This window comes from Megalobrama amblycephala, linkage group LG20 (assembly GCF_018812025.1).
Source record: "Megalobrama amblycephala isolate DHTTF-2021 linkage group LG20, ASM1881202v1, whole genome shotgun sequence".
NCBI lineage: Eukaryota > Metazoa > Chordata > Actinopteri > Cypriniformes > Xenocyprididae > Megalobrama > Megalobrama amblycephala.
Window position 1 is genome coordinate 2210611 of NC_063063.1, and position 72089 is coordinate 2282699.

The following is a 72089-nucleotide window of genomic DNA, read 5'->3' on the forward strand; positions in this document are numbered from 1 at the left end:
AACTACCCAGCAGGTTGTGCAAACATTTAACCCAACCACTGGGTTTGTCCATTTCCAACCCAACTTTTAACCCAACATTTTTTTAGACTGTTTTTGTTGCATTTTTAAAAATCCTAAAGCTTTGCTTATTTTAAATCCCATTTTGCACGGATAAGTATATGCAAACATGCAGTTTATAAAGTAAAACATGGGATAGTTTATTAAATAAAACTTCCAGTCGAATGCTATACCTGGTCCTGCGTGCCGTGAGAGTGTAAAATATGCTAGGACTGGGAAAGAGACTGTTTTGAAAGAGCGATAAGATCGGCTGGCACTCATGAGAAGCACACAGAACTGGCCCTCCGTCTGAACACAAAGAGAAGGCCGACAGACCACGAACAGAGAGGGAGGGACGAACATGAGTGAGAGAGGAGGCAGGAAAGAAAAGAACATGCTAACACGCTACATCCTCCACTGGCATTGATTTTCCATCAGCTGGAGTAATGATTAGATCAGCATATCTGAGATGTTCTCGTGCTAAAATCCTCATTCGCATCGTTGAGCGTCAAGACGGTCCACAATACAGTTAGCATTATCATTTATCTCAATTGCAAAGAAGTGCACTTAATTGTGCATTGTAGTGTGCTTCGAATCTCAAAAGTGCATTTGATAAACTTTGCATAATCATGAGAATTAAGATTTAAAGTTTAAGTTTACAGGAACCACATCAAAACATGTTTATTTTCTTGTTCGTTTCTGCTTCAGGGAGGAGACTGTTTGCGGACCGTTACCCATCAAAGGTCTACAGCGTTTAACCAGCAGAGTCACATCTTTCCCGTCACTAGACTCACAGCGCTAGTCAGCACATGCTAACCCTGCCGTCCTGTGTAAGGAGGCCTTGTGCAGTTCTGTATTATGGAAAGGATAGGAAGTCTAAGTCCGCTAAACCCCATATTAGGTCGGCAGACGTCAACGACCCTCTGCTAATATTTACCATGAACATTAGCTTGAGTGTACAGTCAGAAATGGGTTTATTAAAAAGTGTTAATTCAAGCAAACATCAATTATTAGCAATAAAGGAGTCCGTGTCGAGGGCTTTGATGTGAGCTGTTTGTGATATACACTTCTGGGCACTGAGACATGGAGCAGGGGGATTCTTGGAAGGGCAGTGAGTTATTTTACATTCATGTTAGAGCGCAGGCCGATCAGGCGAAAGCGGCCCGGTGTTTTGGGTTGGAAACAGCATCAGTTCTGTTCGGGAATAGAGTGACATTCATCTGTGTTTATTTGCCCTGTCAGGTGATACCGGAGCGCTTGCTAAAAGGTTTTGTTTTGAAAAGCTCAGACTCTGGATTTTTTTATTAGAAATTTAAACTTAGTTGCATGACAAGTCTAATATGCGGTACAATGCAGCGCCAAGGGCCGGGGATTAGGGCGGAGAGACGTTATATACACACACACGCGCGTGCGTATAAATACTATGCGCACATACGCATGCACGCATGTGGGCTCGTCCAAACAGACAAAACATTTTTGGATTTGGGTAATAAGTATGAGCAATCATGCATGAACAGACATGATGCAAACAATGAGCTTCAGTCAGCCAACGGCCACTAATGGTGCAGCTGACTTCAGTCAAACAAATTATACTTTTATTGTCAATATGTATAGAAATGATTTTATATGTGCTATTTTTTTGTCTTAAATTGCAAATATGAAAAAATAATATTTATGATCTGATTTTTATATATATATATATATATATATATATATATATATATATATATATATATATTTATAATTAGTGTGTGTGTGTATATATATATATATATATATTTTTTTTTTTTTTTTTTTTTTCACTTAAATTATTATTTTTTTTAAATATATCAATAAATATTATAAATTTTATATATAGGATATTTAACTTTTAACTTATTTTTGTACTTATTTTTGTAGCTTATTTAACTATAACTAATATATATATATATATATATATATATATATATATATATATATATATATATATATATATATATATATATATAAAAAAAATCTGACCTTATTTTTTATAATTTTAGTTTTTTTATATATATAAATTTTATATATTATTTTTATATATATATATAACTTTATAATTAGTATATATATATATATATATATGAAAAATCTGACCTTATTTTTTATAATTTTAGTTTTTTTTATTTTTTATATATAAACTTTATATATTATTTTTATATATATAACTTTATAATTAATATATATATATGAAAAATCTGACCTTATTTTTTATAATTTTAGTTTTTTTTTTTTTTATATATAAATTTTATATATTATTTTTAGATATATAACTTTATAATTAGTATATATATATATATATATATATATATATATATATATATATATATATACTTAAATTATTTTTTTTTAAATATATCAATAAATATATTATAAATGTTATATATAGGATATTTAAGTTTTAACGTATTTTTTAACTTATTTTTGTAACTTATTTAACTCTCTCTCTCTCTCTCTCTCTCTCTCTATATATATATATATATATATATATATATATATATATATATATATATATATATATATATACTAATATTTAACTTCTTACATATCAACTCCTGAAGTTATGGAATTGTGAGCTCCAACAAATGCGCTGTTTCCAAAGTATCATAATCCTGTTAGAAAGAAGCCTTGAGAAAGTGACATGAATGAGGAAAGTGAGAGGGAGCGATAAAGATATCCTGGTATTTAGAGCCCTAATCTGAAACACATAAAGATAGTGTTACACTCCTCAGTATTTCACAGTAGCATTGTTTTTTTTTCCTATTCTCACTTCAAACCTCTCCTACATTTTTTCCTCTCTCCCTCTCCCTTCAATTTGAGTCACACTCGTGCATCCTGATGGAAGAGATTTCAGGAAATAAAGCTCGACAATTTCCTCTGAGTGTAATATTAGAATCCACCAGCAGCGAGGAGAGTCCACAGGGTTGCTGCAATCTCATGAAACACTCGTGCAGATACCCATATCATTATGCATGCATGTCTACGTGCGCATTTATGGCGTCTAAAGTGGCAGTTTCTGTTTCTAGAAGGTTCCTGTCTTGCTGTGTCAGTTCAATTTCCCAGGCCTGAACCGGACACGTGTGCATGTGTGTCTAAGTGAATGCGACACTACTTCATCCTACATTTCGACTGACCTCTTCTTAAGTTCCTCTGTGACTTACAGTGCTTCCATCAGTTAACACACAACACTTTAAACCCAAAAAACATCTTCAATAACACTAATGAGGATGTAACATTAGCGTACAAGCATCTCTACTATGTCAAATAAGAAAACTAAAAGAAATAAGCTGTTATTTTGAGCGTGCAGTTGTGGTCGACTTTGGATATTACTGATGGAGGACGATTAGTTGCGGTCTGAAAAGTAGGTTTTTAAGCCAGCAAGTGTTTATCTATGCAGTCATTCACGCTGCCATCATTTTTCAAACCAAATTTCTTGCCGTTTGTGCATATAGTTACCTGTGTGTCTGAGGTGGAAAGAGCTGGGGGCAGGAATTAGAGTGAGTTGGGCAGAGTCATTGGATCTCATCACTCCTTCATTACGTTGGCATGCCCAGGAATCAAACTGACTCTGCAAAAAGAATAGGCCCTTTCATTTAGGCCTGCAGGGTGGAGAGGGAGGGTCAACGAGAGAGACTCAGAGTGAGAGAAAGATACAACAGACTGAAAGGAGCTGGGCACATGGCTAGGTGTCTATACAAAAAGCCACATTCTGATTCTTATGATTCCCGATGCAAAAAACTCGGACAGAATCCATTCATAAAAACAGTCAGACGACGAATACAGTCATAGGCGATTCACACTCCAATCCAGAAGGGGGCGCACGCAGAAATGCAACGCTGTTTGCTAACCGCCACAACAGGAAAAAGCACAGAAGAAGAAGAACAGATGATCTAGAAAAGCTCAACCGTGGGTGCTTCTCAATATCCCTCCTCGTTTCCTCGCTCCTCCGTCCTCTATCCTATGACCCGGAAACCGATCAAGCTCAGACATCTTGAAGGACATCTCAGCTCTCTAATTGCACCGCGAGGAGGCGAGGAACGAGGAGTTACGAGCGAGGATACACAGGTGTATCCTTTGCAGAAGTCTTTCTCGTCAAGAAACGTGATGCACGCATAAATTCTCCTCCCCCTTCATATCTGTCACAATAATTTAACATCAATAAAACATCAACATCAATAAAACAGCTTGAGAATAATATCTCACGTAGCATTACATTTACCTCAGGCAAGTCATCCAGTGTCCACAGCATGTTAGTTCACTAGAGAAATGAAGCATTTCACTAAATATATGCACTATACTAGCTTATATAATTGTTATATTTAGGCTACTGTACGTTTTAGTAATGCTATAATTATTTTATATTTAAATATATATATATATATATTAGATTTAGAAGTTAATGCAAAACCTGCCTTAAGTGCATTTTTTTTTTGAGTGTTTATTATTACATCTTAAAATAAATAGCAACTGAATTTAATAGTTAATTGTAACCTTTAATATTACAGTAATGTGCAAGAAAATGTTTCCTGTATATAGTAACAGTATTAGCTGAGATAGATTTTTTAGAAGAAGAAGAAATAAGCAATTGTTTAGTTTTCTCCCCCATGCTGTAACGAACCTGTACCAAATGGTTTGTGTACCATTACACCCATAACTATAACGCAAAATGTCATGAAACTGCATACGTTTTGGATGAATATATCAAAGGTAGGGCTGTAAAATTAATCAAATCACAACATGGACTAGTGTTTGTGAATATTAAACTGCTAAAGATATTATTGAAATATGACATTGGCTCAGTGTGAATGAGTGGCTCTATTTTGTCTGCAAGCATATCAAAATAAACACTAATAATACTAGTAATAATAATAATAATAACATTCATTTAAACATCATTTAAGGAATATCACACTCAAGAAATGTTTTCATCCATGTTTTAATTTATACACTAAACCTCTGTTGTGCAGCACTTTATTTCATGATTAGATTTTAAAAGATTGTTTAAATTGAGTTGATTGAATATTTAATTTGACTAGCATTTTGATGATATATTTGTACTAATAATCATAAATCACAGAATCCAGAAAAAAAGAAAAAGAAAAAAAGCAACACAGAATTTGGAAAAATTAAATTTCAAAGGCTCCCCTTATTGTCAAATGTTTAAGTATATTATTAAATTGTAAAAGTTTAATGAAAATAAATTCATTAGACAAACATTTTGAATCAAATTTAATTAAGACATTAAAAACTGAAAACTAAAATAGAAAAAAAAAAAAAATATGTAATTTGGGAAAAATATGGAGGATTTCATTGGGATCTCTAGATTCTGACTCACAATCTTTTCATTTTGATTCGATTGATTTCATTCTCACTAAATTATGCAAGGAACAGCAAAAATTCAGCCATGGGGTGTTTTGCAGATAAAATGTGCATTTGCATACAGGAAAATAATGCAATTAATCCTAAAATCAATATTTGGTCACACTTCAGTTTAGGTTCTCACTATTAACTATGTCTTTTCCCTCAATAAACTCATAATTACAGCTTATTAATAATAGTTAGAAAGGTAGTTGTTAAGTTTAGGTATAGGTCATGCATATTAATATGTTCTTTATTAGTACTAATAAACTAGTAATATGCATGTTGATAAGCAACTAGTTAATTGAACCCTAAACTAAAGTATTACCCAATATTTGTATCTATTTTTTTACATATGTAAATTCGGTAACACTTTATTTTAGGGTTTTTATGGCATGCATATTACTAGAATATTGGCTGTTTATTAGTACTTATTAAGCACATATTAATGCCTTATTTTGCCTGACCTTATTCTACATTCTTAAACCTGCCCAATACCTAAACTTAACAACTACATTACTAACTATTAATAAGCAGTAAATTAGGAGTTTATTGAGGGATAAGCCGTAGTTAATAGTTTATATGGTTTCCCTATACTAAAGTGTTGCACTGCCAATAATAAGTGTGAGTTGTTTCCATAATTCTGCATATTTCCCACCAAAACATGCACAGAAATTCTAGTCTGTCTGGGTCTGATCATTAAAACACATGCAGTGTCATACCGCAGATACAGTAAACGTCACTGGGACAGGAAACGGTTAAGAATTAACCTGCTTAACCCATGCCGCTATGACATGAGCAGCTATATTTAGTCTGCGGTTTCACAGGTGACACTTGAGCGTGTCTGAATGAATGTCATCAGAGCCAGAAACTGATGAACCGGTCAGGTCAGATCCTGAATCAGACACAACAAAAGGAGCTGATTCATTCTGGTATACAGACATGTGCAAGCATTCATTTTAAAGCATGCAGACGATACAGTATATGTGTGATACTTATCAAAACATGCATACAAATAAAAATTGTAAAGTGACAGGAATTAAAGTCTGAATTTAAAAATGCATAGCTAACGCTTTACAATAAGGTCTCAGAAACCAGTGCCTTTTTGCAACCAGCTGGTGTCAAAGTGATTTTTAATGATGGTAGAAAAGTGTCAAAACACTGAACGTGATGTAGACAGTAACAATATATTATATATATGTACTATCAGTCCTCCAGCTGTCTGAAATGAAATCCGACTGTATGCCCAGCACCTCTGGCTGTGAGGCACAATTCAATTAAAAATGTGCTGTGCTATGACTGGACCGGGATCCAGACCGACTAGCGTTTCGCTGCATCAGAGAATTCTCGAACTGTGAAAATCGCGGGCACGGCTAACGTCTGCGTTTCCACTGGCTCGGCCCTCCCGCTGACAAACCAATTTCTTAAGCCTCAAGCCAGCCACCGCCACCCCCTTAAAAGCCCAAAAGAGTCCTTAAAGGTGTGGATCTGTCATTAGCACATTTAGCTTGGCGCAAAAGCACATTGTTATTTTTAAGAGCCAGTGTTTGCACCAGCTGTATCTTTGGAGCGTGTGCGGATTCCCGTGGCTTTGCGCCTGTTCGGCTCGGTGTGTCCGCTTTCCCTGCCTACTGCTGAGGTGCTGCGCATTTTTAATCAGCTCGGCTGGTCAACACGGCTGAAAATGATCTCATTACGTTCAGCTGTGGAATCGAGCTCAATTTTAATGCACCGATATACTGAACAAGGAGGGGAAAGTAACAGTAACACTTCACAAACATCTGGATCAGACTAAACCCATTCAGACTTTACTTAAAGCAGGATGACGCATGTTAACAAACAGCCTCTGATCTGCTGAAACTAGTTAGTTTGTCGTAAATCACAGATAACGACCGAGTGCCTGGAAGAACCTCTGACCTCAACACAACCCTGACATTCATGGACGTCCTTTCTGTGTCAGAATACAAAGAAATAAAAAGGTGCAACTGCAGCTTTACTCTGAAAAATAAAGCTTCCAAAAAGGGGTTTTTGTAGTGAAGACAGAGAAGATTTTTCATTGAAGATTAAATATTAAACAGTGCATAAAAAAAAAAAAAAAAAAAAAATCTTATTTTAAAGAACATTTTAATAATCCAAATAATCTTCTACTAAAGTACCTTTTGTGGATTGGAAAGATTCCATGGATGTTCCAATAAAGTGGCAATAAAAAAACCTTTATTTTTAAGAGTGTTTGTCACATGATTGAGACTTTATTTCTTGTATTATTTATATAGCCTATCACAATGTGACTTTAAATATATTTCAACCACTGAATAAAAAATAAAAAAGGTAATTGTGACTTTTTATCTCACAATTCTGACTTTTTTTCTTATAGTTATATAAGCTATATAGTTATAAAGTCCGAATTGTGAGATATAAACTCGCAATTGCAAGAAAAAAAGTCAGAATTGCGAGAAAAAAGTCAGAATTATGAGAAAAAAAGTCAGAATTGCAAGAAAAAAGTCAGAATTGCAAGAAAAAAGTCAGAATTGCAAAAAAAAAAAAAAAATCTGAATTGTAAGATATAAACTTGCAATTCAGAGAAAAAAGTCAGAATTGGGAGAAAAAAGTCAGAATTGTAAGATATAAACTCACAATTCTGAGAAAAAAATGTCAGAATTGCAAGAAAAAAGTCAGAACTGAGATAAAAAAAGTCAGAATTGTAAGATATAAACTTTCAATTCTGAGAAAAAATGTCAGAATTGCAAGAAAAAAGTCAGAATTATAAGATGTAAACTCGCAATTCTGAGAAAAAAAGTCAAAATTGTAAGATATAAACTCGTAATTCTGAGAAAAAATGTCAGAATTGAGAGAAAAGTCAGAATTGAGAGAAAAAAGTCAGAATTAAGATATAAACTCACAATTCTGAGAAAAAAAAGTCAGAATTGTAAGATATAAACTCGTAATTCTGAGAAAAAAAAGTCAGAATTGTAAGATATAAACTCGTAATTGTGAGAAAAAAAGTCAGAATTGTGAGAAAAAAGTCAGAATTAAGATATAAACTCACAATTCTGAGAAAAAATGTTAGAATTGCAAGAAAAAAGTCAGAATTGCAAGAAAAAAAATCAGAATTGTAAGATATAAACTTGCAATTCAGAGAAAAAAGTCAGAATTGGGAGAAAAAAGTCAGAATTGTAAGATATAAACTCACAATTCTGAGAAAAAATGTCAGAATTGCAAGAAAAAAGTCAGATTTGCAAAAAAAAAAAATCAGAATTGTAAGATATAAACTTGCAATTCAGAGAAAAAAGTCAGAATTGGGAGAAAAAAGTCAGAATTGTAAGATATAAACTCACAATTCTGAGAAAAAATGTCAGAATTGAGAAAAAAAAGTCAGAATTGTAAGATATAAACTCGTAATTCTGAGAAAAAAAGTCAATTTTAGGATATAAACTCGTAATTCTGAGAAAAAAAGTCAATTTTAAGATATAAACTCGTAATTCTGAGAAAAAAAGTCAATTTTAAGATATAAACTCGTAATTCTGAGAAAAAAAGTCAATTTTAAGATATAAACTCGTAATTCTGAGAAAAAAAGTCAATTTTAAGATATAAACTCGTAATTCTGAGAAAAAAAGTCAGAATTGTGAGAAAAAAGTCAGAATTAAGATATAAACTTGCAATTCTGAGAAAAAAAGTCAGAATTGTAAGATAGAATTGCGAGAAAAAAGTCAGAATTGTTAGATATAAATTCGCAGTTTCTTTAAACTTGTATCTCACAGTGTGACTTTACAGTATTTCTCACAATTACGACTATTCCTCGCAATGTGACTTTCCAAATATCTCACAATTATGGCTATTTCTTGAAATTTTGATTTTATATCATAAAATGTGAATTTAAGTTTCACAATGTGACATTACATCTCACAATTACAATTTTATTTCTGTCAATAATGACTGTGCACACAACCCCTAAATGGACACGGTGAAGAAAAAAATGTTTGTGTTCCCTGAGAAACTTTGCTTTCGCTCAGAAAGAACACAAACATTTTTGCGAGCGAACGCAAAGCTTTTCAGGGGAACTCACAACATTACGAGAGAACGCAAAACCATTGACTAATTATTTTTCCAGGGGTTCAGTAACTATGTCTCACAAGTGCAAATGTATTTCTCACAGTGTGACTTTATATAACTTTTCCATGTAGGCTCCAATACATGATAACAAGATGCACAGCCATGTTTAGGCTTTCAGAAGTTTCTATCCTTCTAGTCGTCTTATCTATCGCACTGGGGTCAAGATGGCAGCGACAGGAAGGTCTTTTGGATTTCTACATTCTTGAAGAAATACTAGACAAAGTCACGTTTACCAAACTAGTGCATGACTTCACAGACAACATAAGCCAGTTTGTTCTTAAAGTCTAATTAGCCGCGGTACGTTTTTGTGCCAAAAGCACGGAGAGAACGACAATGCTCCTTAAACACTTCAGAGACAGCGTAAGCAATGGCAAACATGATTTGCCAGTTTACCTCCAACGTTTGCACAAAATCTTCACACCATCACTCCAAAAAAAGATGAGAAGTTTCCCAAGGCCTTTTGTAGGAAACTCAGCCCTGTTCACGGTCATTGCTTTAATGTAACAGAGGCTTTACAATGTGCAGGAAATACATGAATATATAAGACGAAACAGATCAAATTCACATAAACAATGCACAGCTTTTGCCATCTGTTGCTGAAACATTTTAGTTTTTGACAGGATGTGGTGTAGGTGTATCTCATGTGAAATCACCGTCTCATTTGACTGCAATCGCGTATTTGTGACTCAGATGTGAGTTCTGCTTAACAGGTGGTATAAGTTAATCAGAATGCAAGTTGCACTCCCATAACATTTTATTACTCGAACACCTTTATAAACCAGTTCTTAGTGAAACTTTTAAAGGAGAACTTACTGTTAATGTGCAAATGTGGTAGCACTTATCTAATTGGCTGTATCAGAGGCAACATTATCGTCACTGCCAGCAGCTAACAGGAGTTTAATGCAATTCAAGCTCACAAAAAAAAAAAAAAAACAAGCAGTTGTTAAAAGATAGGTTGATAAGGGGATGCAAAGTTGAAAAGCTGTCATTCACTCCTGCATTGGCTTAAGTCTGCATTACAATAAATAAACAAAGCCTCTCCTTCCTATTAGCGGCGTGCTGCTAACAGAAGAGGGAACGTGCTATTGACGAAGGTCCTAAAAGTTCTGTTATGTTTATGCTTGAAGTGAATAATTTAAATAAACACACGCAGTGAAAATAAACGCTGTGTGTCGGAGCGAGGAGGAATCAAAACGCTCACAGTTCACGTTCTGTATGTGGAAGCTGAGCCTTAATTAAACTGCGGGGCAGATAGGATTACTGACTGGCTGTGCATCGCGAGAGCTTGACATAACGCAAACAAACGGCTTTACAACATCCAGAAGTCGGGCTGAGAATGAGAGATCTTCATGCATACTACAAAACACTCGTCAGTTGCTTTTAAGACCTTTATTGTGATCTTTTTCTGGCTCACGCAAGCATATGCAACCTAAAGTTTGCATGCTGAACCTCTTTCAGAAGTTGCCTTCAACCAACAGGGAGAGTAAATACATCAGTTTGAACCAATTAGAAACGAGTTTCCAGGGTGAAATATATGAGCACCACCATATATGTGTGTCACAAAAGTGTAAAAATAAAACATAATGGAGCATTATTAATTTTGGAGTTTTATTAAGTGTTAACAATGAGATTATGTGTTTTTATAATCAATTTAACACTGCTTTTGTCATGTTTTACAAGATGGACAAAATTTGTTTCGGTTTAGCCAAAATTTCACTTTTACCAAATGACACTTTTGGTTATACCGAATGATGATATTTTCAAACAATTCTAACAGGCTGATATCTAAAAGGACAATCAAACATTTTATATTTAGTACAAGATTTTAAAATATTACAGCATTTTCCATGTTTTATAGCAGTTGTACCGAATGACCTGATGTTTCAGGACATGCATATGAACAAGTGAAAACATAAATTTTTTGAATAGTTAAAAGAGAGTTATTTGATTTGCCACACAATCATGTGGTCCTTTGCAGGTGTCTGAATGATGTCACATCCTGTCACATGATATTGACCGCATGACTTGATCCAAAATGGTCCCTTTATATTGATTACTCCGAATGACATCAATGAAATTCATTCATTCTTCCTCATAACAAAGCAACGACTTCTACACATAATTTTAATACCATTTTGCACTATGTTGATATATGATGTTATAAAATCATGCCAGAATAAAAAATATATACATTTATTACATTTTATGATATTTTAATCACAAATGAAATGGCTGTATTGGCCTTTGGATGGTCAAAAATGACATTTTGACACTTCAAAATCTTTAAAATACCTTTATATGTAGCAAAATATAATTAAAACCTTTTGGATTTGATAAAAGAGATCTAGTTGTACTACCTTACATACTTTCGATGTTATATCTTTGTTTTTATTTTGTTTTTATTTGTTTTTATTGTTAAATGACCCGTCACATCATTGACCCATGTATAAATAATGTACGTAAGAAAATAAAAATGCATTATAAAGCACATTAAAAAGAGTTTTACTTCATTTGTTAAAATGTGTTTTATGAATATATATATATATATATATATATATGTGTGTGTGTGTGTGTGTGTGTGTGTGTGTGTGTGTGTGTGTAGTTATTTAGAGTTTTAAGATGAAATGAGGATGAGGTGGTCCTAAAGTAAATTTGATTATCACAATATATTCATGCATAAAATAAATAAAATATAAATTAAATAAGATTTGGTGTAATGAAAGTCAGTTATTTTGTTTTGAAGCATACAAACATGAGGATGTTATTCTAATGTAAAAGTTTGAAACTGTGTTCTTAAAAAAAAAAAAACTAAACAACATGTGTCACAAACTCTCCCCTATATAAATGCTATGTGACAGTAAATACAGGCTGTCAATAATTCATGGCCAATATTTGCATTATTAATATACACAGACAAAGTCTGAACAGAACTAGTGGACTGTAGTGAACTGAGCACAGAACTCTGTCTCCCCCTATCGGTCAGTGTTATGAAAACAGGAGAATCACTACCGACACCATCTCTGGACTGCCTGACTTGATGAATAGATACAAGGATATTTGCAACTCCTCTAACCCTGTCTAAAAGCGGGAATTAGTGCGCGTGGAAAGCTTTAACTTTGCTGAGTCACTGACTGAGTAACACTTCCTTGAGCCAAGCTTTCCTAAATTAGTCACTAAATAAACGAATTAAAGCCCGTGTTTTGAATATTAAGCCCGTATGATGGTTTGCATTCGCTTGAAATCTTTCGTGGTATATGTACTACTTTGTACGGCCCGGGGAATAAAAAGTTTTAGGGCGCGCAATGGAGCGTTTCCACAACTGCTATTATATGCAAGAGGTACAGCAGTGAGGGGTTTCAAACAGCACTGTTTGAAACTAAGTTAAAACAGATTTCTCAAATGAAAATGTTAAATTGTGAGTGATAATTATTGAGAGTGAGAGAGGGGTGGGCAAGAGGAGGCATCGTTTTCCTTTTCGTCACAGCGCGTGCTGTTTAAAAGCTCGTGCGCGCTCAGCTGACAAACCAAAGTTCGTCCCTCTCTTGGAAATACTACACGGGAGCGCACAGGGAGCGCTTTGCTTTTGCAGACACCAGCAGAAACACTCTTAACGCTTTGCCATCTGAAAGCGAGCAACACATTGGATTTGCAGGAATTAAAAAGTTGGAAAGGATTTTTTGCAACCGAATTCTCTGAGATCGTCCATCTACAGTCTTCGCATGAATCTACTCGATCCCTACCTGAAAATGACAGATGAGCAAGAGAAGTGTCTGTCTGATGCCCCCAGTCCGAGCATGTCCGAGGACTCCGCGGGCTCCCCCTGCCCGTCCGCCTCGGGCTCCGACACGGAGAACACCCGCCCGGCCGAGAACAGCCTGATGGCTCCGGACGGGACGCTCGGCGACTTCAAGAAGGACGAAGACGACAAGTTCCCGGTGTGCATCCGAGAGGCGGTGTCTCAGGTGCTGAAGGGCTACGACTGGACGCTCGTGCCCATGCCGGTGAGAGTGAACGGCTCGAGCAAAAACAAGCCGCACGTGAAGAGACCGATGAACGCGTTCATGGTGTGGGCGCAGGCGGCGCGCAGGAAGCTCGCGGACCAATACCCGCACCTCCACAACGCCGAGCTCAGCAAAACTCTGGGCAAACTTTGGAGGTAAATGAAGCATGCATTACTGCTATTAGTATTTAAAATGAAAATAGATGATTGCATGTAGCGGTATTTCTGTGGAACGACTCATTGTTCTGCGCTTTTGTCGGGCAGATTGCTGAACGAGGGTGAAAAGCGTCCCTTCGTGGAAGAGGCTGAGCGCCTCAGGGTTCAGCACAAGAAAGATCACCCCGACTACAAGTACCAGCCTCGGCGGAGGAAGTCGGTGAAGAACGGGCAGAGCGAGTCCGAGGACGGCAGCGAGCAGACGCACATCTCGCCGAACGCGATCTTCAAAGCCCTCCAGCAAGCCGACTCGCCCGCATCCAGCATGGGAGAAGTTCACTCGCCCAGCGAGCACTCAGGTGGGCGAATTTAACTTATTACAGGCTCGGTTTTTTTGCGGTTGCGTCATCTATAGTGCTTTTTATATGTAATCTAGATTACGCAATCCGATTCCAATAATGGAGTAGTTGTAATTCGATTTTAAAATACTCATAATCAGACTACAGTTACTTTTTTATTGATTATATATATATATATATATACATAATTCATTGCTTCTCCCTGATGATGTCTCCAGAAGGATTCTGTCTTTCAAACACATTCAAATTCACACTGTAATGCAAGATGTGTTTTATATCAATATGAGATTGAGGTCGAAAAGTAGTTTCTGTTACCTGAAAACTACATTTTTTTTTTCTTGTTGTTGTTGTCACGCAGCGCTGGTCATCTGTGCAGTGCTTAACTTTCTCTCCCCTCCTCCACCGTTTCCAAACAGGCCAGTCCCAAGGGCCGCCCACTCCTCCCACCACCCCGAAAACCGACGTGCAGCCAGGCAAAGCGGATCTGAAGCGGGAGGCCCGTCCGCTTCAGGAAAGCACGGGACGTCCGCTCAACATCGACTTCCGCGACGTGGACATCGGCGAGCTCAGCAGCGACGTCATCGAGACGTTCGACGTCAACGAGTTCGACCAGTACCTGCCGCCGAACGGGCACGGCGCCGTGCCCAACGCGCCCTACGCGGGCGGCTACGGAGCCTGGATGGGGAAGAACGGCAGCCCTCAGAGCAGCCAGCTGACCCCGCTCGGCGCCGGAGAGCCGGACCAGCCGAGAACGACGCACATCAAGACCGAGCAGCTCAGTCCCAGCCACTACAACGAGCAGCAGGGCTCGCCGCAGCACGTCAGCTACGGCTCCTTCAACGTCCAGCACCTACAGCACTACAGCACTTCCTTCCCGTCGATCACCCGGGCGCAGTACGACTACTCTGACCACCAGGGCGGCGCCACCTCCTATTACACCCACGCTGGCGGTCAGAGCTCCGGCTTGTACTCCACCTTCAGCTACCAGAGGCCCATGTACACGCCCATCGCTGACTCTACAGGGGTTCCTTCCATCCCTCAGTCCAACCACAGTCCTCAGCATTGGGACCAGCAGCCGGTCTACACGCAGCTGTCGAGACCCTGAGCAGAGACTGATGGGAAAGACTCATTATGCATCATTCCACTCTCTTTAAAACACACACTTGAATTTTCCCCACACACACACACACACACACACACACACAAATGTAGGAAAGAAAGCTGGACTTTGACAAAACAAAAAAGAAACGGCGGCTCCCAACGTGCCTTTTTAATCGCCTGAAATCGTGATTAGAATATATATATATATATTTTTTAGCCTTGATTGCAAGAAAAGAAACATTTTTGAGAAATGATTCCTCTGTGAGGACTTATTGATTATTGATACTTTAATATGTACTGTGTATGTTTTCTTAACATGTTCTTTTTGTATTTCCGCCGATCCGGCCTTCTGTGTTTCTTGTAGAAAAGTCTATTTTTTACTAAACCACTCTTGGTAGTACAGCTTTGTTTTTCTCCCATCTTTTTTTTTTTCCCCCACTAATAACACCCTTTATTGTCCTCATGCGGTGCATTTTATATTTTATAGTTTGAGTTCGTACCCTTTATTTATGTTCCTGTAAAATACCGTCCCCTTCCAGCCGTTTTGTTACCAGCTCACGTCTTTATCCCCTACATCAGTGCCTGTCAAATATTGGAAGCGAATTAGCGGGAATTTCTACGTGGCAGCGGCAGCTGAGAATGTCTAACAGCATGTGTCGCAGCTCCAGGAAGTGCCCTTTGACCTCTGCTTGTCATTAGCTGCCTGCAGTCGTGCCAGTGTCATCTTACAGTACCCCCCCCCTTTCGTATCCCATCTTAACCCCTTTAATTTATTTATTAGTATTAATTTTATTTCAAAGAAATTATGTGCATTTTATTCTTTAATACTTTATACAAAAAAATGAATTGTTATTTTTGCGCCTCTGAATATGGTGACATATAATCCAACGGGCCATTTAGACAGAGGGCTGGTACTTAATATGGTACGATTCTGTATTCATCATGTTTATTTATCATATGTAGATTTTTCTATTTTAAATGTTTATTTGTCCTTATTTCTAACCAGTTGTGTAATGCACAAAATGCTGTTGCAGTTTCTAAAACAAGGCTGATTAAACTGGAAGAGTAGTAGTTTTACGATGCTCTAATTTGTTTTTAAGTAGTTAGTTAGTTAGTTTGCTTATAGATTTTTCCCTTTCCAATTTTGTGCTTTGCTCAATGTCAGCGATCTCAGTACTGATGTTGATATCTCTTTTTTACACAAGACTGAACAAGATTTTTTGTCTTTAAAAAGTTTAACATTTTACTGCCTTTGAAGAAGCTCATCTTTTGTATTATATTTGCAATAAAAGTGAGAATAAAACATAAAATAGACACCTACGACTGTTTATTGTCTAAAATCTGTGCCCACTTTAATTTCTCCGGTGCAATGCACGAATATGGTTTCAGTTTCTTAAGTAATGATGAACTTTAGTTTTCTTACGTAAGCACTGACAGATGAAACAGCAGGAGGTCCTACAGTCAGCACATTATAACACTCATATTGTTGGTGTAAAAGAGGAAAGAAAAACAGCATTTAGTTTTCCTGTGCGGCTCCCTATGTTTGCTCCTCTAAACGGTCAGCAAAGGGAAATATTGACAAGTCCGTCATGCCAAAGACATCATGTTCTACTGATTTACTGTCATTTTCAGCACTCTTTTGTGATTGAGTCATCGTAATTACAAACCAGAAACAAAAAACATCTGCTGCTGAGGAATCATCACTTGTGATCATCAAAATGTTTCAGAGTCATTTACAGATGATGAAGTAACAGGGATTGTGATGCTGAATTTACTTTCATGACTAGTTCTTCGCTTTTCATTATTGAGCATATACGCACAGATCCGTTTGTAAATATGGGATAGTATTAATAAACGTCTAATTTATGTGTGAAGGAGAGACGACAGAAACAGCAGCCCACAGCAATCCAGTGGAGGGTCGAAGGTCCATCGGCCGCAGCTGTTTCAATACGGGCCAGTTATTTATGTTACCATACGCACAGAAATTATTATGCCTACAAAACTAACATTTACCCAGGGTATGAGATGGGATATTTGTGCACTAAACTGCAGAATTGTTTACTTAAATCTCCCTATATTGGAATAAATCCATCCATCCATCCATCCATCCATCCTTTTTTTGTTGTAAAATTCAGAGTCCTGAAAATAAATGTATCACATTCTCCACAAAAATATGAAGCAGCACAACTGTTTTCAACATTGATAATAATCAGAAATGTTTCTTGAGCAGCGAATCATCATATTAGAATGTGACACTGAAGACTGGAGTAATGATGCTGAAAATTCAGCTTTGATCACTGGATATAAATTACACTTTACTATATATTCACATTGAAAATAGTTATTTTAAATTAGAATAATATTTCACAGTATTACTGTTTTTACTGTATTTTTGTATCAAATAAATCCAGCCCTGGTGAGCAGAAGAGAATTCTTTCAAAAACATAAAAAAGGTTTTTGAAGGTTTTATGCGTGCATGTATATAACGTTGTGCTCAAAAGTTTACACACCCCTTGCAGAATCTGCAAAATGTTAATTATTTTAACAAAATAAGGTAGATCATACGAAATGCATGTTATTTTATATTTAGTATTGTCCTGAATAATATATTTTACATATAAGATGTTCAAATATAGTCAAAAAATCGGTTCAAAAGTTTACACACCCTTGATTCTTAATACTGTGTGTTGTTATACCTGTATGATTCATGGCTGTTTTTATGTTTTGTGATGGTTGTTCATGAGTGTCCTGAACAGTTAAACTGACCAACGTTCTTTAGAAAAATCCTCCAGGTCCTGCAAATTCTTTAGTTTTCCAGCATCTTTTGCATATTTGAACCCTTTCCAGCAGTGACTGTATGATTTTGAGATCCATCTTTTCACACTGAAGACAACTGAGGGACTCAAACACAACTATTAAAAAAGGTTCAAACATTCACTGATGCTCCAGAAGGAAACACGATGCATTAAGATCAAGGGGGTGAAAACTTTTGCACAGGATGAAGATGTCCAAATTTGTCTTATTTTGTTTAAATATAATGTTTTTTTCATCTAGTACTGCCCTTCAGAAGCAACAGAAGATCTTACATGTTCCCCAGAAGACAATAAGTACAATTTACATTGATTTTCAAATTCAAAAAGGTTTTCACCCCCGGCTCTTAATGCATTGTGTTTTGCATTGTGGTCACTGCTGGAAAGGGTTCAAATATGCAAAAGATGCTGGAAAACTGAAGAATTTGCAGGACCTGAAGTATTTTTCTAAAGAACAGAGCTCAGTTTAACTGCTCAGGACAAACATGTAACCACACACAGTATTAAGAATCAAGGGTATGTAAACTTTTGCATGGGGTCGTTTTTGTAAATTCAGCTATTTTTTTATATGTAAACATCTTTTATGTAAAATATCTTATTCAGGACAGTGCTAAATAAAAAATAACATTCATTTTGTTAAAATAATTAACATTGTGCAGATTCTTCAAGGGGTGTGTAAACTTTTGAGCACGACTGTATTTGCAATTCCAATACTATTTTTAATTGTCGTTCCCTGCCATTCAAAATTTATATTGTATTCACAGCTCGGCATGCCGGTAAAGACCAGATTCTTCACTTTAATGTGCAGAAAACTCAACGCTCACCTCAGAGACCCAGACTGGGGCAGAGGAAATGGTGGAATGACTGAAAGCAAGTGACAGAGTCAAATACAGATAAAGAATGTGAAAGGGATTGAAGGAAAAGAGCTATGACTTCAGCGAGCTCTGCATCTGTAGAAGCCATTAGGATGGTCACTCTCATAACGCCGAAACAGATTCTGCGGATTCTGCCATCGAGTGGGAAAGAACTATGCAGCTCCGGTGATGAAAACCAGCGGTGATCGCCATCATTGTCACCTCTCTCAATGCTCGAACGAGCTGTTCCCGTATCCTAAATGTGCTAATGGCGCCCCTCATTTCAATCAATATGTCTTATTATTGATTACGGTAATAAAGTTGAGACTGAGGAATTTAACATAATAAATGTAGCCGTTCCTGAGTTTTTTATTGCGTAATAAAAGCGGCAATATATTTTACTGACATTCTGGAAAAAGCTTCAACTTCAAGAGTTCTTAATGAAACATCAAAACACAAGTTTGAGGTGTACTTGAGGTTTGTCCAGACCGGATTGTACCGAAGGAGCGCACACCCTCACGTACCCTCAGGACAGCTGAGCGGAAACAGAGACAGCGATGGAGTGGCCCATTCTGTGGGCAGTTTTCCCAGGAGAAGCCCATTAATATTCCAGAGAGACGCCGTGCAGGGAATCTCTCTCCTCCGAGCCCAATGGGTGGTCCTTTCAAATGCAAAATAAGAACACAAAATAAGGATGAAAAAGAGGAATCTGGCAACTTCCCACTTCACTCGAACAAAGCAACCATGACAAAATTCGAGCATGAAAATGAACGCATGCATACATGACCAAAGCAGGTGGACTGCAGTATCGTATGTGGGAAAATATAACATTTCCTTTAACTTAAGCTTGTTTTACAATAAGATGATGTTTGATTCGCTGCATCATTGCAAAAACACCCACTGAATTACAATGTAGGGAGAGTCAGGGTAACACTTATTCTGAAAATGTTCAGCCTCGAGATTTGAAATATTTCCCTCCAAAGTCAAAATCAATGTCAGATACAGTAAAATTAAGTTGCATGTGCAACTTGTAAAAAATTAGAGATAAAATGATAAAGCGATAAAAAAAACATGAATAAATAAAATGATGCCCTTCAACTAATAATGAGGGGGAAAAAAATAATAATTTTTACTCTTAAATTGTTACAATTATTGTTATTATTAATATTATTTTTTCACTTAATAATAAGGTTTACAATGAACAATACGTGTTACAGTATTCATCTTTGTTAGCGTTAGGTAAAATACAATTGTTTATTGTTAGTTCATTAAATAATAGGAACACATACAATTTTTGATTTGAATAATGCATTAGTAAATGTTGAAATGAAAGATTAATTAAGATTAATACATGCTTTGAAAGTATTTTAATGGTTAGTTCAACTATGTGCAGCACTGTAAACCCGAATAAGTTGGCAAAACTCAAAAAAATTGAGGCAATCTGTTACATAAAAGTTTTTAAGTTAAGAAATTCAGTTTAAGTAAGCAGAACTGGCAGATTTTTATGTTGTACTCATCTATTTTAATTGTTATTAAATTGAAATATTTGAGTAAACTAATTCATACATTTAACTTAAAATTAATCTCAACATAAACATTTTTATTAGTGGAAACTTAGCTAGCTATAACAAGCTAATTCAGAAAATGCTAACTTGCTAATTTGCTAGCATGTTAGCAATAGCATGCTATAGCACTTGCTGAATGAGTACAGCAATATAAAACATTTAAAGGATTAGTTCAATTTCAAATGAAAATCACCCTCAAGCCATCCAAGGTGTATATGACTTTCTTCTTTCTGATGAACACAATCAGAGATATTTTAATAAATATCCTGACGTATCCGAGCTAAAGAAAGTGCTTCCATCCACATCCATTCATCATAAACTTGTATTCCACACGGCTCGGGGTTGTTTAATAAAGGCCTTATGAATTGAAGTGATGTGTTTGTGTAAAAAAAAAAAAAAAATCCATATTTAACAAGTTATGAAGTAAAATATCTATCTTCCGCCAGACCGCCTTCCGTATTCAACTTACGGGGATATAATAAGGTATGAGAGGCTGTGTGAGGCGACGCAAAGCTTTTATAAAACGGTTATCACAAATAGTAAAGCCAGAAATATGCAACTTTCATGAAGTAAACTTTCACTAAAAGCCTTCCTTCCGCCAGAAAAAATAGTCCCGACCGTGAACAGCAACAGAAGTTACATTATTACACCATTAGATGGCGGCAAAGACTGTCTTTATGAGTGTGTCAGTCAGTAGCAAAGACTTTTACATTGAAAATATTGAATTGTTGTGAAAACGGAACAAGACGCAACTGAAAAATGCTTTGACTAGCGACTGTCAGTCACGGGAAAACCCCTTAACTGTTAAAAGGACAAGATAATACATCAGACATTTAAACAGATTTTTATTATGAACTTAGGACTGACCTGAAGGAAAATGCTAAATATCGATCTCTTTCTCACAATACTCTTCTACATAATACATTAATCTTCATTGAACAATATCAAATGAGAACATACAGTTTATATTGCTAAGAGTGGTTGCTAAGGGAGTGTGTAGTGATACACAGAACCATTGGGTGAAGCGGTCATAGCCATGTTTTATCGTGAATAAAATACAGGTATTGACCAATCAGAATCAAGGACAGGAACTAACCGTTTATATATATATATATATATATATATATATATATATATATATATATATATATATATATTTAGACCATTTAACATAGTGATTGCTATCAGGATATGAGGAGACTTTCATTCTAGTGCACCTTTTACAAATGGAACCGTACTGTAAAGTGTTACCAAAATATCTCTGTTGATTACTGTCCTTTTTTTTCCTTTTTTCTTTTTTTTTTGAGGTTGAATTGTACTTGCATAAACCTGTTATGACTGATTTGTTTAGCGTTACAGTCATCCCTGCTCTCCTGTAAACAAGCAACTATTCTAATGACGGGGAAAGTAATTATTTTGTGGCCTCATTTTTCGTTGCCATAAAAAGCCAGTCTACTCGGTTTGCATCTGCATTGAACTCATTAAAAACATCAGGAGCAAGAATTTGCCTATTCAAATTTCAGCCCCTGGGGCGAACTTGTTTGCTTATGCTGCGCTAAAAGGAATACAGTGCGAAGCTTGGTTAAAAATGTATGATCTCTCTCCGTCTCTGCTGTATAATCATACTGGACTTTTCCACCTCGACTCCGGCAACATGCGGTCCTGCTATACCCCTGTCGGTCCCAAAGGATCTCACCCCTTCGCCTCCACATAGCATCACCCCACTGTCATTGTCCCCCAGGAGCTCCACAAAAGGGACCATTTGACCTCTGAACACACCCCCATTTCCTCTCTTTTGAAAGTGTCCTGGCCCACAGAAAGTCTCATTGCGACTCAAAGGAAACTGTACATCAATAAAAGATGGCCAGCCAAACCTCATAGAAAAAAAGTGAAGAAAAACACTCGCATTTCACCCCAGCTGAAATTGACAGAGTGGGCCACTTGTTTCCTAGCAACAGACGCCTACAGCACAGGAAGTTGCAAGTTCACAGTTCAGTTTGGTGTGGCCGGACTCCCTTGGACCTCTGAGTTGAATAGATGCCCAAGGTCACATCCTACCATTTATTATTGTAACAACTTTTAATGGCACATGCGCTTTAAAATATTTCATGCATTAAAGGCACAACATGTAAGATATTTGGATTCAAATATTCAAAAAACACTAAAACAATGTTATATATTTTGTTGACTGGTGTACTTACATTATCCCAAGTCTTTCCAACAATGTTTAAATCCATAAGTGGCTAACATAGTATAATCAGAAAGAGCTTTATTTGTATTAACGGTAATACAGCATTTTCTCCACCATACACTCTAAAAATGCTGGGTTAAAAACAACCCAAGTTGGGTTGAAAATGGGCAAACCTAGCGATTGGGTTGCTTTAACCCTTTGTTTGATCATCCTGCAAGGTAGTTTTATTTAACTCAACTATTGTTTAAAAATGACTGTATTGCTCACTTAAAATGAACCCAAAATCTGTTGGAAATGAACATTTATTAATGTTTAATGAATAATAATTAAACAATGCACATTTATTAAATTGCTTATTAATAAATCTTCACCTTTTGATTGTTATTGTTGCCTCTAGTAATTATGTGTCTGATTTTTAATTTCCAACATATTTTGGGTTCATTTTAAGCCAGAGATATAGTCATTTAACCCAACCTCAAACATTTAACCCAACCGCTGTGTTAAAACAACCCAATTGCTGGGTTTGTCCATTTTCAACCCAGCAATTTTTTGAGTGTACGATGTTTTAAAATGAATTGCATGCTATTTAGCAACACAAGTCATTAGACTTTTATTAATATTATATTCTAATATCGATCTAGCTAAAAGTGTCTCACACCAGCCACAGACATTATAACAACTTTCAACACACTTCACCATATTTTAGTATGATTGTTTGACCAAGTAAAACAGTACTACATTACCAAATTCGTCAAATAAAGTGACCTGTATGAGTATTAATTCAGCACTTGGGGCTCTTTCATTAGAATGAAATATAATAATGTGAATTTAAGTGACCAAACATAACTATAAAAAAGTTCAAGTTGAGGAAAGGAGGAGGTGAATGTTAAATGTAATATTAATCGTAACTTTAATTGTAAAATATGCATAAACAAGAAAAAGAAAAGAGCGGCAGTGGCCGACTGCGGCATTAGCATAATAAAAACAGCAACATAAAATATCCCAGGCTCTCGGCCCCGCCCTGCTTCATAACATAGTAACGTTAATAAAACTTTAATACATTAGCTCATCCATGAACATGATTTCCGTCGAATTGCTTTCCTTCGGCTGTGGAGGTGGCGATGACAACTCCCATGATTCCATGCTCATTCACGGCGTCATCAAGCCATGCCTTTGTTAGGGGCTGTTCACACAGAACGCGTTTTTCTATTCCATTGCGCTACTTTCCCATTGTTTTTCTATGTAAACACACGCTTGACGGACGTGCATGACCGTTACGCTCGCGTCTCGCGTCTTTTGCAGCGCCTCACACATGAGCGCCGCATTTTTAAGACGCTGTGTCAAGTTAAAAGAATTTCAACTTTTACACGCAGCGCCGCTCATCAATGTCAGTTCCAAAACAGTGGACCAATCTGAAGAACTTGGAGGCGGGGCAAGCGTTGCGAGTTGGCATGACAACTGTTTTATATAATGGCAACATGGCGGCGGAGGCGCTCATTATTATATTATTTTCTTTTTTTCCATGTCAAAACTTGTATCTGTAAATTCTGCAGTTTGCCTATTTCTATTATTTCCGTTATTGTCGTTATTGCATCACGTCTCAAAGGCGCATCTCGAGACTCTCGCGTTCTATGCTGCGCTTTTTTTAAAACCACTCCTGAGCGCCGCGTCTCGTGTTTTTAGACGCAAAGACACGTTCTGTGTGAACGGCCCCTTATGTTTAGATAAGCGACATCTAGTGGCGAAACATACACACTGTGCCTTTAATGACTCTGTGTTAAATATCAAAGGGACAGTTCAATCAAAATTTAAATTGTCATAATTTACTCACCATGATGTCATTGCAAACCTGGGGTGCGTTTCCTAAAAGCATCGTTAACAAACTATGGTGGCAAGTTCCATTGAATTCTGATGGTAAAGACAGAACTTGCGACCATTGTTGCTTTTGGGAACCCCTGTATGTTTTTTTTTTTTTTTTTTTCTATCATTGAAGACAAAATGAGACATTTATCAGAATGTTCATGCTGCTCTTTTCCATACAATGAAAGTGAATGGTGAACACCCTTTTCAAAAAGAAGTGTTCTTAATTGTGCAATTGTAGTGCATTACAAATCTTAAACATGATGTACTTGCAGGTAATATAATACCAATAATCAATATAATACCAAAAAAAACACTTAAGTGTACTTAAAGAGACTACACTTTCATGACTATGTTTTTGAACACACTTAAAGCGATAATTCACCCAAAAGTGAAAATTATTCCATGATGATTTACTCACCCTCAAGCCATCCTAGGTGTATTTGCATATGCCGTCTGCTGGAAGCTAGTTATTTTAGTTAGTTTAGTAAGTTTTAAAAATTGATATTTTTCTTACAAAAGCCAATCACTTCACTTCAGAAGGCCTTTATTAACACCCTGGAGCCGTATGGATATCTTTTATGATGGATGAATGCACTTTTTTGGACTTTAAAATCAGGAGCGCCATTCACTCCCATTATAAAACTGGATATTTTATAATATATCTCCGATTGAGTTTGTCTGAAAGAAGATAGTCATATACACCTAGGATGGCTTGAGGGTGAGTAAATCGTGAGATAATTTTCATTTTTGGTTGAACTAACCCTTTAAGTACAATTTAAAGTCAATATATTGTACTGTACATGTAATAAATTGCAACTCAATGATTACAAAAGTGTAATTACAAATATATTTTAATTCATGACATCCAAGTTCCAATAAAAATGACCTTAAAGTATATTTTAGTATATATCGTATTAAAGAATCTGCTGATCCCACTGACATTAGGTCTGGCCTTTCACACACATTAGCCTGATGCCAAACATCATCGGCATCTCGTAACCAATCGTGACTCACCAAACGTGCATATTAAAATGAGATTCAACAGCTACAACAGATATTTCATGTTCCATGGAAAAAGTCAAAGCACTTTCATTTCTGAGTAAAATAATCCTTTCAACGGGCAAAATGTGTTGGTTTTTTTGTTAATGGTGTTGTCCGCTGCATTCACTTCCCCTCCCATTCCCCAAAGCACCTTATCAAAGGCTCATTATGCAAAGGAATCCTGAAAAGGAAGTGGTTTCAAGGTTAAAGGACACTTCTTTTTATCTATTTGGCATTTAACTGCTGCAGTTCACAGGAATAATGCAAATGAACGAAATGTGTTATCTCAAAATGAAACCAAACAGTCGTGCATGTCATGCGTTATTACTTCACCTGACAGCTTTTCCAGGGCATTAATACATACAAACCGCCCTTCACACTAACCAATGATATTCTGATAGGTTCAAATGATTCAAGAGTAACCCAGCTGTGGGGCTTGGCTAAAAACCACATGGTCTGAGCAGAGCAGATGATATGCGGAGGAAGACTTCACACGTGTGACACGGACAGCATCTCATATCTCAACACAAATAAAGCCCAGCCATCCACCATATCTTCCCATTCAACTCCTCCGGAGCAGCGAGCATCTTTACCCGGCTACACACATATCCCGTTACGGTAGAACGCCTATGATCAGTTCACTAAGTATGATTACATTTAAACGCAGGCTCTCCCAGCGTCGGCTCATGTGGTAGAAATAACATCTTTAACCAGGGTAAATACACACAGCACACAGTCCGCACCTCCTCTGTAACTGAGCCCGATTCAGAGGCTGGAAGGAGTTTACATTGAGAGGCCAGTTTCAAACAACTGATCTGTGCGTCTGGGTTCAGGTTCAGGGTTCAGCGACTTTGCTGGAAGTTTGGATAGAAAAAAAAGTGTTTTCTGCACACGTCTGCACATTTAGAAAATATGCCGTGTCTAAATGTAGCGACAAAGGCGTGATGACCTGAGCTGTCCGGAGAGATAAAGGAGCGAGAGAGGTTTAGCAGGCTCTGCCGAGGCGACGTGGAAAGGTGTGGACACTGAGTATGGGAGGAAAGTTGTTTGGACTAGGGGCTTTTACCATGACGAGTGCGGGTTTTTTATGGTCTTCTGGGGCAGAGGCACATGACACACATGCCTGGATTACTGAAAATGTGTGGCAGCACCCATTACTAAAACAAAGAACTTAAAAACACAGATTCCACATTAGAGGCATAATCATTTAGTATAAATGGTCTAATATTTAGTGATATTATCTTAGAAGTCACATACTCATGTAAAGATATACTATATATATCACAACAAAAAGTAAACTTTAATATACACTGTAAAAAAAAAAATTCTGTAGTTTTTACAGAAACATTTTGGCAGCTGTGGTTGCCAGAATAATTTTGTAAAAAATACAGAAAAACTGTAAACACATTTACAGAACAGAACTGTAAATTTTACAGTATAAAACTGTAATCTAAGAAAATTTGAATGTAAACCAGTAAATTCAACAATGCACATTACTACTAAAATCTGTTTTGTACCTTTAACTGAGAACCACCATAATAATGCAGGTGGTAAAAGAGAAAGCCACATGAAGAATCAGAGTTCATCACAAGCAGCTTTTCCACAAGCTGAAGTATATACTAATATAAAGAAGATGCACACGCAAACACCATCATGGTAACCCATAATACCTAAATAATGCAATAAACATTCATTAAACAATAGAAGATGTAACATAAAACCCTAATGTACATAACTGATAACAAAAAATATTAAGAAACATGATTATTTAAACAAAATACTTTCAAATGTGGAGTGGCTCATGGAATTGTGGGGACATCAGTTTACAGATTTTGACTGTAAATTAAACATTGATTTGTTCTTTTTTACTTCTAAAAATTGCAAAATTCACAGCATTTTACTGTGAAAATTGCATAAATGTCTGGTTAGAGCTTTTACAGTTTTTCCCTGTATATAATACGGGAACTTACTGTTAACCTATTTACATTTACAGTATTTTACTGTTAAAATCACATTCATTTTTTACAGTGTATTAATGGATATAATCACACAGCTTTCTATTTATAGTATATTATTTATATAATGTATAGTTAGTATATATGTTATAGTTTACAATCTAAAAAATGCTGGGTTAAAAACAACCCAAATTGGGTTTAAAAAATGGACAAAACAAGCAGTTGGGTTAAATGATTGCCGAACATGGGTAGTTTTATTTAACTCAAAATATTGTTTAAAAATTACTTTATGACTGACTTAAAATGAACCCAAAATAGGTTGGAAATTAAAAATCAGACACATAATTACTAGAGGCAACAATAATAATCAAAAGGTGAACATTTATTAATAAGCAATTTAATAAATGTTTAATTATTATTCATTAAACTTATTAATAAATGTTCATTTCTAACATATTTTGGGTTCATTTTAAGCAAGCAATACTGTTAAAAATAACCCAAGTTGGGTTGAAAAATGACAAACCCAGTGTGCCGGGTAGTTTTATTTAACTCAACTATTGTTCATATTTTGATTATTATTGTTTCCTCTAGTAAATATGTGTCTGATTTTTTATCTCCAACCTATTTTGGGTTGTCATTTTTAAACAATAGTTGGGTTCAATAAAACTGACCAGCATGTTGGTCAAACATTTAACCCAACTGCTGGATTTGTCCATTTTCAACCCAACTTGTTTTTAATTCAATTGTACTATTTGTCTAACATGTATTTTGTGTTGTTTTTGTACTGTGGATTGTGCCATTGACACTCCCTCAGTTTCCTCCTCGGAGAAAACGCCCCCTGACCGAACAACATGAGCAACAAATGTTGCTTCTGAAGAACTTCACAGTTGTGGAGCCACACAACCAGGAAGACATCTGACAATCAGGAAGAAACACACACACATACAGGAAAACACGTGTATGCAAACATAAATCATCCGCATGAGGGTTATCTCACCCTGACCTCCATATGCAGAAAACCAGTTGCTTGCACAGCTGGTGAGGCCACTGACTCACTGCAGCCCCGACAGATGCAAACGTTACCCATAATCCCCTATCATCAGAGCAAACGCTCTTTGTAGTCTCCCCAGTCTTGATGTCTTGCACAAAATGTTGTGAGTCAAACACACACACACACACACACACACACAAGTTAGAAGGCAAAATATAATGTTTTCTTCTGACAGACAGAGACATACGGACACATGGAAGCATGGCCTACACTGGAAAAATGATTGTCTTTATCTGTATTTTTGTCTTGTTTTCAAGACACATTTACTTGGGAAGCAAAATTATTTAAGATATAAAGTATCAAAATAGCATCAAAATTAAATGAGTTTATGCTTAAAACAAGACAAAATATCTGCCAATAGAATAAGAAAAAATTAAAACTTAAGTTTAAAGGGGTCATGAATTGAGAAATCAACTTTTCCTTGAGCTTTTGATATATAAGAATATCCTGTAAGTTTCAGAACTGAAAATGTCCTGTTAGTCCAATAAAAGCTTTTATTGACACCAGACCCAGAGAACGACTGATCCTGGAATGTGTCTATAGATAGGTGAAACTCCGCCTCCGCAGAAGAAATCAACGCCTACTTTATTATTGCAGCGTTAGCTCCGCCCACTGGTGTGTTAGTGAGATGAGGAGGAGAGAAGAGCGATACAGGACTAAAATAACATTACCTTTCAAAGGATCCTAATGCAGGAATATGCTTATTTATTTTCAACAATGTGAATGTCTCAGTTGAGCTTTATTTATTTGTATTCGGTTCATTTCACTGTGGATTCTTTCGTAAATCAATCGCATTTCGGCATTATCAGACTTTTACGATATGAACTCGACAGTAATGCAACAACATGTCAGTAACTGTGTTCATTCTAATGCCTGATCTGATATTAATGATTCATGTACAGTCAGATGATCTTTGTCTATGTGTCAGTAAATCAAACCAACTGAGATTAAATTATATATAGAAAGTGATCAAAGAACGCTCCCTTTACAATCGCTAGAGCTGTCAATCAAACAGCGTGAGTTTATCAGTGACTGAGTTCTGGACTCGCACCAAAACTCCTGCTTTATTCAACGAATCTCTTAGTTACATCGAGTTTGCACTGTTAGTTATGATGAAAGCATTCGTTAGTGTGCAGAAATTAAGTTGCAATGACGAGATCACTGCTTTCATGCGCTCAACAATGATGAACGGCTACAATGTTCATCTCTGCAACCTTTCATGCCACAATCTAAATATAATGCAGCGCTTTTCATGAGCTGTAATAGTAAAAACATGCTAAAAGTTTTCAAAATATTTAGCTATTTTCATATTGCAAAGACGTCAGCCAATCACAGCAGTGGGCGTTTACACTGAAGTCTCACAGAAGACACGCCCCTTAAAACAGAGCGTTCAAATCAGAGGATAAAATCAGGGTAGGAAAAATGCCTTTTATTTCTGAATTATGACAATTTTTTGATGTAAAAAGCATACTAACATTATAAGTGCACCCCAGGAAACATTATAAAACAATAAAACAACACAGTTCATGTCCCCTTTAAAACTAAGTTTATTTTTCTTACCTCATTGGTAGATATTTTGTCTTGTTTTAAGCTTAAACTGACTTAATTTAGTTACTTTTTTTTTTTTAGGAAACAATACTTTATATCTTAAGTCATATTACTTCCCAAGTAAATGAATGTTGATTTAAGAAGATTTAAATATTTGGAAATATACTGGAAAACAAGACAAAAAATACTAGGTTTTGAATGAATGCACAAACACACACTCACACAACTCTCCAACCCCACAAGTTCCTGGGCTTTATGTCTTGACGGTGCATATATCACTGGAGATTAGCAGAGGCATGCACTGCACAGCCAACAGATGCAGCAATTCGTCACTTTTTATCTCTTCCTCACACACACACACACACACACACTTCCAAACACTTTCACCACCTGATGCACTGCATGAACTTTATGTGCTTGAGGAAGAGGCATGTTTGTGCATGAAGGGGGTGGAGCAATTTTTTTTTTTTTTTTTTTTTTTTTTTTTTTTTCATAAACCACAACTTGCTAGCCTCACAGAGATCAGAGACCACCAAGACTCACACTTTTGGCCTCCCTGGAAGATGAGCTAACACTGATTACAGCCTCGAACATCTCTGTGACTAACTGTTAACCAATGGGTGGATTTCCCACGCATGCACTTGATCTGCTTTCACCTGAGGATCTTCGGCCGCTCTTTAACCAACGGTGAAGCGACACCACCACTAAACGCTATAAAGCCCACAGTATCATACTGAAAGGCCTCCAAATGATCAAAACTTTGCTGATAAACCTGTATCACACAATCTACTACATGCCTTCTTCCATCATCTGATTGATAGTTCATCCTTTTTTTAGCAAGTAAAAGTCCTTACAGCTGGTGATTTATGTGTCTTTTTATTGTGAAATCTTTACTGGTTTTTATGAAATAAACATAAGGACTTTTATTATTGTTAGTAATATTTCAAGATGAACACTTACTGGACTGAAGTGACGTAGATTTACTTGATTATCTATACTTTTTTTTCTCAATCATGAATCTAAACATTTAAATATCATCTTACTAAGACATTATTGGCAGATATAGAGTGACGACTGATAGTTATGCATTGTATATATGCATTTATATGCATTTTAAAGTATCTGTCATAAAGATCTCATTGATTTGCATTTTTACATACAAAAACACACACACACACAAAAACAAACAAACAAAAAAAAACATAGCATATACTTGTCACATTCAGTTATAAGGAAGGTCTTTCTCTGAGTGTCTTCAGTGCTGCCCTAAAAACATGGGCTCAAAATATCAGTGCAGACACAACAGCTGAACAAAGAAAGACAAGACGCCAGGTGAGCACAACCATCCAGGCCTGTTTTTGACATTTAGCACTGGGTTTCTGGAGCCCACTGACAATGAGAAGGACAGCAGGAGAGAAAGCAATGGAGAATTCAGTATCTTCACATACATCTTTACTACACTATAAAAAAATAAGGCTTTGGCTCAACAAAACAATTAATGCAATTTTGCATCCGTCTTTTTGAGTTATGGCAATTTCTAATGAAATCATGTGCAACATGAGTTAGAGATGGTCCACTTTAGACATTCTACTAACTAGAAGTAGCTTTACAACAACAACACATGTCATTAGAGTAGTAGACTGTTAGGTTTATAGCGTTCGGGTTAGTAGAATAAGTTGATGTGTAGTTGCAAAGTTACTTATAGTTGGTTGAATGTCTGTTGGGGAGCATCAAAAAGTGTTAGCAGATACTAAGTCTACTAATACTCTAAAGACTGCTAGTTGACTTGTAGTTACTTGTAGTTAGTAGAATGTCTAAAGTGGAATATCAAAATAAAGTGTTACATTCACAAATTTGTAGCATAAACACATTTTTTAAGTTGAATCTAAATAATAATAATAATAATTCCAGTTTATTTCAACATAATTGAGTTGAAATAGTTAGTATAACACTTATTTAGCATGTGAACTAAATGAACAAGTAAGATATTACTTATTACTGGCATTAGCGCAGTATTGTTCATACGGTAGTGTAATCAGTACAATGGTAACCTCAAAAACAACATAACAGAAACTGTTGTAAAAGGCAAATATTACAGTATTACACACTAACATATCTCTCACTTCAAAATAACACTTAATAACACATAAAATAACACTTACAGTGTTAGTTCACCCAAAAATGAAAATTCTGTCATTTATTACTCACCCTCATGTTGTTTCACACACTTAAGACCATCATTCATCCTCGGAACACAAATGAAGATATTTTTGATGAAATCCGATGGCTCAATGAGGCAAGATAATTAACACTTTCAGATGCCCAGAAAGCTACTAAAAACATATTTAGTACAGTTCATGTGACTACAGTGGTTCAACCTTAATATTATAAAGTGATAAGAATAATTTTTGTGCACCAAAAGAACTAAATAATGATTTTAATCAACACATTTCAACACACTGCTTCATGAAGCTTTACGAATCTTTTTGTTTCGAATCAGTGGTTCGGAGTGCCAAAGTCACGTGATTTCAGTAAACGAGGCTTCGTTACATCATAAGTGTTTTGTAATTTCAATAGTTTGTGTGACTTTGGCAGTTTGATACGCGATCCGAACCACTGACATTAATAATTAATAATCTGTAAATTAAATTAAATATATTTTAAAATCAAATACATTCGGACACCCAAATGTTAACAATACTCTAAAAAAAATGCTGGGTTAAAAACAACTCAAGTTGGGTTGAAAATGGTCAAACCCAGAGATTGGGTTGTTTTAACCCAGTGGTTGGGTTAAATGTTTGCCCAACTCAACTATTGTTTAAAAATTACGGTATTGTTGTTGGAAATTAACATTTATTAATATGTTTCATAAATTAATATTAAGTTTATGAATAATAATTAAACAATAAACATTTATTAAATTGCTTATTAATTATTGTTTACACTCTAAAAAATGCTGGGTTAAAAACAACCCAAGTTGGGTTGAAAATGGACAAACTCAGCAATTGGGTTGTTTTATCCCAGCGGTTGGGTTAAATGTTTGCCCAACCTGCTGGGTAGTTTTATTTAACTCAACTATTGTTTAAAAATTACTGTATTGCTTAATTAAAATTAACCCAAAGTATGTTGGAAATGAACATTTATTAATGTTCAATGAATAATTATTAAACAATAAACATTTATTAAATTGTTTATTAATACATTTATATTAATAAACTATTAAACTATTAAATTTATATTAATAAAATATTAAAGCTTATTAATAAACATTCACCTTTTGTCTATTATTGTTGCCTCTAATTGCATCTGGTTTTTAATTTCCCAACTATTTTGGGTTTATTATAAGCTAGCCATATAGCAGTTTTTAAACAATAGTTGGTTTAAATAAAACTACCCAGCAGGTTGGGCAAACATTTAACCCAACCGCTGGGTTAAAACAACCCAATTGCTGAGTTTGTCCATTTTCAACCCAACTTGGGTTGTTTTTAACCCAGCATTTTTTAGAGTGTACCTTTTGATTATTATTATTTCTGCTTCTAGTAAATATGTGTCTGATTTTTAATTTCCAACCTATTTTAGGTTCATTTTAGGCCAGACATATAGTCATTTTTAAACAATAGTTGAGTTAAATAAAACTCCCCAGCATGTTGGACAAACATTTGACCCAACCACTGAGTTTGTCCATTTTCAACCCAACTTGGGTTGTTTTTAACCCAGCATTTTTAGAGTGAACAATTTAAATGAATGCATTATGGGTAGTTTAGTTATTAACTGGGAATTTGGCAATTACACATTTTTTTTAAGCACATATTAAATCTGTCCTGAAAATGATATTCATTATTGCAAAATCAATTTCTCTATGGAGAAAATGAGCTGGAATTTTCCAGAAAACTGCTGCTGTGCTCTATTGATTTGCATCAATCTCCATGAACTTTCTCCGTTTTCAATCCTTCTCTTTCCTTGCTGCTTTTCACTCTCGTTCTCAGCCGGACCAACGGACTCCCATTTCTGACCTCAATCTTGCTTTCTTATGTTTGTAATTTCACCTCTTTACAAGCACAACAAGACCAAAACAACATTTGGTCTCCAGATTTACCTCCCTTACGATTTTCTCATCCACAGTCTCTCCAACCCGTGGCCAGCCAACGTCAGAGCGCCTCCTTGATTATCTCGTCCATGCTTGAACACCACTGAAAAAAAGAGCAAACGAGGAACGGTTGAGAAATTGGAGAGAAGACGATTACTCAATCGAAAGTAGTTGCGCATGGAAAGGGATATCCTTTCACAGGTCAGTGCTTTAAAGCTGGCAAAATCTGCTATGTTATTAAATCTCATTTAAGAAGAGACACCACAATCAGAAAGCATCTGATAGTAATAAAGCAGCAGTGGAAAAAAGTTGAACGTGTTTGAGACTGAGATAATAAGAACATCTTGTGCTTCGTGAACAGAAAATTGACCCGTTCCGTGTAGAAGAGTGTTCTAATCAACGACCGTAACTTGATAATTTTGATTGCTCCAATAATGACAAGCATGTCAGGATGATATTTAACCACTCATTCTCTCCACAGAGTCGTTCATTTTAAAGACAGTAGAGGTCATTAGCTTAGTCATATTTTGCTCCTGTGTGAAATGTGCTGAAGTTATATTTACTTTGGAATAATTCACACTCTCTCGTTATGCAGTTCTGTTGTTATTCCAATGCTCCATCAAATATAATCACATTTTCATTCTTAATTGCTGTTTCAAGGACAAGCAGAATGGTTAAAACACAAAACAGGAGCAAAATTACCTATCAAACTCTGCAGCTGATGTTGCATACTTGCAACTACAGGCAAAGCGTGGGAACACACAATAGTGTTAAATGGGTGGTTGATTATGATTTCACTTTTTTTAACTTTAGTTAGTGTGTAATGTTGCTGTTTGAGCATAAACAACATCTGCAAAGTTACGACACTCAAAGTTCAATGCAAAGGGAGATATTTTCTTTTACAGAAATCGCTTTTTTAAGGACTACAACAAGCGGCTGGTAGGGACTACAACGAGCTTCTTCCTGGGTTAGTGACATCACAAACACCAACATTTACATAAACCCCACCCCCGAGAACACTCAACAAAGGGGGCGGGGCCATGTTGGGCTGCTTTAGAGAAGAGGAAGAGTTGTTGTAGTCGAGTGTTGTTGTCATGCCGTCATTTTACGCCGGACTGCTTCACAAACGAGGGTCAATTCAACACAAAAGATGAACATGACGGCACATGCTAGTGGATGAGTTGAATCAACTCCACAGCAACTACATCAATTTATCCACTAACCATTCAGAAACATCCAGTTTCATCCTAAAAGTTGTAACTTCTTCCTGAGTCTCTCCATCAGTGTCGACTCCGGTTTGAACAATGTAAGGCTGAACAAAATCCTCATTTTGGCTGCATGAGATTCTCCAACTTTGTTGTTGTTGAGCTGTTAAAGCTCCGCCCTCTCCTGGAAAGGGGGCCGGAAGCAGCAGCTCATTTGCATTTAAAGGGACACACATAGTTATTCTTATGTTTACTTTATTTATTTATTTATTTATTTATTTTTTACTACTAGGGTAGTGTTAATGTTGCCAATGTTTGTTGATGAAAAGATTTTTGATTTTGCCAAGGATAAAGAAAAGAAGAAAAAGTCCATTATGATGATAAAAACTTAAACTCGCATTTACATTTTCGCATGATGCTTGTTGACTAAAATTAGATTCCATTTTTTAAGTACAATTTATTTACATTAATGAATATCATATTTGAAATATTAACTAAAAGACATTTTGTTAAAAAAATATTGTGACTAAAATCATGCTGTTTTAATTATGGCAGTCTACACTCTAAAAAATGCTGGGTTAAAAATAACCCAATTTGGGTTGAAAATGGACAAACCCAGCAACTGGGTTGTTTTAACCCAGTGGTTGGGTTAAATGTTTGCCCAACCTGCTGGGTAGTTTTATTTAACTCAACTGTTGTTTAAAAATGACTGTATTGTTTGCTTAAAATGAACCCAAAATATGTTGGAAATTAATATTTATTAATATGTTTAATTAATGAAAATGTATTGTTTATTAATAAAACAATACACATTTATTAAATTGCTTATTAATAAAAGTTCACATTTTGATTATTATTATTATTGTTGTCTCTAGTAATTATGTGTTTGATTTTTAATTTCCAACCTATTTTGGGTTCATTTTAAGTCAGACATTTAGTAATTTTTAAAACAATAGTTGGGTTAAATAAAACTAACCAACCACTGTCCATTTTCAACCCAACTTGGGTTGTTTTTGACCCAGCATTTTTTTAGAGTGCATAATGCCTGTAGAAAGATATCTGTTAGCATTCCCATTCATCTCAATGGCTCAGCTGGTGCAGAAACCCAGAGATTTGAAATCTGCCATCTTCGCTCATTTTTTCAGCCAATCGCTTGATTGTCATGTGATCAAATCCCTATGGAGCAGCAGAAAAAGAATGTCATCGATTAGCCACTGACGTCACAATAACATGCAAATTCCAAACTATATATATTTATATATATACTGTACATTGTGTTGGAAAAACTATTCAATGGCATCAAAAGAGAAAGATTTTTTTGTAACACGTGATGTAGTTCCGATATCTACCAGCAGGGTACATGCCTTAAGTACACAAACCCACGCCGGCGTGCACACACCCAAAAACATGCATATGCATGTGAATCCGTGGCACCCCCAAGGATTCTTTCCCTCAAGACGCCTGATGATGTAATTCTCATTAGTCATAATGATTGACAGGGAAGAGGGAGTTTGGGATGAGTGACAATCACTCATTTACCCCGGTTAAGTTTCACCCCACGTGTACAACCCCCCATCCCAAACCTTCTAACAGGACATCGCCCATCTGGGTAGGGGGGGTGGATGCCAGTCCCAATTCATCCATCAGTCATTGAAGAGGAGAGTTAGGGGGTCCTTTCAGTCCAGTGAGAGAGGGTGAGAAAAAGGTCATCTGCTTCTGACTTACAAAATGAGACATGATCCAAAAGCCTGACATGTGGCTGACAGAAGACAGGGGAAGGATGAATACAACACCAAGCATGAAATATCCTCCTAAATATTTTTGAAAAGAATGTAAAGGGATATTCTGTTGCATCTGGTTCACCGATAAACCATTACTTTGAGGAAAGTGTTTTTGATATTTGAAGAAATAATGCAATCCAGAAGTTTCTATGGCCCCATGTCGTCTGTACAGAATTGTCATGCATATTATTGTCATTTCCATTGTACACCAACAGAGAAGATGAAGCATGTTCCCAAATTGACCTTTTGTGTGTGTGCATGTACAGTGTTGGGAGTAACGCATTACAAGTAACGTAATCAGATTAAAACAAACAGTCCAGTCCAGGTGAGAAAAAGTAATGCAAAAGTAACTTATTGCAAATAAAAAGTAAGTAACACAATTAGTAAGGGAGTAAGGCAATATTGTAATGCATTACTTTTAAAAGTAGCTTTCCCCAACATTCTGTGTGTTTTTTTTTTTTTTTTTTTTTTTTTTTTGTTGTTTTTTTTTGAGAAAGAAAAAATGTGCACAGTTTCCTGTGATGGTAGATTTAAGGGTAGGGGTAGTTTAGGGCGATAGAAAATATGGTTTGTACAGTATAAAAACCATTACGCCTATGGAATGTCCTCACAGTGTGTGTGTGCAGTGTTGGGAGTAATGCATTACAAGTAACGCAAGTTACAAGTAACGTAATCAGATTAAAACAAACGGCTCACCCCAGATGAGAAAAGTTAATGCAAAAGTAACTTATTGCATTACTTTCCAAAGTAACTAAGTAATGCAATTAGTACTTTTTTAGGGAGTAACGCAAGATTGTAATGCATTACTTTTAAAAGTAACTTTCCCCAACACTGTGTGTGTGTGTTTGTGTGTGTGTGCAGTTAGGAGTAACGCATTACAAGTAACGCAAGTTATGTAATCAGATTACTTTTTTCAAGTAACTAGTAAATTAACGCATTACTTTTAAATTTACAACAAAATATCTGAGTTACTTTTTTAAATAAGTAATGCAAGTTACTTTGTTTTCCCATGTACTGACTTACACCTCTCCCAGATGAGAAAAAGTAACACAAAAGTAACTTGTTGCATTACTTTCCGTCAAAAATAACTAAGTAATGCAAGTAGTTACTTTTTTAGGGAGTAACGCAATATTGTAATGCATTACTTTTAAAAGTAACTTTCCCCAGTGTGTGTGTGTCTACCTGGTATTCCCTACATTATGGAGACCAAATGTCCCCACGAGGATAGTAATACCAGCAAATTTTGACCTTATGGGGGATTTTTTTTTTTTTTTTTGGAAACAGCTTATAAATCATACTAAATTAAATGTTTTGAAAATCTTAAAATACAGAAAGTTTTCTATATGCGTAGGTTTAGGGGTAAGGGATAGAATACAGTTTGTACAGTATAAAAACCATTACGCCTATGGAATGTCCTCACAGTGTGTGTGTGCAGTGTTGGGAGTAATGCATTACAAGTAACGCAAGTTACAAGTAACGTAATCAGATTAAAACAAACGGCTCACCCCAGATGAGAAAAGTTAATGCAAAAGTAACTTATTGCATTACTTTCCAAAGTAACTAAGTAATGCAATTAATACTTTTTTAGGAAGTAACGCAAGATTGTAATGCATTACTTTTAAAAGTAACTTTCCCTAACACTGTGTGTGTGTGTTTGTGTGTGTGTGTGTGTGCAGTTAGGAGTAACACATTACAAGTAACGCAAGTTATGTAATCAGATTACTTTTTTCAAGTAACTAGTAAATTAACGCATTACTTTTAAATTTACAACAAAATATCTGAGTTACTTTTTAAATAAGTAATGCAAGTTACTTTGTTTTCCCATGTACTGACTTACACCTCTCCCAGATGAGAAAAAGTAACACAAAAGTAATTTTTGCATTACTTTCCGTCAAAAGTAACTAAGTAATGCAAGTAGTTACTTTTTCAGGGAGTAACGCAATATTGTAATGCATTACTTTTAAAAGTAACTTTCCCCAACATTCTGTGTTTGTGTTTTTTTTTTTTTGTTTTTTTTTTGAGAAAGTAAAAATGTGCACAGTTTCCTGTGATGGTAGATTTAGGGTAGGGGTAGTGTAGGGGGATAGAAAATACGGTTTGTACAGTATAAAAACCATTACGCCTATGGAATGTCCTCACAGTGTGTGTGTGCAGTGTTGGGAGTAATGCATTACAAGTAACGCAAGTTACAGGTAACATAATCAGATTAAAATAAACAGCTCACCCCAGATGAGAAAAGTTAACACAAAAGTAACTTATTGCATTACTTTCCATCAAAAGTAACTAAGTAATGCAAGTAGTTACTTTTTTAGGGAGTAACGCAATATTGTAATGCATTACTTTTAAAAGTAACTTTCCCCAACACTGTGTGTGTGTGTGTTTGTGTGTGTGTGCAGTTAGGAGTAACGCATTACAAGTAACGCAAGTTATGTAATCAGATTACTTTTTTCAAATAACTAGTAAATTAACGCATTACTTTTAAATTTACAACAAAATATCTGAGTTACTTTTTTAAATAAGTAATGCAAGTTACTTTGTTTTCCCATGTACTGACTTACACCTCTCCCAGATGAGAAAAAGTAACACAAAAGTAACTTGTTGCATTACTTTCCGTCAAAAAATAACTAAGTAATGCAAGTAGTTACTTTTTTAGGGAGTAACGCAATATTGTAATGCATTACTTTTAAAAGTAACTTTCCCCAGTGTGTGTGTGTCTACCTGGTATTCCCTACATTATGGAGACCAAATGTCCCCACGAGGATAGTAATACCAGCAAATTTTGACCTTATGGGGGATTTTTTTTTTTTTTTTTGGAAACAGCTTATAAATCATACTAAATTAAATGTTTTGAAAATCTTAAAATACAGAAAGTTTTCTATATGCGTAGGTTTAGGGGTAAGGGATAGAATACAGTTTGTACAGTATAAAAACCATTACGCCTATGGAATGTCCTCACAGTGTGTGTGTGCAGTGTTGGGAGTAATGCATTACAAGTAACGCAAGTTACAAGTAACGTAATCAGATTAAAACAAACGGCTCACCCCAGATGAGAAAAGTTAATGCAAAAGTAACTTATTGCATTACTTTCCAAAGTAACTAAGTAATGCAATTAATACTTTTTTAGGAAGTAACGCAAGATTGTAATGCATTACTTTTAAAAGTAACTTTCCCTAACACTGTGTGTGTGTGTTTGTGTGTGTGTGTGTGTGCAGTTAGGAGTAACACATTACAAGTAACGCAAGTTATGTAATCAGATTACTTTTTTCAAGTAACTAGTAAATTAACGCATTACTTTTAAATTTACAACAAAATATCTGAGTTACTTTTTTAAATAAGTAATGCAAGTTACTTTGTTTTCCCATGTACTGACTTACACCTCTCCCAGATGAGAAAAAGTAACACAAAAGTAATTTTTGCATTACTTTCCGTCAAAAGTAACTAAGTAATGCAAGTAGTTACTTTTTCAGGGAGTAACGCAATATTGTAATGCATTACTTTTAAAAGTAACTTTCCCCAACATTCTGTGTGTGTGTTTTTTTTTTTTTTTTTTTTTTTTGAGAAAGTAAAAATGTGCACAGTTTCCTGTGATGGTAGATTTAGGGGTAGGGGTAGTGTAGGGGGATAGAAAATACGGTTTGTACAGTAAAAAACCATTACGCCTATGGAATGTCCTCACAGTGTGTGTGTGCAGTGTTGGGAGTAATGCATTACAAGTAACGCAAGTTACAGGTAACATAATCAGATTAAAATAAACAGCTCACCCCAGATGAGAAAAGTTAACACAAAAGTAACTTATTGCATTACTTTCCATCAAAAGTAACTAAGTAATGCAAGTAGTTACTTTTTAGGGAGTAACGCAATATTGTAATGCATTACTTTTAAAAGTAACTTTCCCCAACACTGTGTGTGTGTGTGTTTGTGTGTGTGTGCAGTTAGGAGTAACGCATTACAAGTAACGCAAGTTATGTAATCAGATTACTTTTTTCAAGTAACTAGTAAATTAACGCATTACTTTTAAATTTACAACAAAATATCTGAGTTACTTTTTTAAATAAGTAATGCAAGTTACTTTGTTTTCCCATGTACTGACTTACACCTCTCCCAGATGAGAAAAAGTAACACAAAAGTAACTTGTTGCATTACTTTCCGTCAAAAATAACTAAGTAATGCAAGTAGTTACTTTTTTAGGGAGTAACGCAATATTGTAATGCATTACTTTTAAAAGTAACTTTCCCAGTGTGTGTGTGTCTACCTGGTATTCCCTACATTATGGAGACCAAATGTCCCCACAAGGATAGTAATACCAGCAAATTTTGACCTTATGGGGGATTTTTTTTTTTTTTTTTTTTTTTGGAAACAGCTTATAAATCATACTAAATTAAATGTTTTGAAAATCTTAAAATACAGAAAGTTTTCTATATGCGTAGGTTTAGGGGTAAGGGATAGAATACAGTTTGTACAGTATAAAAACCATTACGCCTATGGAATGTCCTCACAGTGTGTGTGTGCAGTGTTGGGAGTAATGCATTACAAGTAACGCAAGTTACAAGTAACGTAATCAGATTAAAACAAACGGCTCACCCCAGATGAGAAAAGTTAATGCAAAAGTAACTTATTGCATTACTTTCCAAAGTAACTAAGTAATGCAATTAATACTTTTTTAGGAAGTAACGCAAGATTGTAATGCATTACTTTTAAAAGTAACTTTTCCTAACACTGTGTGTGTGTGTTTGTGTTTGTGTGTGTGTGTGTGTGTGTGTGTGCAGTTAGGAGTAACGCATTACAAGTAACGCAAGTTATGTAATCAGATTACTTTTTTCAAGTAACTAGTAAATTAACGCATTACTTTTAAATTTACAACAAAATATCTGAGTTACTTTTTTAAATAAGTAATGCAAGTTACTTTGTTTTCCCATGTACTGACTTACACCTCTCCCAGATGAGAAAAAGTAACACAAAAGTAACTTGTTGCATTACTTTCCGTCAAAAGTAACTAAGTAATGCAAGTAGTTACTTTTTCAGGGAGTAACACAATATTGTAATGCATTACTTTTAAAAGTAACTTTCCCCAACATTCTGTGTGTGTGTTTTTTTTTTTTTTTTTTTGAGAAAGTAAAAATGTGCACAGTTTCCTGTGATGGTAGATTTAGGGGTAGGGGTAGTGTAGGGGGATAGAAAATACGGTTTGTACAGTATAAAAACCATTACGCCTATGGAATGTCCTCACAGTGTGTGTGTGCAGTGTTGGGAGTAATGCATTACAAGTAACGCAAGTTACAAGTAACATAATCAGATTAAAATAAACAGCTCACCCCAGATGAGAAAAGTTAACACAAAAGTAACTTATTGCATTACTTTCCATCAAAAGTAACTAAGTAATGCAAGTAGTTACTTTTTTAGGGAGTAACACAATATTGTAATCCATTACTTTTAAAAGTAACTTTCCCCAGTGTGTGTGTGTCTACCTGGTATTCCCTACATTATGGAGACCAAATGTCCCCACGAGGATAATAATACCAGCAAATTTTGACCTTATGGGGGACTTTTTTTTTTTTTTTTGGTAACAGCTTATAAATCATACTAAATTAAGTGGTTTGAAAATCTTAGAATGCAGAACGTTTTCTACATGCGTAGGTTTAGGGGTAAGGGATAGAATACAGTTTGTACAGTATAATAATCATTATGTCTATGAGAAGTTCCCTTAAAACATGAAAACACAACATGTGTGTGTGCGTGTCCACTTGGATTGAAGATGGACTAACTAGTTTAGGAAGATGATGGACATAGTGAAGACCTGGCAAACAGTCTGCTGTGAGACCCAGCAAGACTCATTCTCTCACTCATGCACATATGCACATACATCTGTTCCACATTAACACATTAAATGCCTCAAAGGTGTTTGAAAACACTGTGGTGATCAATTTCATCTTGAAATAATCTGTGGTTTCGATTGTGCCAAATTCAAATTTATAACGTCTATTCGCAACCGAGAGATTTACTTCAGAAAAGGCACTGTGATGATGACATGATAGAGTCTCTTAGCATCTACAGGTTTGAAAGTCTCATCGCACTGAATCACACCATCACTATAGATGCAAACTCATACAGTGTGTGAATGTCCTTACAGATCGTTTCACACATCATAGTTTGACAGGTAGTGTTCCCTGAAGAGTCTGTGACACCATTTGTCAAATGCCAGATTCTAGCATGAGTTATGAAGGCCACCTAAAGCTATGTGACATTCAGTGCTTATGGTTGCTATGGTGAGTAGGAAGAACAATGCAACTGGACGACAGCGATCTGTCATAGGGGTTAACGTAAAGGACCAGAAAGAGGATCTGAAGATTTCACACCCATCATCAGTAATAAGAAAGAATGTGTTCTGAGTGGTCATTAATCAAAATCACATCTCTGTCAATTCATCAGTCCATCCGTCCATTCCACATCCATCAAACTCACTTTCTGTCTCCAAAACTTCACCTCCCTTATGTGTTGCACTGTCCACAAATAGTTATTGAATTTGACAGAATATTAGCCACAATGCTGTATCACCTCCCACTGATCTCACATTCATCATTGTCAGATTTGCTAAACGTACACGCTTGTCAATGATGTGATAGTGGAACTCCTACACACTAAGAAAAAAAAAAAAGATTTGGATGAAATGAGTGACAATTTCACATGTCAGAAGAAATTACAAGACAGACCTCTAAGCACCAACAGAGACTTTTCCTATGCGTGCGTGTTTGTGAAATGTTGTTTCACGTGATGAATGAGGAGCTGATCCATCAGGGCCCCAGACAGTCCAGACAGGCCCACATGCTGAGGCCCACATTCTCACTGACCACCCTCAGAGAGGCGGGCCACAGTATTGACAGGAAATGACCTCAGCAGCAACCCTCTCAATTATGGTCATATCCATTATAATTGGCTTTTATAGCATGGCATCATCACTCCAGACATAACAACAGATGCACTTTAGTCAGACCAGCTACTGTCTTCAAAACATATGGTCTAAAATGCGTGTAGCATTTATCCTTCTTGATAGACTTTTAAAGGGTTCACCCAAAAACCCTCATGTCGTTCCACACCGGTAAGACCTTAGTTCATCTTCAGAACACAAATTAAGATATTTTTGATTAAATCCAAGAGACTCGTCCATAGACAGCAATATAATCAACACTTTCAAGGTCCAGAAAGCTACTAAAGACATCTTTAAAACAGTCATGTGACTGCAGTGGTTCAACCTTAATGCTATGAAGAGACGAGAATACTTGTGCAAAAACAAAACAGAAATAACAATTTTATGCAACAATCTCTTCTCTTTGCCGTCATCATCCTTACCCAGGTGACGCAGTAACACAGTGAAGCTTCCGTGTTTACGTCCGAATGCCGGCTCGGTATTGGCCAAAGCTGATCACGTGATCAGCACGATGCATGCGTGTGATGCAGGAGCCGGCCAATAATGAGTTGGCGTTCTGATGTGGAACCGGGAAGCGCTGGACCTAAACAACGTATGAGAATGACACAGAAGAGAATAGATTGTTGAATAAAGTTGTTATTTTTGTTTTGTTTTTGCACACAAAAAGTGAAGAGTTCATTTGCAAAAACCGATAAACACAATTTAAAAAAAATAAATAAAATAAAAATAACTAAGTGCTGTGCATTATTCTCCATATATAGCACGTTCTGTACCCTAAATCCATTTTGTCAGAAAAGCCGGTATTGTCCACTGTCAGCCATCGCAAGTTTACGTTTTACAGCAGAAGAAGCCGACAAGCGCCCTTGTTGTTTGTGTACAGAAACCGATAAGTCCTTTTAGCGAATCAGCGCACAGTATTCAAGTCAGGTGACAAGGTTTCTAGTCACTTCAAAAAGACGCGCTAGCTGAGGGAAGTTTTGTCAAAACTGACTAAAAGTGATCGAGGATTTTTCTCGACTCCTGTAAGTCCTTGTACACCATACACGACTTACATGCTTAAACCTTGGTTGTTCTTTTGCGTGTGTGCGCGCGCGCGCGCACGTGCGTGGATGCGTGTGTGTGTGTGTGTGTGTGTGTGTGTGTGTGTGTGTGTGAGAAATTGTACTTGTGTGCCGATCTGTTAGTGTGTGTGCGTGTGTGTGTGTGTGTGCGCACAGTGAGTGGATGGATGTGTGTGTGTGCGCGTTTGTGTGCACATGTGTGTTTGAGTATGTTTTAAATGCAATAACAAAGCAATTACTTGGGTTTTGTTTAACTCTGAAACATGAAATGTGGAGTTATCTGCTTTTGCCAAAAAAACGACTGTTGGAGTTATCTGCTTTTGCTAAAAAACAAAAATTTTAATATTTATAAAATACATACTTTTAATGAACTTTAATTTTTTAATTTACCTGTATTTTTTAGAGTTATTATTACTTAATCAAAACAACCCAACTGCAGTTTGATTGATATTACTTGGAATGCACAATAAAAAAACATGATTTGTGAGAATTAATAAAAATGGAGTTAACTGTTTTTGCAAATAAACTCTTCAAGTATTCTCATCTCTTCATAACATTAAGGTTGAACCACTGCAGTCACATGACATGTCTTTAGTACCTTTCTGGACCTTGAAAGTGTTGATTATATTGATGTCTATGGACAAGTCATAAACCTCTCAGATTTTATCAAAAAATTTGTGTTCTGAAGATGAACGGAAGTGTTAAGGTTGTGGAACGACATGAGTGTGAGTAATTAATGGCAGAATTTTCATTTTTGGGTGAACTAACCCTACTTAAAATATTAAGAGCATGCACGTTTTGTGATATGTTAACCACATGATAAAGTTTTGAAAATGTACCTCTTGGTTAAAACATCAGCAAATGGTGTTTCAAAGGCGTTTTCTTCTCTCTCAGCCTAAAACACACAGATAATCTATTGGAACAATCAGTGAGATGGTCAGAAAACAATTGGAAAACCATTAGAAAGGAAATGAGGTCAATACCCTACTGTTTTTTCTATCATAATGATGATGGCATTATGATTATGGTATGTGGTTATTTTGTAGCTTAATAGTGAGGCCGGATGACAGTATATTCTGTTCAGTCAAGCATGATCACTCCCATCTGCTAGTATGTGATTACTGCTTTACGCTGTACCCTGACACTTCCACATTATCTCATTTTCAAAACAGCCCTCCGAATCTCTCACACACCTGTAATTGTTACAGATCATGCCTTGTTTGAATATTGTACCGTAACCTTTGGGGTTAGATTTCTGCATAGTCCTCTTCTTCAACACTGTCTCTTCACATCTCCTGTCACTTTCTTCATAAACTCTTGAGCAGTGTCTTTGTTCAGAAGTGGGCCGCCTCCAGCGCTCCTGCAGGGGATTACTGCGGGGAACTACCAGGAGCGAACACTGATCGTTTCCAACATTCTCCAGGAATTCCATTCCCATATGATTGAGTCGGGTTCAGAAACCATCACAGGCCATGTAGGATATGTGTACCCCCAACTCCATCACTTCTTCAAAAATGCCCCTGTACGGGAGACGTCATGCCAGCCAACTGATGACTTCCATATGCGCTTGTTGTCAGGTTGGACCCAGACGTGCCCCTTTCCTTCTGACTTGTGCACATGGATACTTCCACACACACACTTTCACCACACGCCAATGGAAATAAGAGGAGCTCCCTCTGCACTTCATACTCTCCTACTGCAGATGAAGGCTATTTAGGAGAGCCCCAACAGTTGAGGGCTGCCTTGTGGCTGAGGTCATTATCGTGGATGTTTTGTTTCCATTATTGAGATTATCAAGTATGTACAGTGGATATTAACCAAAAGAAACTTTATCTGCCACCTCAGCCCTAAGTCTTAATCCAGAACGCTCTTCAAGACATTTCTTTCCCACGACAAAACACTAATATTCCCTGTGCAAACAAATGGAGAGGCCTTCGCCTGCTTCTGCTCAAACTTCCCTTGACGGCAAATAATCACCACCATACACCTCACCCTTAATCAAAACACCCCTACAGACTGACAATGGTAGATGCCTGCTTGCTTAGAGGACACCCCACTACTCTCCAGGCTTTGAGAAGAAGGTTAACGGTGGGGGGAGCAGGACTGAGGATTATCAAAGGAGACTGAGAGAATTCCATGTGTTGGTTTTAGAGAAGGACTGGCGACTCGTCTGTGTTGAGAAACCACGGCACACCCTCCTGATGATTCCAGAATTTTTTTTTTCTTTTTTTTTTTGCATTCAGCTGAAACAGAGATGGAGGACATGGAAACAAAGACGCAGATCCTCCAGGCCACCAAATCCACCTGTGATTGTGAAGATTTGTATAAAGAAAATCCCCACCCAACAGTTAATTATTTTCTCAAGTGTATCTGCACTGCAGCACCTCTTTTGGCCTCTTGATTTCACTATTTTGCAGCAGACATAAATTTCAAGGTTTATCACTGTCGGATTATGATTATGAGGAAATCTTGGGAAGCAGCCACCACCACAGCCTTTCATCTAACCATTTGACCATGTTGTGCCTGAGTTATATTCTGACTGAGTCTAGCAGGGAAAAGACCCTTTTATTTTGAGCTCTTGCGTCAGCAGTTGCAAAGTACCCTGGCATGATTTGTGAAGCTTTGCCTGGAAACAACCGAAGATGTTGCTGGCCCATAGACGGCTAGAGATTAACTTTAGAGTCTAAAATTATGCTGGAGCACACCCAATGCTACCTTATCAAACGAAGTTTGAAACTAAGCATACAAACTGTATAAAGTCAACTGTGCTCCAATAAAAATGACTGACCTGGATTATGCCCTCCTAATGAATCATCTCAGCTTTGGAGGAACCTCATATCATGTGGAGACTTCATACGATGGAGATCTTTCAAATTGGCTCAGAGTATCAGAGGTGAAAGCCAGTCACTTGTTACGGTCCTTAATAGCAGACCTTCACCACAGTTCAGTGGTCTGGCAATCGCCTCCATATTGAGGAATCAACTCATCTGGACTTACTCTGCATACAGTGATACAACATCTTTGAATCCAGTGGGGGATAAGGTTTCACAGAGCTCATTTGCAAGAGAGATTCCACTGCCAAGAGAGAAAGTAGTTGAGTGGGATGCTGAAGCCAACAATGATTTTAATAGGAAACATCCGTATATGCCAGCCGTTCACCAACATTACACTAATTGCCCTGTTTTGAAATCATTGTCTTGAGCAATGCTGCGATTAGGAAGGTAGAGAAAGAGAGTACGGAAGCTTATGCAGAATCACAAATGTGAATTCTTAGTCGGGCAGAGCGAAGCATGCAGGATGATGTGGGAGAGAAAAACACTGACTGGAGAGGTGCTGAAAGAAGCAGAGGGTAACAAAGTTAGTGAGGGTTGATGAAAACCTCGTAGATAAGGAAAGGCCAAACTTACGCTTGGGTCGCTTAGTGTACCTTAGTGGCTTTGGATGTTCTGTGCAACTTCAGCCCGGTTCCAAGTCCTCTAAATCAGTCGGCGGTTTGGGATCTCACATCATTACCATTTTGAACAGCCTATAAAAGAATTTGAAATGGATGTCTTGAGAATAATAAAGAGCAAAGGGAAACAAATGCCATCAAGGAAAAAAGCTGTGAAAGAGTCCAACATATAAAAGCCCTTTTACATGAAGATGTGAAGACTAGGTTGGAAAGAAACTTGTGAGGTTAAGTAGTGAACCAAAGACAAGGTTAAGACCCCAAAAACCATCTCAGATGATGTCATTCTCCAGTGTCCTCTCACCTTGTGAAGTTTCATGGTCCAGAAATGGCGCATTGACGTTCTGTAGTGCTGAAGCCGGATCTGGGGCTTTGTTATCCATGACTCCAACCAGAGTCCTCACTTCTCCCCAGGTGTGTGGCAGAAGAACTGAGGGTTTTGGGCTCGTCATATGGTTCTTATCCTTCTATTTGCCATTAGCATTGGACTGCAGCCCTGACACTTACTCTCTGATCTGCAGTTGATCCGGCTCCAAAGGCCGTAGGGCTTAAGAGCAGAATATGGGCTCTGTCTGGTAATAAGTTTGATGGTGCGGGGGGTCCACTATAACAGTTCTTCCTTACCTGCGAGCTCCTCATAATAGAGGTGCAAATGAGGAAAAGTTGCAGATCACCATGCAAATATCCATGTCGTATGGAAGAATGCACTGTTTGCCCTTGGTGCTATCACCTGATCTTCTCTGAAATAACATCTTTCCAGATGAGAACCTTTTTTTTTCCCAGAAAAAAACCCCCAAACATTTAGAACCACTGAGAACTTCTGAAAATGATTCAGTTCAATTAATTGATCAGATCATTTTTGTGAATCGGTTGAAATTAGAGATGCACCGAGGCATTGGCCAATAATCGGTATTGGCAAATAAAAGCAGTTATTTTCACAATCGGCCATCAGCTGATGAACAGGGCCGATTATATCCTATCAATCAAAAGGGTGTGTAAAAACATGTCCGATTGCAACTCATACTGTGTGTGAAGAAAATCTCTCTTGTTGATTAGGGCAAGTTAATGCATTATCAGCATTAACAGTTAATGCATTATCAGCATTATCAGTTATCAGAATCACCCGTATTTCAAGCCAGGGTTGCCAGATCTGCAGTTTTTCCCTACACTAAACATAATATCTAGCACGCCTCTCATCCAGTATTCACAAATAGCTCTGTGCATTGTTACTTCTAAAAAGAAACAAAGTCTCAGCTTTCAAATTCTGTCAATTTTATCATGAAATCCAAACAACAAATGCTGTTTTGACACTTTTAATGTGACAGATTGCTGTAGCACCTCATTTCAAGTGGCAGCGCAGAGCGCCAGTCATGTCTTCCACTTTAATACAAGTTACAGCTCGAAAAAACATGCATGAAAATCAGAAGGTGTTGAAAGATACAGTACAACTTACCAAAATCCATATCATGTCTCCTGTAATCACTCAGTCAGTGTTTTAACCGCGGAAAGATGTCAAAACAACAGCTTGTGAACAATGTCGCTTAACGTTGAATTTACCTCAGGAAAGTTATCCAGAAAAGAGCTTATTTACTGTTAATTATATTATATGTTTGCTATGAAGACAAGTGCTTATGAAAACTACCTTATATGAGTTGTATACAAGACTGAGTTGCATATAATAATTAATTGGAACCAATATAAGAGTGTACCAAATGAGAGGTTTCTCTGTATTGTTTGCAGCATTATTTGGGAAAGATTTATTTTTCCATAAGAAAAACCAAGGTATTGTATCGGCAGATATCATTTTGAATAATCGGTATTGGCTGAGAAATTAATCATCGAGAAGATCTGACTTAAAAGAGCAATTAGTTTACAAAATCGGACAAAATGCATGCATAGTTACAAGTGCACAAAGCAGCATTGGTTGAAAAGAAATAAAATGTAAATTACCCCAGATTACGGTACACCGGCAAAATGTCTGAAAATCAGAATGGTAGAGAGTTCTTGGAGTGTTCAGGGTTAAAGGGCAGTTCCCAGAGGGCTGGGGCTGATAAAGCCATCTGACAGCATCTTGGATGAGGGAAGTACATCTGCTTCACATTTCCACCATGTCAGAACCCATACTATCTTTGCTTTGGCTTGTTTGCAACTCATTGCCTCAATCATATTTCTATTGTTGTAATGACATTTAATGGCATGTAACTACATCTGTACTAATGCTATGACTTTATACTAGTGTCATCAGTTCGTCTGTTGAGACCACCGTTGATTTGAAGCTAATAAAGCAGCATGAATATGATACACTTGAGGTTTACCATCTAAAATACAAATAATTATGCTAAGGTCTGAACACCCTGCATGCCTTTCAGGATGATTCATCATTCACTTACAACTCTATTGTGAGAATGATTCTTTGGCTCCCCTCTTATGCTGAATGTTTTATATCTTAAAAGGCACTTAACAGTAGTGAATGTATTGACAAACTGACCGGTAGTGTTTTGCTATTTTCTCTGGTCCTATATGTGCCAGGCTCTTCTGTATGTAATTGCTAAAATAGAACTGACTGGCCCTTGCTGCTGTTGTGCGTCAGACTGCCTCTGCAACCTCAATGGTTTTGGACGCTGTTGGCTCAGCCCATATGGAGCCACTTCACACAAGGGTTAGCCTAAGCCAGATCTATGCTCAGAAGACACAGCACCGCCCCAGCCACAGACAGTAACTGAGTTGGCGTCCTAGTAATGGTCTGCTGGCTACCGCCAAACCATTGCCAAGAAGTCATTGTAAAGCACTACAACTCAGAAATGAGGCCGACCATGTTTTGGGTCTTTTATTAATTATTTCCAAACTCTTGGGAGATTTCCTGTTGTGGTGATAGCAATTGGAGCAGTTGGGACAGGCTTGTAGAAACATTAACTATTGCAGTTGCTCAGTTCAGTCGAATTTGTGAATGTGCAAAGTCACATGTTAAAAATAGAACATGATGTCATTGCACTTTACCAAACAACTCTAAGGCACTCCCTAATGTGTCATTTATTTCTGTGATGTTGCTTGCCTTAAGAGGAAATGACTTTGTGAAAATTATTAACAGGCATTTTTGCGTGAAGACATTAATTTGCAACAAATTTGTATGCACACTCTGATAAGCACAAGTATGAAACCTAGTATTCCAACTCCACTGGATAGTAAACAAATTCCTACTTCCTGTTCACCTGAACTTCTGTAATATGCATCACCCCCTCCCCATCCCAGAACATTATCTCTTAAAGGGATAGTTCAAGCAAAAATTAGAATTCTGTCATCATTTACTGAAGACATTCTGAAGAAAGTTGGGGTCCAATGAACACTGGATCCCATTGACTTTCATTGTATCGAAATCAAACATTTGTAAAGGGGTCCCTGAATATGATTTCACTTTTTTTAACTTTAGTTAGTATGTAATGTTGCTGTTTGAGCATAAACATCTGCAAAGTTACAAACAATGCTCAAAGTTCAATGTAAAGGGAGATATTTTCTTTTACAGAGGAACAACAAACGGCTGGTAGGGTCTACAACGAGCTTCTTCCAGGGTTGGTGACATCACTAATCCTAAAATTTACATAAACCCCACCCCCGAGAACATGCAACAAAGGGGGTGTGGTCATGTTGGGCTGCTTTAGAGAAGAGGAAGAGTTGTTGTAGTAGAGTGTTGTTGTCATGCCGTCATTTTACGCCGGACTGCTTCACAAACGAGGGTCAATTCAACACAAAAGATGAACATGACGGCACATGCTAGTGGATGAGTTGAATCAACTCCACAGCAACTACATAAATTTATCCACTAACCATTCAGAAACATCCAGTTTCATTCTAAAAGTTGTAACTTCTTCCTGAGTCTCTCCATCAGTGTCCGACTCCGGTTTGAACAGGTTCTGGTTGGGCCACAAGATTAAAAAAGTCACACACCACTAAACATCAGCACTGGTGTAGGCTGTAGGTGGTACGGTGCATGAAAGTAGTTGACACGATCGACCCGAGTTCAAATCCGCCTTTTGCCAAATTCGCTCTTCTTCCTTTTCCCATCACATGTCGGATCAGAAAGGCATTTACTCTCAATAAAAATGAAGAAAACATTTGAAAAGTGGAAAATAATTGCCTAACAAGTGTTTAATAATAAAGTATTTATCAGGTAGGGTTAGGGGTAAGTGTAGGGAGGGTTTTATTGTCCCAATAAGGAAACATCCATTTAATAATTTTAATAAATATAATCATTTACACTCTGTGTTACTATTGCATCCTGTTAAAGTACAACAATACTGAGGTGCAAATAGTATCTGCCACTATTTAGAAGTATAACGTCTATTTGCACTTATTGCAAAGAACTGCTACTTTTATATTGTTTAATAGCTATTTGAACTTAGTGCAAATAGCCGTTGCATTTTAAAAATATCTTCTTTCATGTTCCACAGAAGTAGGTAAATCATATTTTGGGTGAACTATCCTTTTAAGTCCTGCCTGCACAAAAAAAAAATCAATATTTGTCAACTTTTTTTCCGTCCTCCATGTTTACAGCTCTAGCATGTAGCAGTGCGGCGTATGGCAAGGCTTCTGGCTGAATCCAGTGTCTTGGCCACTGTCTCTGTTTTTATAGGCTGATTAAGTCATGCTTTTGTTTCCAGGGTCACCAAGACATTTCCCATAATCCCGAAACGAGGCCGAGCTAACGAGGTAACGACGGAAACACTCTGACGCGTACGCTTAGCGCGCATCCAGACTGAGCAAAGGCCCGTTGTGCAAGAATCAGGCAAATCCGTCTCTCTCGGGGTGTGTTCTCGCCACTTTGGTCTCTGCAGTGTGCTTAAGGAGGCATGTGTGTCCACTCAAGTGGAGAACATCGTAAAACATGGCTAAAATGGTGTCAGAACAGTGGAAACCATCAGTGTCCCTTACCAATAGCTAAAGCAAACCAATGTGCTCCACCCCAAAAACGGGTTCCATATTTTAGCAAAACATCTAATTTCATGGGTGGGTGGGATGTGTGTTTGCATGTGTGCACATATGGCAGTTTAGATGCTTTGGCTGTCATATTTTCCTCTCTTGGAGAAAACAACTCTATTTGTGCAAAGAGGCAGGAGCAAAGTGTACCTTTTCTTCAGGAGTCTGTGTGGTGTGACGCTCCACAAACCACACAGTTGTCATCACTTCCTGGCACTTCACCTAGAGCTCTTCCAAGCCCACTTTCCCAACACGCCTTGTCCAATGCTCGCCGCTTGCCTTGATTGAACGCAAAAACCATTATGGCCAGGGTTTGGCGGAAAGACTTAGAATAGGGAGTCTTGGGAAATGGCAAATCAAATCAGCCTGGCAGCTACCACTCTGCCACTTCCCATACAGTAAGCATTCGCCCCCTCACCCAACACATACCCAGTCAAAACAGTGAGCTCAAAGCTTGGCGTAGGTGCCCGTGGGTACGGGACTCCCTTAGAAGTGTCAGGCTCGTCCACTGGGCTCAAGCAGCAGAACTGAAACCCAGAGTATGGCCAGGGCCCGGCCCACTCTTTCCATTGCCACCACTCAATGCAGAGCATGTTAAAAACAAGTTGATCGCTGGAGAAAACAAACTGCACAGAGACGCATTGTTCACGAGCCCGCTCTGTCATGAAGGAAAGGTCTGGGAAATAGGAGCTGTCTCCATTGAGGTTCCACTGTTAGCGCACATGATGCAAGCAGGCCAGATTCCACAGCACTGATAACATCGTTGATTAAGAGCACTAGGAGAACCTGAGGAAAAACAAGCAGTCGTTATTCAAACTAGGCTTATAGCTTTCCTATTTGTTCAAGCTGATGATGCACTTTTTGCAACAAAACACTTCATTTAACACATCCGCTGTATAAACCATGTTGGTTTATTTACCTCAAATTGATGTTGAATGGTTAATTTCTAGCTGTTTATTTTTTATTTATTTTATTTTTTTAAACAAATCAATTAAATCATACTTGAAAACACTGTATGGGTTAAAATTTGGGTGAATGTTTTTCTCATTTCATTTGCTCATCTTTTTATGCCTAACTGAGAGTCAACCAACCTATTTATTTATTTATTTATTTATTTATTTATTTATATATATATATATATATATATATATATATATATATATATATATATATATATATATATATATATATATATATATATATATATATATATATATATCACACAGGTGAAAATTAAATTAAATAAAACCAAACTAAATAATAAAATAAATAAATAAAATAATAAAATAAAACCAAACTAAAATAAATAAATAAAATGATAAAATAAAATAAAATTCAATTAAACAACTAAATTAATTAAATTAAATTAAATTAAATTAAACAAAATAAAATAAAATAAAATAAATAAAATAAAAAACTAAATAATAAATAAAGTTAAATAAAATAATAAAAATAAAATAAAACAAAATAAAACAAAATAAAATAAAATAAAATAAAATAAAATAAAATAAAATAATATTTTTCATGGATCACGCATTGTTCACGGGCCCACTCTATCATGAAGGAAAGGTCTGGGAAAAAGGAGCTGTCTCCATGCTGACTTTCCTATTTGTTCAAGCTGATGATGCACTTTTTCCAACAAAACACTTAATTTAACACATCCATTGTATAAAACATGTTGGTTCAATAAATTTGAGATACCACGAATTGATGTCGACTCAGTGTAAAAAAAAAATATATATATGATACATAATACATTGTTTTTTATAAATCCATTAAATCAAGTGGTATCATTCCTCAGTTTGTTTGTGTTTGTGTGTGTGTGTGTGTGTGTGTGTGTGTGTGTGTGTGTGTGTGTGTGTGTGTATCAAATACTTGAGCACACTGTATGGGTTCAAAATTAGGTGAATGTTTTTCGTTTGTATTTGCTCAACTTTCTATGCCTAACTTAGTCAACCTACAATGCGACACACTGATTAAAGTTGAACAATCCCTAAATCTGCCAGCAGTCATTTGCAGGCCAAAGACAAATTGCTATAGTTTGCTGGTGACAAGCAGATCTGTTCACATGACTGCTGCATTAGTTCTAGTTTTGCTCTTTAATAAAACAATATGTACAGCAAATACATATGATTTTTATAAATGCAACTGCACATATGGGATTGAATGAATGCATTTTTTATGTAATTCACTAGTATATCAGGACAAAGAAATGGAACCATGTTACACACCCAAACATTCATATACAACCGCATAAGTCATATAATATACATTACATATAACGTAAGGCGAACTTGTGGTGAGCAGTATCACATGTAACTCAGACGCTGCTGGCTTCATTCGCCATAATAAGCTTCTCTTATACATTTTTTTCCCCTCTTACTGTATTATTACCAAAATGATGCAATTTATTCCCCTCCCAAAAATGACAACCATTGTGACCACTAGTGCGCAAATCCCGAGCAAATTCTTTATACCACTTGTTTGATTTGGTTTGATCTTCAGTTTTGACATTTTACAAAACCATTGGTTTGCATATGGATTTTCACAGAGGTCTTGTGGAAATTCCCTCTTCTGTCGGTCGGAGTGTGCGTATAAATGATTGAGTAGCATGGCGGCCAATGGGAAATTCAAATGTAGATGCATGTACGTGTGGGTGGATGGCAGTGCAGACGGATACTTTTTGCATGTTCCCCTTTTCCCATGCAATGTCTCTCTTGTGGGCACAAAATGGAGTGCTAGAATGCATCTCTTAGTCCTATACTCTCACACTTCAGTTCTCACACCTGGGAAAAATACTGGGAAAAAAAGCATCACAGAGCTGCAACGGAGGATAAGAGACATCCTCAAGGCTACGTTATCTCATTACAGACAAAATCACTGTAAACACTCCTACATCCACAGCTTGCCTGGGCAGTTTAAAAGAAAATATGCAGCTAAATTAATTAGTTAACACATTTATTTATTTAATGTCTATATAAATTACACTTTTGGTTATATCAAATGATGATATTTTCAAACAATGCTAACAGGCTGATATCTAGCAAAAGGACAATCAAACATTTTATATTTAGTACAAGTTTTTAAAATATTACAACATTTTCCAAGTTTTATAGCGGTTGCACCGAATGACCTGATGTTTCGGGACATGCGTATGATCAAGTGAAAACATGAATTTTTCAAATAGTTAAGAGAGACTTAGTTACTTTACTTCATGATCATGTGGTCCTTTGCAGGTGTCTGAATGATGTCACATCCTGTCACACGATATTGACCGCATGACTTGATCCAATATGGTCCCTTTATATTGGTTACTCCGAATGACATCAATGAAATTCATTCATTCTTTCTCATAACAAAGCAATGACTTCTACACATAATTTCACTACCATTGTGCACTATGTTGATATATGATGTTATAAAATCATGCCAGAATAAAAAATATATACATTTATTACATTTTAAGATATTTTAATCACAAATGAAATGGCTGTATTGGCCTTTGGACTGTTAAACCGAATGACCTTTTGACACTTTAAAATCTTTAAAATATCTTTATATGTAGCAAAATATAATTAAAACCTTTTGGATTTGATAAAAGATATCTAGTTGTACTACCTTACATACTTTGGATGTCATATCTTTGTTTTTATTATTATTATTAAGGCCTTTGGACAAAAAAAATGGCCCATATATATAATAAAAAGAATCTAATTTCAACTATTGCCTGATGGATGGATGGATGGATGGATGGATGGATGGGTGGATGGATTAAAATTGTTCAAGTAAGCTGCAGATGCTGGGGTACACAGGTTAAAATAAAATAAATATCTCATTTCAACTACTGCCTAATTTAAAATCCAACATACAGTACAGTCCAAAAGTTTGGAACCACTAAGATTTTTAATGTTTTTAAAAGAAGTTTCGTCTGCTCACCAAGGCTACATTTATTTAATTAAAAATACAGTAAAAAACAGTAATATTGTGAAATATTATTACAATTTAAAATAACTGTGTACTATTTAAATATATTTGACAAAGTAATTTATTCCTGTGATGCAAAGCTGAATTTTCAGCATCGTTACTCCAGTCTTCAGTGTCACATGATCCTTCAGAAATCATTCTAATATGCTGATTTGCTGCTCAGTAAACATTTATGATTATTTTCAATGTTGAAAACAGTTGTGTACTTTTTTTTTCAGGATTCCTTGATGAATAGAAAGTTCAAAAGAACAGCATTTATCTGAAATACAAAGCTTCTGTAGCATTATACACTACCGTTCAAAAGTTTGGGGTCAGTAAGAATTTTTATTTTTATTTTTTTGAAAAGAAATTAAAGAAATGAATACTTTTATTCAGCAAGGATGCATTAAATCAATCAAAAGTGGCGGTAAAGACATTTATAATGTTACAAAAGATTAGATTTCAGATAAACACTGTTCTTTTGAACTTTCTATTCATCAAATAATCCTGAAAGAAAATATTGTACACAAATATTTTGTACAATTGTACTCATTAAATGTTTCTTGAGCAGCAGATCAGCATATTATAATGATTTCTGAAGGATCATGTGACACTAAAGACTGGAGTAACGATGCTGAAAATTCAGCTTTGCCATCACAGAAATAAATTACTTTGTGAAATATATTTAAATAGTACACAGTTATTTTAAATTGTAATAATATTTCACAATATTACTGTTTTTTACTGTATTTTTAATTAAATAAATGTAGCCTTGGTGAGCAGACGAAACTTCTTTTAAAAACATTAAAAATCTTAGTGGTTCCAAACTTTTGGACTGTACTGTATATCAGTTAGACAATACAGCTGAAAATAGTTTGCATATCATGTACATGTGAAAGAGTGGGGGATTATAAGCTGTGGTTGTGATTGGCCAGTATAGGACCTGAGCTGTTTTTCAGTTTCAGTCCACCCCTTTGCCAAACCACACTTAGAGCAGGCAGCACAGAATGAGTAAGTGAGATGTGATGCAACAGCCAAAGACGTCAGTCGGCATGGGTACATAGATGACATCTAAACAATATCACAGAACACATCAGACGAACTCAGATTGGATTGCTGTGGACTGTAGGCCAGAGATAGACTTATATTACTATATTACCTTATATTACCAGAGATAGACTTGTATCACTTCTTCCACTTCTTCTTAAATTCACCAATGACATAGAAATACAACAAAAAATATATTTACTTTTTGTAAGGTGTATTCAGTGCTTTCATTTTCCACAATACTGTAATTTTCTTTCTTTTTTTTTTCCTATCTTCGATATTAATCTATGCAATTCATTTGCATGCAAAGCAAACAAAAACAAAGTTTTAAATAAAACAAATATCACTGGAGTATGTTTTAAATACTATTACAGTTTACTTCAAAATTTCACGTTTAGTTCAATGCATTAGAGTAATTTATGTAATTAATGTTGTGTATTTTTTTCAGTACATTTTGCAATTGATTCAAAGCCCTAATTAAACAAACACCAATGAGCGGTTTAAAGCATCAGTGGGGTTTATTAATAAATGGGTGATAAATGCAGCAAGCAGAGATTTGACACCTAGAATTAACATGCGTTTTCAGTGATCAAATCACAATAGCATCACGCTTGACCACATTCAGTGAGAGTGTAAATGCTAATGTGTTTCATTATCTACATGCAGTAAAACAAAGCAAATATGCCAACAAATCTTGCACTGCAAATAATCCTGTTCCAGGATGGACAGGACTATAAATTTCCCGACATCACCCGATTTACTGAACATGAATATTCCATGAATTATCCGACTGGAATACACCTAGAATCTCTTCCCAAATCCTCACTGGCGTCTCTCTCTTAGTCTGTATTCGCGGGGGAGCTTTAAAATGTCTATTTCTCCCCTTTGCTTCTAATCTGCATTAGCATCAGATTAGACCAGATACCTTATTTTTTTATCTGTCAAAATGACGGAAAACATGTTTTAAAACTTGATAAATGACGGAAATGTTCGGTTAACACAACCTCTGAAGTAATACGTAAGTGCTGTTTTCCATTTTGCGTGTCGAAGCGCATGTTAACGGCAGATGTAAAGGAGGCCGTTGAGACAAGTTTGGGTTTGGAGTTTTTGACTACTAACAGAATTAACTGAGGCTTTTATTGTTGTACTTACACACAGTGTGTTGCCAAGAGGTTCTTTCTGTGCTGTCAATAAACAAACTCAATTGTAACTGATTATGAACTTAAGCACTCCACTTCTTCATACTGTCTTTTTCCCCCTCTCTCTCTCTGTTGCTTTTCTCTTGGACGAAGACGAGGGACAGAAGGCAGATGGAAAAGTGCCCTTTTTTAAAGTGTATTCTCAAACTGCACTCCAAATTGGTTTTCTTGGACAGTGCTTCCCAGTGCATGTGTGAACATTAAACATCAGTGGCAGGCCGGCTCTGATCCACTGGCACCGCTTGTCACTCCCAGCACTGGCAGGCCTGAACGTCCCAATCAAGACGCGGTTCTTTTGGACCGCTCTCCCATGTGCGGTTAACCCAACGTTCCCCGGGCAACGCGCTTCTCGCCGGACAAACTGCCAATCTCCCATGCCATTGCATAAGCTTTCCAGCGCTCTGACGCAGACTTGAACGCTAAATATGCACTTCTGCTCTGACTTCCTCCGTCATACATCCCTACTCTGTCATTCATGTGCTCTCAAACACAGGCCTGGATTGTTCACTGCCTAATCGGATTAAGCAAATAAGTTGGGTGAAAACTTATAAGAGAAACATACAGTAAATAATTACCAAAATGTTAAACTATCAGTTAAACTAGCCAAAACAATAACCTCCCTTTAAATTATGCCTCTTTTTACAAATTATGCCTCTTGTCCCCAGAGTGTGTATGTGAAGTTTTAGCTCAAAAAAAAAAAAACCCTAGATCATTTATTATAGCATGTTAAAATTGCCACATTTTGGGGTGAGCAAAAACATGCTGTTTTTGTGTGTGTCCCTTTAAATGTAAATGAGCTGCTGCTCCCGGTCCCCTTTCAAGAAGAGGGCGGAGCTTCAAGAGCTCATGCAACAACAAAACAGGACAATCTCACGCACTGAAAATGTCAGTAGTGGTTCAAACCAGAGTCGAATATATGCTGAATGGAGATAGAACAGGTATATTTTAGTTTAATAACAGTTGTAACTTAGGTTGTCATCTTGCTTTTATACACTATTAGTACAAGCCTGTTGTAGCAGACCTCATCCAAATGATGGCCAAAATTTTACTGATGGGTTTTATTAAGTTTATTGCACATCACACAAAAGATGAAGCATTTTTACTCCAGAAAATCACCGTAAGAGCTGAATAAAACACAGTACAAGAAGTGTGCATTAAAGTCTTATCCATAAACTCTCTCTCTCTCCTTTGCATTATCATCAACATACACAGTGAAAACACTCATTATAATTAACAGTTAATAATTTTCGGGGGACGCTTAATAAACTGGTAAACTTTATATCTGTAAAACAACTCCGATGAATGGTAATAAAGTGCTCTCACTTTCATTGCTTCCGCGACCAGTATCGCTCCGGAGACTATTAACTGGATCACTATTAACAGTTGGTACTGGTCCATTCTTGAGTAACAACTTTTTAACAAAACATTTGTATTGTCCTTTTGTACAAAGAAGTCTAGTGTAAAATGATTTGGGCAGACTAAACGAATTTAGGTATATCAGGGCGCATTCCCTTCAAAAATAGAACTACTCCACTGCGATGTCACGAGTACATGAAGACTGTTATTCACTCTTACATCCAACAACAAAACACTTGAGTTGCTTACGAGACATTCTTGTCGCTACAGCAGTTCCAGCCTGGAGAAAATAGCGGACAGTGTACAACTCACTCAGGGCGGAGTCTATGCTAATATGGCAGAGTCCATCAGCAGTTGTGGGTGGAGCCTAATCATTTTGTGACGTCACAAAAGGTAGAATCTGCAAATGGCTTGTTCTGAGACACTGCTTATGATTTATGGGGATTTAAAAAAAAGGAGTAGGTCGATTTTTATCATTATAGGGTGGTTGTGTACACACTGGCGACACACATTTATGTTCAAACACGATGTAAAAGTTAATTTTGCATAATAGGTCCCCTTAAAGACAACAAACAAAGTTTCCCAAAAAGGAAAATTCTGTCACTATACTATATATTATATCAGTATATGTCATTATTTTCATGCCACTTCAAATCCATTTTTATTTCCAGTTTCTATTGAAGAAAGCAAGTCATGGGTTCAGAATCACATGTGGGTGAGTAAATGGTGAATTTGCATTTTTGGGTGACTATCCCTTTAAGAGGAAGCCAAAGCTACAGATTTTAAAAAGAAGATGCTAATCAGTCCCAAAGAGAGAAGGACAGGAAAAGAGGGAGGATAAGGAGTGCTAAAATGAAAACGGATAAAGCCATACAAGCCCACAGTGCGGTCGGGGTTAAAAGAGTTATAAAAACAAAGCGGCCGACCCCTTCTGCTCGGACTCTGTGTGAACTGACGCTAGGTGAGTGTCCTTATTAAAGGCTGGTGAGCATTTGTAGAGAGATCCTGGCAACTGTCCACCACCACAACACGTATTCTGATGCTCAATGAAAAAAGACAGGAGTGAGAATGCAATTACAGCAGGAATTTTTCAATTTTTCGCTGTCTGGGATTCAGGATTCTGCTGTGGAGTATGATATTAACAACAGTGCTTGTCTGAGAGTTTAGTACTGCTGTATCACTTAGAAAAGGTTATGTGTAATAGCTGCAATAGCTGTTTCCATCCACTTATTTTAAAGAAATAGATCACCCAAAAATGAAAATTCTGTCATTTAATCACCCAAAAATGTATGAGTTTCTTTCAAAAGAAGATATTTTAAGATATTTTTATGTTATTATTTTTACGACAAAAATCTAAATGTCAGATGCCCAAAATAGCCAATTTAATTTTGCGTATCTCCTGACCACTAGGTGGCACTGTGCTGAAACTGTGCAGGTACCCTTAGGTCATGGTTGTCATAACATACACCAAGTTTGGCCAGAATACGCTGAAGCGTTGCAGAGATATAGCCTCACATCCATTTTGGCGTGCTCTTTGTTAAATTCGTTTGCACATTATTCGAGAACGGTTTAACGAATCAACTTGAATTCCATAACTTTTTGTCAGCATGGTCTGAAGATGATCTGGTTTCATTTTCATGAAAATCAGAGAAACGGCCGAGAAGGAGTTTGAAAAAGCAGGTTTTTCTGAAAATTCTAAATGGCAAAAAAGGAAAACGATATTCAAATTGCATTCAAATCGTCTTTATCCAAGGAATGAGAGGAAAAATTAATTTTGTGGAGTTAGAAAAAGTAGTTTTATCTGAAAATTCATTACATTCATATTCCATTCAAATTGTCTTTATTTTGTTTCTAGCCCTTACGGTTCAAAAGTTATAACTTTGAACAGTTGGTGGCGCTAGAGGGATTGAGTTAGAGACATTAAAATTGCTGTGGTTAATGTTCACACTGTCTTCTATCTGTGTGCCAAATTTCAAGCAGTTCTATGCCACAGACTTCCAGAGCGGAAGAAGAAGAATATAAACACTAACGATTATAATAGGTGCCATAGCAACTTCAGTGCTTGACCCCTAATAAATAGCAATTAAATTCATAGTTTGGACTATTACCTTTACTATTATAGTAATGTACCAAATGACAGGATTCCCTGTTTAGTTTACAGCATTAGTTAAGAGATTGTTTTCCTTGGCATTTACTGTACCTGATACTAATGAATCGATACTGAATCTAACCTAAATCTGAATCTAATCTAAACAACAGCTTGTGAATCAAAATCAATGCCTTTTTTCCCCTTCCTCTGTGACTTTCTGGGTTGTATTATGATACAGTACATTGATAAGCAGATACATAACATTTAAAAGAATTCCTTCACTTGTAAGTAGAGCATATTCCACTTGACATCATCTAGCATTGGCATTTTTTTGACTTTCTGAGGGATCCGAGCAGTCGACAAGGACACTACAGTGGGGCGGGAGATAGCCGACCATTCAGTGCACTGGCTGAACCTCACATGGTGTTTTGGTTACAGCAAACGTGCCTGTCCCATGGAAACTCTCAGATGAGGAGCCATTGGGCCGAGCTCCAATCATGCCTGAACCACAGCTCCCACTTTTCACAGCAAATGAGGAGAAAACCATGCGTGCAGCTGTTCCCCTGGAATGGACAGAGGGAAATGGAGGGAGACAGCACTTGTCTTGCCGTAATATAGGGCAGATAAAGCCCTTCTCCGAAGTCCGTGGGTTTTCCGCTCCCCACACTCCAGGACACCTCTAAAAGTTTCCGAAAGTGCCTACCCTCGTTGTTGTGAAGAAATGTCATGTTATTTATCCACAGGTGAGGTTATGCCAAGGATAAAGCCTGCAGCACATGGAACATGAGGAAACTGAAGTTTCCAGCTCTTGATTTGATCTTCACCTCAACCGCTGCACATGACTTGGGAGAGCTCATAAGTTAGAGCTGGCACGGTTTCGACTCCGTTGTGTATATTTGGGCGCTCATCTGAAAATATACATAGTGATGCTTTGGCATGTCATTTCTGACCACATATTGACATATTATGGCATGACTGAGGTCAGCGCCTAATCAGATATGAAGAGGAAAGTTTCTGATTACCCCCGATAGTCTTTTCCTCCAAACGAGGGACTAATTAGCGAGCGTGTGGCTTTATCGTTCCTATCCCTGGGTGTGTTTATTTCTCTGCACAGAGGCATGACTTCTCTTCGGTTTTCAGTCTCTCTCAATCTCACTGTCTTGTTTAGGAATGGGATGAAAGTGAGGCGTTGCATTTCATCACGCTCCAAGTCAGACTAAAGCAAACAAACGGACTGCTTGTGCTTGTATAAACTACTGCCACCACTTTCTGTAGAGATCTGGGTAGGGTTGCACCAGCAAGTTCTTACTTAAATTGAAACTACTAGCAAATTTCTAACTAGCTCTGTCAGGGCACAGATTTTTGCCCTGATTTGACAGTCTGGCCGAGTCAACTAGTTGCTGAAAGTCTGAAAGATTTTGCAGACAGTTTTCACAGAAAATTGCACAGTATGATGGGCACAGACTTGGTTCCTTGCAGTCGGAGGATATCAAACATGTTTGATATTTTGAGAGGGTTTTAGAACATGTTGTTTTCATTTGTCATGTGACTGCCAGCAACAAACCAGTTTTTCTCTGTAACCATTTAAAAAGCTGACAAATGTATGATGCTTAGTGTTTTAAAATCTATTTAAAATCCATCCAATTTTAAAAGTTGTCTAGTGCATTCCAGCCTTTAGACAGAGCAGAGCTAGTAGATTGTAAGCATTGTCACATAATATTATGTTTACCTTCATGAGCAGAAGTTGCTGCAAATTTCAGTCTGATTTTGCTTCACATAACTTATGGTACAAATAAGTTTCCACTGAAATGCAATACTTAAAGGGATAGTTCACACAAAAATTAAAATTATCCCATAATTTACCCACCCTCAAGCCATCCCAGGTGTATATGACTTTGTTCTTTTAGTCAAACACAGTTGGAGTTATATTAAAAAATATTGAGCTTTATAATGGGAGTGAATGATAACTTGAGATTTTTAAGCCCAAAAAAGCACATTCATCCATCATAAAAGTAATCCATACGACTCCAGGGGGTTAATAAAGGCCTTTTGTAGCAAAGCAATGCATTTTTGTAAGAAAAATTTCTAGATTTATAATTTTATAAACTATAAAGTTAATATAAAGTTATTTAAAGTTATATATATATATATATATATATATATATATATATATATATATATATATATATATATATATATATATATATATATATATATATATATATATATATATATATATATATATATATATATATATATATATATACATATACAATATATACATATATACAACATACCAATTGTTCAGCTGATGAAACATCTTTCCAGGGAAAAAAAAAAAACTCCATGCAACTGTTTTAAAGGTTGTGATTTGTGAAAATTACATGACCTATGACCTTTTTTTTTTTTTTTTTTTTTTTAGTGCGTGCCATTTGTAAATACTTCAAGTATCCCCCATTCTTCCGTGTTAAATTCAATATGGTGTCTATTGATGCAATTAAATCAATCTGATGTTTTATTCCGAGCAATACTCCTGGTTGGAAGCTTCCATATTTAGTTTAAACATAAATTTATGTTTTAAATTAGTTTAATGGTGCAACAAGAACATATTTAGTAGTGCACAAGTTAATAACCTGTCCCAGGGCTTGTGGTTTTGCTGGTTAACTTTAGTTTGGGGGTGGATGCTGTATTTACACCATTCTGAAGGCAGAAAGTTTAGCAGCGAGGCCAGCAGCTAATGTTGTGATGAACAGGAACACATTCAGGATTCAAGCACATACCTGAAACCCTCACAATCCAGAGTCGGTACAGTCTGTGCCGCTTCAACCTCAGGAAGTCATAGAAATTCCTTGGCCAACGTCGAGACCGGAGTCACCTAAGCCACCTCACCCATAATAATCATGAAAACACTCCCATTAAGCAGTACCAGACCATATTCAATCCTCAGTTTCTTACACAGACTAGACAGAGTGGTGTAATATCAGAAAGGGAGATAGGATCTTTGTGTTTTGACTCGGCTCTAAACACTGGCTCAGGTTTGCATGCTTTCACTGGACTTCCTCGCCGTGTTTGTTTGGTCAGTGCAGCACCCTACATACCTGCTGCAAGACACACAGGCCCACATGCCATCAGGATGGGAGAAAAATGAGTACTATAATGTATATTAAAAAGGGGAGTTGTGACATGGGAAAATCGTATTGCTTCTCATAAATATATGAGAATTGTGTGTGTATCATAGTCGGATAGCTGTGACTGACTGTGTTGAATTAAGCATGAACATTAGAAGTGTTTTTTTATTGAAATAGTATTTTAATGTTAAACACATTCTAATAATCTTTGTTGGTAACATTTTACAATAAGGTTCCGTTTGTTAAAGGGTTAGTTCACCCAAAAATGAAAATGATGTCATTAATGACTCACCCTCATGTCGCTCCAAACCCGTAAGACCTTCATTCATCTTCGGAACACAGTTTAAGATATTTTAGATTTAGTCCGAGAGCTTTCTGTCTCTCCTTTGAAAATGTATATACGGTATACTGTCCATTTCCAGAAAGGTAATAAAAACATCATCAAAGTAGTCCATGTGACATCAGTGGGTTAGTTAGAAGTTTTTGAAGCATCGAAAATACATTTTGGTCCAAAAATAACAAAAACTACGACTTTATTCAGCATGGTCTTCTCTTCCGGAATTCTTTCCATTGAATTGATTCCATTGAATTGATTCCATTGAACTGATTCCATTGAACTGATTCCATTGAATCCTTTCATCTGTTGGCGTTGGTAATGCACTTTTACGTCGCCGTGGTTGTTTTTGGCGATTAGGACATCCGCGACATTTTGAAGCATCGAAAATACATTTTGGTCCAAAAATAACAAAAACTACGACTTTATTCAGCATGGTCTTCTCTTCCGGAATTCTTTCCATTGAATTGATTCCATTGAAATGATTCCATTGAACTGATTCCATTGAATCCTTTCATCTGTCGGCGTTGGTAATGCACTTTTATGTCGACATGTTTGTTTTTGGCGATTAGGACATCCACGACATTTTGAAGCATTGAAAATACATTTTGGTCCAAAAATAACAAAAACTACGACTTTATTCAGCATTGTATTCTCTTCCGGGTCTGTTGTCAATTCACGTTCACGACTCTGCTTCTTCTTCTTCTTCTTCTTCTTCTTCTTCTTCTTCTTCTTCTTCTTTCCTGTTTTACGGCGGTTGGCATCCAGCTTATTGGTGCATTACCGCCCCCTTCTGCTCCGGAGTGTGGTTCACGACTCCGCAGTGACGCTGCTGACGTGTTACCCGGTGCGCCCGAGCTTCGTTTACAGTCTGAGGAAGACGCACGCTGTATTCAAGCTATTCTACATTGTTTGTATTTTGGTATTGCTATATTTTTTAAAATGGTGCATAAGTGTGCATGTCGCAGATGTCCTAATTGCCAAAAACAACCACGGTGACGTAAAAGTGCATTACCAACGCCGACAGATGAAAAGATTCAATGGAATCAATTCAATGGAATCAATTCAATGGAAAGGATTCCGGAAGAGAATACAATGCTGAATAAAGTCTTAGTTTTTGTTATTTTTGGACCAAAATGTATTTTCGATGCTTCAACAAATTCTAACTAACCCACTGATGTCACATGGACTACTTTGATGATGTTTTTATTACCTTTCTGGACATGGACAGTGCACCGTACATACATTTTCAATGGAGGGACAGAAAGCTCTCGGACTAAATCTAAAATATCTTAAACTGTGTTCCGAAGATGAATGAAGGTCTTACAGGTTTGGAACGACATGAGGGTGAGTCATTAATGACACAATTTTCATTTTTGGGTGAACTAACCCTTTAAAGGATTAGTTCACTTCAGAATTAAAATGTACTAATAATTTACTCTCCCTCATGTCATCCAAGATGTTTTTGTCTTTCTTTCTTCAGTCAAAATGAAATGAAGGTTTTTGAGGAAAATTTCCAGGATTTTTCTCCATATAGTGGTCTTCACTGGGGTTCAACGGGTTGAAGGTCTAAATGTCAGTTTCATTGCAGCTTTAAACAATACCAGACGAGGAATAAGAATACGTCACCAGACTACATCACGTGTAACCTTTCCAACCTGATTACATAATGCATGGAGCATCACAGAGCAGTGCAAGACGAGTATTTGTAGTTAAAAAGTGTATAATTTATATATTTTTTTTTAGAAAATGAGCAATGTTTTCTCTAGATAAGACTCTTATTCCTCGTCTGGGATCATGTAGAGCTCTTTGAAGCTGCACTGAAACTGACATTTGGACCTTCAACCTGTTAAACCCCAGTAAAGTCCACTATATGGAGAAAAATCCTGGAAATTTTCCTCAAAAACCTTCATTTCTTTTTGACTGAAGAAAGAAAGACATAAACATCGTGGATGACATGAGGGAGAGTAAATTATCAGGAAATCTTCATTCAGAAGTGAACTAATCCTTTAACACGAAAATTAGTTGAATTAAAAATCAATCTAAATATGTATTCTAAATTATATTATTATAAACAAATAGTGATATTAATTAGTCTTAGTTGATGTTAATTTCAACATTTACTAATACATTACTAAAATGAATTGCTATTCAATTAATATTTGTTAAGATTATTTAATGGACCTGAGCTGACATGAACTAATAAAAATTGATCATTGTTAATATTAACAAAGAATAATTGAATGAATTGCTCATTGTTAGTCCATTTTAGCATTAACTAAAGTTAACTGTAATTGTAAAGTGTTACCTCTTCGTTTTATGTACAACTCCAAAAATAGTCTTTTATTTGCCCTAGTCTTTCTTTTTAAAACCAATTTACAAAGAAAGAAAAATGAGCCAGGTAATAAACATTAAAATACACACTGTTTGCAGACACAATTATAGTACAGCACAAAGACAATAGTATTATATCAACACCTTTTGTGTGTAAAGACATCCAATATTTTAATTGTGTCGTCATGACAATGCAAGGCTGGTAAAGTCATTAATCCAGGTAAGTTTTTGCACAATGTCCATGAAAGATGCTGCACTGTCACATCCACTGGAATTATACTGATGATGAATGACTGATGTTTAACACATAGAAGTACTGCAAAATCAATGTTTAAAACATTGCAGGTCAAGTTTATTTTATTTATTTATTTATTTATTTTAATAGAAGAATTAGTTTAAGTGCTTTAACAAACACATGAGATTCACATTTCGGCCTCCTGGCACTATTTTCTTTCATTGTAAGTTATTAAACCTATTTGCCAAAAAAAAGAAAGAAAAGGAGAGGAAAAAAAAAAAATTCTCTGTGGAAATCGATTGAAATGCTGTTGATGGAGCTTATTAACCGGAAGCCAGAACATTCCTCTAAAGCACTGATCATAGTAAGAATGCTGTAAACAGGTAAGATGGCCTCAGATTACACACACTCGGCCCGGGGCTGCTGCTCACCGTACAACAGTCAGAGCACGAGTGTCTTTCCATATGAGCTTTCCCACAATCCTCCTCACACATGCTTAATCTCACACCCACTGTGCCAATCCATCATGAGCGTCACCTGCAGCACAACACCTACAACACTGACACACCGACTGCTGAGTCTGATGAAAGAGAGCAGCAATATTATTCAACTCCAGAACAGATACTCGTCTCATTTTTCATTAAAACTTTACATAAAGAAAAACAGGAAATGTTTACTGTATGTGTGAGTCATTATGATCCATTTAAAAGTACACTACGTTTTGTTTTTTAATGAAATTAATATTTTTATTCAACAAGGATTCATTCAATTGATTAAAAGTGACAGTAAAGAGATGTATAATTTTACAAAAGTTTCAAATAAATGCTGTTCTTTAAAATTTCTTCATCAAAGAATCCTGAAACTAAATGTATTGTGGTTTCCACAAAAATATTAATTTTTCAACACTGATAATAATCATAAATGTTTCTTGAGCAGCAGATCATCATATTAGAATGATTTCTGAAGGATCATGTGACACTGAAGACTGGAGTAACGATGCTGAAAATTCAGCTTTGATCACAGGAATAAATTACACTTTACAACATATTCTCATAGAAAACAGCTAATTTGAAATTTAATAATATTTAATATATATATTTATTTAACTCTGTGGCAGCCAAGAAACCGTGCAATGCAAAGTTTAAAGGTTCACGAAAAACCATTGGTACAGATTTTTTTAGAGCAGTATTTTTATATTGTCCCATATAAAAATGATTGGAACAGTAAAATGTGCTAAAATTTTGTATTTCACAATATCAAAATCCCTTTAATGAACCCTCTGGTGCTCTTCGAATTCAAAATTTTATGTTTTGGGTTTTTTTTAGATTTTTTTAATTCATCAGAATGGTATAAAACTTGGTAAAGATCTTGCCACTTGCTATGTGAAGACACACACACAAAAAAAAATCATGGACATTGAGGTTAAATGGTAAAAAATAGTCACACTTGTGCTCCTCACGGTCAAAAATGAGCGCATTGGAAATGAATGGGAGACAAAATTCATCTAGTGGAAACTTCTGGTACTGCAGCCAAACAAAATCTTACTGAAAGTTCATTTTTTGAGATATCAACCTCAAATTTGGAAAATAACTTGTTTAGTTTTATGGCTTTGATTTTCTTTCAGTTTTAGATTAAAATGTGTTTTTTGAATATATATATATATATATATATATATATATATATATATATATATATATATATATATATATATATATATTTCATATAAAAATTTTAAATTATTTAATAAAAATTTTGTGCATTTTCCGTAACAATAAATGTAAAATTCTGTAACTTTGTAAAACTTTTTTTTTTTTTTTTTTACTTCAGCAATAATTGCCAAGTGTCATCTCAGATCAAAATTAAGACTGTGCTCCAAAGCATTCAAGATTTATGACAGTTTAAGCTGGAAATTTCATTTTCAGGTCTATGCTCAAAAAGTCAATAAATGGATTATAACTACAGCATAAATATAATTTAGTACCATAAAATCCCCTAAAAATACAAAATTTTAAATAAAAAACATTATCAAACTAAAATATAGTGCATTCATTTCATTGAAATAAAAAAAAAATCTGTAATTTTTGACGGACACGTGAAGAGCACTAGAGGGTTAAACCACTTTTACCGTATTTAACACATAAATGGATTTAATGAAAGCCAAATACAGCTCTATTCATTCATGTGCATCCATACTTTTGTTTTCATCATCATAAAATGGCAGAGACACACAAAGGATAAAAACAGAAATTGTAACGCATGAGCAAGCAATAGTTTATTGTGAGCATGCAAAAGTCTGTTTGAAAAATTGTGCATAATTACATGCAACTAAACCTAAACCAAACCCTATCCTAAATAAATACTAAGTACATGTTCATTTCTATTACTCAGTGCTTAATTACAATGTAACAAGAACACCTTAAAAGAAAGTGTAACTGAGACTCATTTAAAAAAAAAGAAAGAAAGAAAAAAATTGACCCCGAAACGTTTGAACAGTAGTGTACATAAAGATAGACAATTTCACAATAAAAGCCATTTAGAATATATTAAGTTTCAAATGTACAGTTATTATTACACTGAGAATTGTGTAATACAGTTATTAATACTAATTAATTTGTGTAATACAGTTATTAAGATTTGTGTACAGTTATTAATACTAGAATTAAGCAGTTAAGTGACAAATTATCACTCATTAAAAATGGCAAAACCTTAATCATTCTAACTGCATAATGCATCCATAACTCGTTATCAAGTGTTTTTTCTGAAGGATCAGTGTCACTTTAGCCTTTCAGTGGATGTGTTTTACGGTGAATCACACCAGCGTTGCGTTTCGGGAACAGATTGTAGATCTGAAAAGCAGAACGTCTGGAAAAACGTCCAGAGTATCGCAGACATAACTCACAATGTACTCTGCCT

General features: G+C 36.3%; 1 protein-coding gene and 1 long non-coding RNA gene across 2 annotated transcripts; one reads left to right on the forward strand and one right to left on the reverse strand.

Annotated features, from left to right (window-relative positions):
• Positions 1-13027: 13027 nt before the first annotated feature.
• Positions 13028-16452, forward strand: sox9a (SRY-box transcription factor 9a). Its single transcript, XM_048170929.1, has 3 exons — positions 13028-13678; positions 13787-14037; positions 14454-16452. Exons 1-3 carry the CDS (start codon positions 13242-13244, stop codon positions 15140-15142), a joined length of 1377 nt encoding a protein of 458 aa, XP_048026886.1. The 5' UTR covers positions 13028-13241; the 3' UTR covers positions 15143-16452.
• Positions 16453-19168: 2716 nt separating this feature from the next.
• LOC125255640 lies at positions 19169-44585 on the reverse strand. Its single transcript, XR_007181955.1, has 3 exons — positions 44434-44585; positions 34113-34206; positions 19169-19463 (listed from the first exon to the last, which is right to left on the reverse strand). It is a non-coding gene; the product is annotated as an uncharacterized LOC125255640 (long non-coding RNA).
• Between the last annotated feature and the right edge of the window lie 27504 nt (positions 44586-72089).

What these genes read in the sequence shown, in the direction of transcription:
- sox9a (XM_048170929.1), top strand. Translation starts at nt 13,242, where the DNA reads ATGAATCTACTCGATCCCTACCTGAAAATGACAGATGAGCAAGAGAAG. An exon ending in ACTCTGGGCAAACTTTGGAG is followed by an intron (nt 13,679 to 13,786) that starts GTAAATGAAGCA and finishes TTTGTCGGGCAG; the next exon opens with ATTGCTGAACGAGGGTGAAA. An exon ending in CTCGCCCAGCGAGCACTCAG is followed by an intron (nt 14,038 to 14,453) that starts GTGGGCGAATTT and finishes GTTTCCAAACAG; the next exon opens with GCCAGTCCCAAGGGCCGCCC.